At 49.1% G+C, this 71,185-nt stretch overlaps 3 protein-coding genes across 7 annotated transcripts; 2 read left to right on the forward strand and 1 right to left on the reverse strand.

Moving 5' to 3' along the window:
* Positions 1–11,573: 11,573 nt before the first annotated feature.
* On the forward strand, positions 11,574–13,806 carry fzd10 (frizzled class receptor 10). Its single transcript, XM_067231157.1, has one exon. The coding sequence runs from the start codon at positions 12,045–12,047 to the stop codon at positions 13,797–13,799; it is 1,755 nt and encodes a 584-aa protein (XP_067087258.1). The 5' UTR covers positions 11,574–12,044; the 3' UTR covers positions 13,800–13,806.
* A 19,668-nt stretch (positions 13,807–33,474) lies between these two features.
* On the forward strand, positions 33,475–40,295 carry piwil1 (piwi-like RNA-mediated gene silencing 1). 5 transcript variants are annotated; one of them, XM_067231114.1, is made up of 20 exons: positions 33,475–33,579; positions 33,661–33,742; positions 33,918–34,046; positions 34,191–34,405; positions 34,831–34,952; positions 35,295–35,375; positions 35,550–35,747; positions 36,177–36,285; positions 36,368–36,494; positions 36,688–36,805; positions 37,069–37,183; positions 37,388–37,575; positions 37,750–37,822; positions 38,008–38,208; positions 38,349–38,452; positions 38,696–38,766; positions 38,898–39,051; positions 39,194–39,319; positions 39,446–39,593; positions 39,978–40,295. In XM_067231114.1, exons 1-20 carry the CDS (start codon positions 33,475–33,477, stop codon positions 40,092–40,094), a joined length of 2,583 nt encoding a protein of 860 aa, XP_067087215.1. In that variant the 3' UTR covers positions 40,095–40,295. The 5 variants fall into 5 exon arrangements, with proteins under 5 accessions (XP_067087215.1, XP_067087214.1, XP_067087216.1 ...); XM_067231113.1 differs by having other exon boundaries at positions 33,475–33,576; positions 33,652–33,742; XM_067231115.1 differs by having other exon boundaries at positions 33,475–33,576.
* Positions 40,296–42,841: 2,546 nt separating this feature from the next.
* On the reverse strand, positions 42,842–69,534 carry rimbp2b (RIMS binding protein 2b). Its single transcript, XM_067231104.1, is given in 22 exon segments — positions 42,842–43,597; positions 46,076–46,210; positions 46,625–46,696; positions 47,787–47,890; positions 48,508–48,676; positions 48,901–49,088; positions 50,977–51,091; positions 55,288–55,443; positions 55,786–55,935; positions 56,113–56,407; positions 56,624–56,784; positions 57,140–57,291; positions 59,736–60,352; positions 60,434–60,632; positions 60,819–60,911; positions 60,914–60,927; positions 61,604–61,683; positions 63,044–63,192; positions 63,792–63,996; positions 66,283–66,333; positions 67,673–67,777; positions 69,436–69,534. Coding segments are annotated over 21 exon segments (3,402 nt in total). The 5' UTR covers positions 67,775–67,777; positions 69,436–69,534; the 3' UTR covers positions 42,842–43,402.
* Positions 69,535–71,185: the final 1,651 nt, after the last annotated feature.

Below are 71,185 nucleotides of genomic sequence, written 5' to 3' on the forward strand. Positions count from 1 at the left end.
ACAATGATGCCATGACGACAACAAACAGACAGCCCTCTAAAGAGTTTGATCTCAAGATCTACAGTGAAGACGACAAAGGCAATAATGTCTGTTTATACAAGAATATCCACATCTAATGAACAAACAAATGCTTTAAACAGGTGCGGGAGTACAGTCAAGAAAATACATGTTAAACTATAGTATCTTGAGTCAATACAGCAGCATGTATTTACCCAAGTCAAACATGAGCTGAACTGAGTTGGAGGTCATTAGCAGAGTTAAGGAGACACACTTCCTCCGGGTCTGATACAGTATCTTATGGACAGTCTCAGCAGCAGGCTGTTATCTTTCCGTGGACCTTTTAGTCCGCATCAAAATGACCTCACAAACAGAGAAGCACGCAATGCTTTTTTCGCGTAAGATTCCGAGTTTCACCCAAAATATATATGAAAGGGTAAACAAAAAGAGGCCTAAAATATCACAAACAAACCAAACTGCGCATGGAGAGCCTGGGCCTGCTAGCCACGTACCATGTCCTTCATGTGGATGGAGACGGGCCACAAACGAAGCATTGTTTCCTGTGAAATAAGACGTGGGCTTGGTAGAGCCATTGTTCCATTTCCATCTGTATGAGTGTCTTCTGTTGTGTGTTGGCACTGTCCCCAGCGCCGGACGGACTTCTGACAAACAGCATCTGCACCAGGGACACCACTTCCTCCCGAGGGAGGGGCGCAGGAACAAACCAAATATAATCCCTTCAAATAAACAGGATGGCATTAATTGTCTGCCCCATCAATTGAAGTATGTTCCTGAGATCTCTTTGAGAATTCAATAAATCATTTAAAAAGGCTTGACTCGGAGGGTGCCAGTAATGGGAAATGATGGCTCTGGAGTCGAACTAAAGTAACCCTTTTTAATCATCTTTACAGGACAACAAACCCCTCTTCATTGGCTGGGTGGCTAAAGGCAGGAGGAGACTATGAAAGAGGTAGGAGATGAGGCTATAGGAGTCAGGGATGAGAAAAAAAACAGACCTGCATTGTAACTGTACCAATCACACCCACAACTAACAAGTAACTGTAAGAGGCCACTAACCGTATAAAAGAGCCCGATGAACAAGCAACTTTGCGACAGGGTAAGCTTAGCTAGCTCGTGTCATGTCAACAACACCACTAGTAAACAAACACCATGCAAAGTGCTATGCTAACAACACCAGAAGATGTCCTTTGTTCCTTGTAGGTTAGGTCAGGTGGGGTGGGGTGGGGGGGCACTTCCTCCCCAGCGTTGGTGGGTCTGTCTGATTTGACACGGTCACTGTGACAGTTTAACTGCCGCTCCTCAGCAGATCACAGCAGCTGTAATGGCGGCATGAAAGCACCTCACCAAAAGGTGCTAATGGAAACGTCCCGAACCTAACAGAGACACATTCCTCTCTGTTACAAAAACTGACAGGGAGGGAGGAAGGAAGGGAGAGGTGAGAAGTGAGAGAGAAAGGGTGAGACGGTATGAAAAAGAGGCTGAAAACCGGGTGGGTCGGGAGGAAGAAGGTCGTGTGTGTGTGTGTGTGTGGGGGGGGGGGGGGGGGGGTGAAGCAGAGAGAGGGCGAGACGGGAAGGCCCCAGAGACCGAGCACAGGGTCAGGGTTGTGAAAACATGCCCTGTCCTTCCCAGCCAGGCCCGGAGGAGGATAGGGGACTATGGTGTCACTCACCACAGGAGAGACGCCAGCCAGGCTGTCGCGTGGCCGTGGAGACCAGCGCAGTGTTGTCTTTCACTCCTGTCGGCCTGTTTGAACTTCAGTGAGACGTCCGCTGCCACCTTGTTTAGACAGCTAACAGTCTGCTCCATCCACTCCTACATGGACCATCAGCACTCCTTGACACGCTGTTCAAAGGGGAAGACAGAAGTTGTGTTGTGCTCCTTTTGGTCTCTCTCAGGAGACTGAAAGCTAAGATTTAACTCAACATCTGTAGAGGTGAGATGAAACAGAATAATAATTGGATGCAATCATGCGAAACTCTGCAGCCCTTCTAGTCAGGTTCCATGCACACCTGAAGGCAATTGTAGTTTGGCGTCAACCCTTTTCAGAAAACTGTTTGCGTGGCTACAAGGAAACATGGGAAATATGTGAACATTTTGAACATTATTACAGTGGTATATAAAACGTGCAGTACCATGTACATTGATATGGCCTCAAAATGCCTTACCTACCTTCCTACACCATGAGGTGTTTCTAACATGTATTATTAGATCTTTAGTAGGTCATGTGAAAAAAGGAGTATGTTCAAAGCTCAGCCCTGCCTTTGGCTGTCAAGCTCAAACGATGCGTACTGTATGAATATCAACACAGACACAATACAATCTGTGAATGTTCACGACGCCTACTTTATTTAGCCTCAGTATGTGAATGGATATGAGAGGCAACACCCTTAAAATGACTCCAACAAAAGATGTTTGTATATGTGTGTGTGAGAGACATTGTGTGTGTGTGTGTGTGTGTGTGTGTGAGAGAGAGACAGTGTGTGTGTGTGTGTGTGTGTGTGTGAGAGAGAGAGAGAGAGAGGGAGAGAGACACAGAGAGAGAGAGAGAGAGAGAGAGAGAGAGAGAGAGAGAGACAGAGAGAGAGTGAGTGAGTGAGTGTGTGTGTGTGTGTTTGCACTCTATACCGCCATCATCTTACTTTTGTTGAAGAGGCAGAAGCATAAAGAAGAGTGGAGAAATGAACCAATAGAAAGAGAGGAGGAGAAATGAACCAATAGAAAGAGAGGAGTAAGTCTTGTGTCTTGCATTGTTTAATCAGAGGGAAAACACCCTTTTCCTCTAGATCCTAGATCCTCCAGAGATCAAATCCTGCATCCACACAACGCGGCATTTCCAACCGCTCTGGACAGGCCACAACACACTAGTGTATGTGGGGAGTCAGGTGGCTGAGCGGTGAGGGAATCGGGCTAGTAATCCGAAGGTTGCCAGTTCGATTCCCAGTCATGCCAACTGACGTTGTGTCCTTGGGCAAGGCACTTCACCCTACTTGCCTCGGGGGAATGTCCCTGCACTTACTGTAAGTCGCTCTGGATAAGAGCGTCTGCTAAATGACTAAATGTAAATGTAAATGTAGAAAGCTCTACTCTGCGGTAGCAATAATGAATTATACTTACCATCGCAGGTAAGTACTTCAAGGTTATAGCAGTCATCGAACAGCCTTTAAAAAGTTGAACATTTTGTCCAAATAATTGATTCATCCTTCAATGAATAATTGATTCATTTACTTCAGTAAACACCAACACTTCATTAAAGAATCACCAACAGTATTGACAAAGTATTTAGAGAGAGCAGCAAAACAAACATGTTGTTCACTCTGGCAAAGTGAGAAAACAAATTTGAAACCTGGGAATTTCTTTTCAATGACAGTTTCTAACAAACAGTTCTAACTGTGTTCATCCAGGTATCCTGTAACCAGAACTTTTGTGTGTAGACATCTTAGAGCTACGATGCTCCATATTTCTCAGGTGCCAGTACAGCCGCACACTTTTAGGAAATCATTGAAATCCCGTTGCGCCTTGAGGTGGTACTGTCGCAGGCTAATTCCCCCCACCCCCACCCCCCCCACCCCCACCCCCCCCACCCCCCACCCCCCCCCCCACCCCCCCACCCCCCCCTCCGAAATGGACCACAAGCTCTGTCATGCACAGAATCCTGTGTTCTGGGGAGGAGAATGACATGTTATTTAGGCCTGTTTTGATATCTGAGCCTGAGGAATGCCTGAAGATACAGAAATCCCTCTGTGTGAGGAGGAAGCTCAGTAGATGAGGTAAGATTGCTCACAGCTATGAAACAATATCTGAAACAGATTAAAAGGCATTTTCCTCAGCTTGATTCATGTTCCTTTCAGCTTGCCCAGGTGTTATATCTTACAAGAGAAAGGTGGAGAGGGCAAGATAGAAGAAAGAAGCGTGAGTGAGTGTGTGAGTGTGTGTGAGTGTGTGTGAGTGTGTGCCAGGGTTTTTTAGACATATACATGTAACATATACAACATTCTAAGTAAGGTCCTCCTCACAGCTCACACCAAAAGAGACAGCATATACAGGCAGTATTTACACAATACCGAAAGGAACTTTCCAGCAACAGCCAGACACCGTTGCAAACAAACAGCATGAGGTTGGGGAACCAGCGGCAGGAGGGAGGAGGTTTAGAAGGAGAGCAGTGTCTAACGACGTTCTGTTGATGCTGAGCACAGTACAGGAGTAGATTGTTCCAGCTTGTTCTCATACCTGTTCAGGTTTCACAGCGAGCCCCCCCCCCTCCTCCTCCTCCCCCCCCCCCCCCCCTCCTCCTCCTCCTCCTCCTCCCTCAACCCCCGAAGACTTCAAAAGCATCCCAGAATTCTTCACTCATCCCTTCACACCTTGAAGACAACCCGCCGTGTCTGCACAGCGCTAAATTACCCATAATTATCCAGGTTGAAGATCCACGTAACAAAGGCATTTTTATTTGGTGTTGTATGATGACTGTAACATTGGATTCAAGTTGAACTCTTTTTAATTAAATCTGTCATCTTTCTAAAATGAAGTTATCTGCTGCACAGCATTGAGAGGATTTCAGTGAAGCGTGTTCCTCTGTATTCTACTTAAGCACAGTTAAGCAGAAACGCTGCCAAAGAAAACGTCTGCAAAATGCGGACTTCAATGTCCTCGCAAATCTAAACAAACTTCAGTGAGACGGACTCCACATGTGGTTCCTTGAAGGAGAATGCCACGCCTTGGGTGAAAAGACAAAAGTAGAATATAGCTGCCAGCAGCAATGGCGGATACCTCCACAACATTGTGAACCATTTCAAAATTGATATGATACAGAGATGTATTTCAAACATGTGCACAAATTTCAAGGCAATGAGAGCAATGGCTGATTTTAAGGTATTTTTTGAAATTCTTCACAAATTGCCACTCACAAAAGCCATGCTGCAGACATTATGGGTTCTTGAGACTGTTCTGTTTCCCATGAGAAATAAGGCATGCATACCAACTTTCAGACATTTTGGCCTGATGGGGTCAAACACCATACTTTTTAAAGTGACAACTTTAAGGCGTGGTCTTTAGTTTCGTTGTGCCAAAGAAGTAGAAGAAATGGCCAAGCTGTGTTTGGTTGATGAAACTTTATAGTTCTGGAGAAGAAGACCTTCTGTTTCTGGACAAAATGTCAGCCTTCTGGACACTGGCCATTCATTTGATACTATATCTGGGGGTCGGCCTTGGCCTCATGTATCAATGTGCCAAATTCCACTCAAAGAATTATTGGGTGACATAGGTTACTACAAAAATAACAATAAGAACACCAACAAACACAACAGGCTTCTTCCTGACGGAGGAATTCTAAAAACAACTCGGTTGGCTCGACTGAACTTCCTGTCTTAACAAAATCACAATGAATCCGACCAACGATGCAAGACAGCCTTAACAGTTTGTAAAAGATCATAGTCACACTTTAATTGTTTACGTTTTGCTCAGCGTGTTGCAGTAAACAGAGAGAATTGACTTGCACCTACGCATCTGCCTGATTGAGACGTCCAAACTCGGGCCAAAGGAACCCTGACACCGACGGGGCAAGAGGGAGTACGAATCGAAATACTCTCAAAGGCGATCGCTCTCAGCTTGAAACCTGTTCAGGCCTCCTCCTCGTCATGGCTGTGTTTGTTGTCATCGATATTCATTTCCTCCCTCCCCTGCAGCCACGCAGAAGTCTCTCTCCGTCTCCACGGCGCCCAGCCCAGCCAGCACAGTCCCAGGGAGGGCAGCGAAGGGATGGAAATCAATAGAGAAAATATATCGCTGCAGGCTCACACATTTTTATCTGGCTTTGAACGAGTCAGCTTTAATTTTTGCTTTGATCTCAATTTGCTGCTTTGGGATGGCTTGGCTGTACAATGAAGCATGAGGAAGCCTGAACCAGGATTTTCCCCGTAAAAGACGCACTAAACCAGAGTCTGTCTCCTGCTTGTGGGAGTCAGTGTTCCATATTGGTGGAAAGAACAAAAAGGGACTCATCCACGAATCAAAAAAATGTTATTATCGAACCACAACAGGACTGGAGCGTATCAAAACACGCCAGACACACACAGCTCAGCGAAAGGCAGCAGATTATCAATCTTGCACATTCCTGTGATTCAGTTGGAGTCTATTGTAGGGCTTAGAGCCGATCCGACCAAATGTTAGACAATGTTAGCAGGGGCTTGAATAAAGAGATCCTCAGTGTTGCTGACAGAGAGGGCTCTATGCTGTGTTGGAAGTAACAGGTTGACATGAAGCACAGCTGGCCATGTTCTCACTGCCCTGCCAAGGCTCTCTGCTCAAGCCCTACACCCCCACCACCACCCGCCCTACACCCCCTCTCTCACACACACACACACACACACACACACCCACACACACACACACACACACACACACACACACACACCCACACCCACACCCACACACACACACACACACACACACCTCAAAGACCATTATAGGAGCAGAACCAATGGAGGAGGGATATTATGAAATCACCTAAGGGTCCAGTTAAAAAATGGCCGCCCTTTGCTCACCCCTTTCTGAATCTGTGTGTTCAGAGGAAGGGGGAGTTGTTTGGGAATTTGTTTCTCTTTCTGAGAGCAGAGACAAAAGGCTAGGATAAAGGTCCTGGCAGAGAAAAGACCAGCGCCTTTCTGGGGAGAAAGGGAAGGGTCTAATCTAATTTGGTTGGAGGATGTGTGTGTCTGTGTCTGTGTGTGTGTGTGTATTACACTGTGCTGTGCAGTGTAAGGGGACTGTGGGAATGGTGCAGGAGGGCTGTGGTGTTGAATGGAGCCCCAAGGGCCAGAAGCAGTGGGGAGTCTCCCCAGACACGCTGATTCCAGGCCGGCCACTCAAAGAGGGATTAGAACAGAGAAGGCCTTCCTGATTAGCAATTCACACTGAAGTTCCCCCACGAGGACTCTGGGTAATATTTCCATCAATTCTCTTCCAATGGGAGCATTATGTTGTTTACTCTCAGTTTGAGCGTTTTCCTTCTCACACCCACCCCCCCCCCCCCCCCTCCCACCCCTTCTCCCCACACGCAACCCAAACTGTAATGTCAGATATGGTCATGGTAACTTAGTTGAAAAGTGAATGAAGTCTCAAGTCAAATGTTCCCACTGGATCCAAAATGACTTCCCAAACAAAAATGTGTTTTGCAAGCGGTTGAGCGGAACTGTTTTGGTTTCGTCGCTTCGTCTTGAGCTGGTGGGAAGAGGATGCCTTCCCCCCCCCTCTCTCCCCGCCGTTAAACGACCACCACTTGAAAGGAAGAGTGATGTCAGAACAAACGACTAAACTAATATTGCCCTATCGTGGGAGCCCCAAAACCACATCGGATTTGATACTTAACAAATGTGATTCATTGTTGGGACAGTGTGTTTATTGCAGGGCCGTCACAGGGCGTATGAGAATTCCCGACTCGTGTGAACGAATCTTTCATCATCACACTGAATGCTAATCCACACAGTAAACATTGGCAGTGAGGTGGTAATAGCTTGTTGACTTCCTTTAATCAGCCTTCATGCTTAGTGGCTGGTGTCAGTGACTAGGCCTCGGCTGTAAGTAACTAAGAGCACAGTCATATTAGGCTGTTAAGACTCTAAAATGGCTTCTCATTTGACAGAGATGAAGACAACTTTCATAGACCCAGGGAAAGAAGAAGGGTTGGACAAATTATCCCTCATTAATTAGTTATGTTTTATTGAACCATTAAAACCATGTGTGCAAAGACTATGGGTGGCTTTGATGTTAGCAAGACTCTTAAATTATTAATTGCCAGATTCATATGCATTTCCTCAAAACGTCTGACCCTTCACTAAATCGGCGCTCTTATTAAAGCCCTAGCTTTTAATATTAGACAGGGAAATAAGTCAATGCTTTTGATGGATTTTTCTTGACGTTAACACGAGATCCTCAAATTGCACAGCTCATTCCGTCACCCTCAAAAAATATAATTTTGTCACAGTCCACACAGCATTTTAGTTGTCACATCTTCGAGAGTAATCTTTTATTAATTTATTTTTATCCCAAAGTTTTGGTCAATAACACTACTTAAATACTGCTGCAAAAAGAGTGGTTTCAATTAGAGGCATCCAAACCCCAAAGACAATGTTGAGAGCAAATAATGTTCAAAGTAATTATGTTATTCCCTCTTCCTTCATAAAATAGATGTAGAATGTATTATTAGGAGCTGGATAAACCAAAAAACCAAGCCTCACAACCACTGAATGGTTGTGATGAGAAGTGTGAAGAGGAGTCCTAGACAATACCCAGGGAATGTGGATAAATAGAGTCACCTCCAACAGAGAGTGTTGTTTCTGCGCATTGTGGCCCCTGAATGAGGAGAGGAGGCCCTTGGTTAAGAAGATTATAGCCGTACCCCACCCGTACGTTTAATCAACATGCCCTTTCAGCTCGGGTAACAATATGAAACATGTCTAAAACGCCCCCTTCACCTCACCCCCGTCTCTTCCTTGGCATACCTCACATGTTGTTACAGACCGGACTGCAACAAGAACCACACACATGAGGTCAGGGAGTGTGATTTATAGAGTTATGTTAAATAATGAAAGTAATCCCACAAAAACTATTAATTATATAAAAAATCAGAGGATGTTGTCCGTTTCAGAAGTATCATTCTGTCACGTGATGATAATCTCAGTTGAGACTTTTGAGACAAAAGCAACTTAAATTCCATCAGAAAATAGCTAATTTGATTTCTGTTCATTTAAACTTATCAAAATTCCCACAAGGACCCTAAGAGCTTTCTTTTTTCACCCTTGGTTTCTTTCATCCGTGGTTAAATATGTAAATAAAATGTCTAAAGTCATTCTTCAAAGGGGAACAAAAGAAAAAAGAGGGCTCAGGGAAAAGACAGCCATAAAATTCCTCCGATTCTCCATAACATTAGCCAGAGGGGGTCCTGCTTCTAGCCAGAGTCTAGCAGCAGGGGAGCCCGCGCCCTCCATAGAATCACAGATCTCAAATCCCACACACACAAAAAAATAAAATATCTTTTCAGCTCCAGCCATCAAAGGGGCCCCTTTTCACTTTATTAGTTACAGAATTATCTCACAGTTGCTGATTTCTCAGAGATGGAACTGCACTGCTTGCTTTATAGTGTTGTCCCGGTCGGAAAGATGAGATAAAGTTGATGTGTGTGTCTGCGCGTGTGTGCGCGTACAGTATCTGTGTGTGCGTCTGCATGCGTCTTTTTGAATGTGAGCACGCTATGAGAAGCAGGACGCGTGGGGGGGGGGGGGGGGGGGGTAGTAGGCAGGAAAAAACACATCTGAGAAACAGTAGTAGCGGCTAAGGCCACAGATGCTAAAGATTGAACGTCCACAATTCCTATTCTTTTCTTCTCCCTTTCAAAGAGATATAATCACGACCAGCGAAGCCATCACGGAAAAGAGAGAGAGGGAGAGAGCAGACAGGAGAGAGCAAGAACAAAGGTGAAGGATCACAACCAACCTGAAGACTGTGTACTCTTATTAGGCGACGTGACAATGGTATCTTGTCGGTGTGTCATGAAACAAGAGCGGTAGAGAATGAGGATGGATGTTTGCTTTAGAATGTGCCAGAAGGGGGTTTCTTGAACGCCGGGTGATCAGAAAGAGAAGCACGCACGACTCCCGCGGCCTGGGAACATAAACATATCAAATCATTTATGTCAACATTAAAACTGTCACCTTTTTCTACTACCAGCATCAGTTACAATTTAAGGATCCCTAAGAGGAAGGGAGACTGATCGGGCCTGTGAGCTGTTCTGTTTGCCAGAGCCATTGTGAGGGTAAAAACACATGAGGCATTAGAGTAGTAAGTGTCCCTCTCTACAGTAAAATCCCATTGAAAATGGTGTCTGGTAGACAGCTAGCTAACAGGTATGTGCTTGTAGATCGTAAAGGGGGGTGAGAGGGCATCGTGTTTATAATGAACGTATTCATATCCTGCATGTATTCATGTTCATGTTCATCCCGTTGAGCAGCGACAGCTGAAATGACACCAGAGAGATATGCAAGGCTAAACCATTTAGACACGCTGGTGCCATGTATCTCATCTGGCATGGGCACATTTCTTAAATACTTTTTAAAGCACTTTTTTTTTTTTTACTCTTGTAAAAGAAAATGTACTAAAAGCATCTCTGTTTACTTGTGATCCGGGCTTTTCAGTCGTTATGGAAACCGTAGCCAGTATAACTCTCACAGCAGCGGACGTTTACAAGGTAATGTGAGTTGGCCAGGGAGGATCTGGTGTCTCAGACACAGTGGAGGAACCACACCTCCCTGTCACATACAGTACTAGACTTGGCAGCAGCCACAGTCTTGATAGCTCATCTTTTGTCTCCACTCAGAGAGTGATCTGTAGTTAAAACAAAAGACAAAGTGAAGAAAAGAAAATATGAAGGTGGCGTGCCAAGATGGTATTTTATCTTATTTTTTTACGTCATCTTATTTTAATAAGATGAAATAAATTCAGTAATCCTCTGAATCATGGTCCTATTCTAATGTAAAAGTCATAAACTATTTACAATGACAATCAAGCTGTTATTGATGCTACATTGAAGATTGTTTGATGGCAAACAGTATATATACATATATATTTATAGTATCATGGTATCTGAGACTGTTAGGATTAGAGGGAAAATTCAAGCTTAATGGTGACTTAGTATCTAAAAATAAACAACTGAGTCACCAGCCTATCTGTTAAATATCATGTAGATTGTCTGGAGTACAGCACACTTATATAATATATTTACAGCTGTATCTATAATCTTCTGTTGCTCTAATGAGGAACATATTATATCCACCGGTAATTTAATTCAACAACTGCCATGTAAATACTGTTCTATGCACCAATTATTGTTCAAAATTGTGTAACTTCAATAGAGATTATAACTGACAAACCGCCCCTGTGGTAGCCTGCTTTTTTTCAGCGTGTTAACTCACTACACTTTACTACAGAAAAGGGGGCAAAGGGAATTTTGGAGAGAAAAACTCTGCTTACTCCCTTACCACAATGAACGAAGCGTGAAAATTGTCAGTTGTGGCAGAGAAAGGGACATATCTCGATTGGTGCGCCTCTGAATCCCTTTGGTTTTCTTTGGCAACGTTTGGTGCCTGTAAACCTGCGCTGGAACGAGTTACATGTTCTTACTTTTGGACAAAGTTTTGGTTTGGAAGCGAACAAATGACCAAAGGAACTATACTGTGATCACCCTCTTAAATGCAGTGATGGTTCGTCCACAGGCTGTTCCGCGCGATTTGAACATAATCACCGTGTCAGTTTCATCTTTCTTATGCAAAGTAGCTGTCTTTGAAGGCGGATCTTTTGGCAGGTTAGTCCAGGACGGTGGCGAGTACTAGCTCAGACGAGCACTGCTGCCACACCAACCAGTAGAATTGACTTTGTCTCCGGAGGGGAATTAGAAAACACATTTAACTGATGTGATCACGCACATCTAGATTTCCCCTTTTTTCGCTGTTTTTTTTTTACCATGCGCACAAACCCTTACGGACAGCAATTATTTGAGTTGGTAAATATTAAAGTTTTTGCCGAGTGGTTGATTTTGAGCTGCCGAACAGCAACGGGATATCTCGGTATATGTGGTTGTCTTTACGCGCATTGAAAGAAGTTGAATGTGATGATCGCAAGACTTTATAATTTACTTAAAGTAAAGGACGTATAATTAATCATCCACGGAACAACAGCCAGACGTGTCTCCTTTTTTGGATTATTCGGGAGAAAACTGAATATAATTTTCAAACCATGGACTTTGTGGTGAGCGCACATAACCTGGAACCATTACATTTTCGGAATACTTACTAAATGCCGGTCCTTTCACCAACTATTCTAAGGTTTCACCGTTCAACTTTTTTTTTGTCACATTCATGGACATAAACACAGCGTGTTACAGCATCTTAATTTGCCAGGGGAAACGCAATTTCTGCGTTGTCCTTTAAGGCGAGCATTTCCAACTGTTCTTTACCAGAGAGATTAAAGAACGGAGAATGAATTCCTCTGCCACGCGGAGCCTTATCTATCTGCTGCTCTGCCTTAGCAGCAGCTGCTCAGCCATTAGCTCCATCGACCCAGACCGGCCAGGAGAAGGGAGATGCCAACATATAGTCATCCCCTTGTGTAAAGACATTGGCTACAACATGACCAGGATGCCCAATCTAATGGGGCACGAGGACCAGAACGAGGCCGCCATAAAGTTGCACGAGTTCGCTCCGTTGATAGAGTTCGGATGTCACAGCCACCTGAAGTTCTTCCTGTGCTCGCTGTACGCTCCCATGTGCACGGAGCAGGTGTCCACCCCTATCCCGGCCTGCAGGGTGATGTGCGAGCAGGCCAGGCTCAAGTGTTCCCCCATCATGGAGCAGTTTAACTTCCACTGGCCCGAATCCCTCGACTGCTCCAGGCTACCCACCAAAAACGACCCCAACAACCTCTGCATGGAGGCCCCCAACAACGGCTCGGACGAGTCCCCGAGAGGGTCGCACACCCAGACCCCCGACTTCCGGCCCCAAAGGCCCCTTAGCGGCCAGGACCTCCACACGAAAGACAGCAGCAGCAAGGAAACATGCAGCAACCCCGGCAAGTTCCACTACGTCCAGAAGAGCGAGTCGTGCGCCCCCAAGTGTTACCCCAAAGTGGACGTGTACTGGAGCCAGGGAGACAAGCAGTTCTCCCTGGTCTGGATGGCCGTGTGGTCCATCCTCTGCTTCGTCTCCAGCTCCTTCACCGTGCTCACCTTCCTCATCGACCCCCAGCGCTTCAAATACCCCGAGCGCCCCATCATCTTCCTCTCCATGTCCTACTGCGTCTACTCGGTGGGCTACCTCATCCGCCTGTTCGTGGGGGCCGACAGCATCGCCTGCGACAGGGACAGCGGCGTCCAGTACATCATCCAGGAGGGCCTGGAGTCCACCGGGTGCACCATCGTCTTCCTCATCCTCTACTACTTCGGCATGGCCTCATCCATCTGGTGGGTGGTCCTCACCCTCACCTGGTTCCTGGCGGCCGGGAAGAAGTGGGGCCACGAGGCCATCGAGGCCAACAGCAGCTACTTCCACCTGGCGGCCTGGGCCATCCCGGCGGTGAAGACCATCATGATCCTGGTGATGAGGAAGGTGGCGGGGGACGAGCTGACGGGGGTGTGCTACGTGGGCAGCATGGACGTGAAGGCCCTGACGGGGTTCGTCCTCATCCCTCTCTCCTGCTACCTCGTGGCGGGCACCTCCTTCCTGCTGTCGGGCTTCGTGGCGCTCTTCCACATCCGCAAGATCATGAAGACGGAGGGCGAGAACACGGACAAGCTGGAGAAGCTGATGGTGCGCATCGGGGTGTTCTCCGTCCTGTACACCGTGCCCGCCACCTGCGTCATCGCCTGCTACTTCTACGAGCGCCTCAACATGGACTACTGGAAGGTCCTGGCTGGCGAGCAGAGGTGCGTGGACGGCGGCGGCAGCGGGCCCGAGTCGGAGGAGTGCGTCATGAAGGGCTCCATCCCGGCCGTGGAGATCTTCATGGTGAAGATCTTCATGCTGCTGGTGGTGGGCATCACCAGCGGCATGTGGATCTGGACCTCCAAGACGCTGCAGTCGTGGCAGAACGTGTTCAGCCGGAAGCTGAGGAAGAACACGCGGAGGAAGGCCGCCAGCGTGTTCGCTAGCAGCGGGCCGTACCTCAAGCCTCACCCGGCCCTCAAAGGACACAACAGCAAGTACGAGCCTACCAGGCCACCGCCCACGTGCGTGTGAAGCGTCTCTCTCGTGCGTGCGCCAAAACCCTTCTAAAAGCGCTTGTACCTAAAACCACAGACTTCAAACCCGAGAGAGAGAGAGAGAGAGAGAGAGAGAGAGACGACGTTGTTCGTAGTTTAATTTATGCAAACTTCGTTGAAGATTGTGCAATGTGACAAGTGTTATTTGTTCTTACCTTGGATCTCTCTCAAGCTACGAGGATGGCCTTTGTTTGGAAAAAACGACTACTCCCAGAGACATCCTGTTGCAGAACTTTAATAGAGAAAATAACTTTTTGTTTTCCAAGACTAAGAAAGTGGAATAAACCATTTGGATTGTGTCATTGGATTGCTTGAATAATGTGCAATAGATGTTTTTCTTTAGAGGCAAACGAAGACACTTGTACTGTAGCAACAGATTACAGACAATGAAAGGACTCCCGGGACAATGGGAGCGAGAGATGGAGGCCTAGAGTGTTGTGTGGCTTTTTTAATGGAAATCAAGGCGGTGTCATAGATGTTTGAACTGAAGTGAGAGAGCAGCTGTGGAGAGAGACTCAGGACCTTACGGACTGTCTATTGTGAAGCTAATTCATGCCATAAATAAATCAACAAGCACTAGACATCGCAAAAGTTATTTGTACAGGCGGTTGAGTTTTTTTTGTTTTTTGTATATATTTCTTAAATGTCATATTTTATAGAAAATTAATAAAACATTCTAGTTTTGTGGTGGAAACTGGAATTGTATATTACAGATGTGCGTGTTGTGTTTATTATGTGAATGAGTCACTAGCACATAGTAATATGGTTAAATCTGTGGCAAATTAAATGTGGGGGCTAACTATATTACATTGAATTGGCATGAGACTGTAAATAGGTAATCCACTGTAAATTGTGGAATTGAGTGCAGATTAATTCATAGAGCCCCAAAAAGTGTAGAAATTCATAGAGCTCTAGAAAGTGTAGAAAAAGTTAGTAATCTCAGACAGTCTTTCTAATCAGCGTATGTAAATGGCCCCACAACACTTGCCACACACAGGAAGTAGAACAATCTGTAAACTATTTCTTTGGAAAAGTAGAACATAATGGGGAGACCCAATTCTTTCTCAGCGGCCTTTTATTAGAGATGACTACAAAAGTTGGATGACATCAAAAAGATTATGAACAAAGTAGTTTTTTATAATTGTAGATTCAACCATTTTGTGAGTTCGAGTCTTTCATATTCGCTTTCTATTAAAACATATCAAATTCTCTATGTTCCATGTATAAACAACAAGGCGGAAGAAGATTTACGTTTGTTTTGGTTCTGGTTTAGACTTTTACAACTTATTTGTACATCAAATCATGTAATTTTTCATGTTGAACCTTTGATTTTAGTACCTTTTGTTCTCGTTCAGAGTGCTGAAGGTGCCACTAAGAGCCTGATGTTATCCACTCAGACATAGCCTCTCCAACAACTGAAGTTTACCTTCGATTTTCCTATAGAGACGATCCTTTAATCAGTCTGGTTCATACGTTTTTAACTCAACATTATGATAAGACTTACATTGTGATATTGCTTTTCATCAGTTTGATAGAGTTCGTTAGGGAGGGGGGGGGGGTTACGCAATCATCTTACAGCTATTCAAAACAGGATTAGACGGTTTGAATGTTTTTTGAGGGAAAGATGACTGCAAACAAAATGCACAATATCTGTCATCCGTCCCCTTGTCATGCACAGGACACACTGATATTTTTCAAGACACATCTGGCTTGGATTTCTGTCAGCTCTGTATTGACTGAGACAGTTTTCCATAGCTGCGTAAAGCTATCGACTCAAAGTAGTTAATCCGACAGTGTAGTGGATTGGGTGGGGTTAAGTGCTTCTGCACAGTAAACAATTTAAAGCACATCCCCTCAGGACTACGAGTCGAGTCTTGAGTGGGCTGGGCGGCCCTCTGGGTTTTACTCCCCAACTTAACTGTTCCAGTGTGGGAACAGAGTAGTAAATTAGCGTCCCTAAAGTTGTGCAGACTTGCAAACCCATTTCATGGCTTTCAGATATATTGAGTAAAGTGAGTAAAGTGAGTAAAGGCAACGGCAGCTGTTTTCCCAATGGGAAACGGGAGAGGCTGTGTCTTTGTCGTGTTAAGAGTTCGATGTTCCTAAATGTAAACACAGCTTTGGTGTTGGACAACTGCATACGGGAGATTTTTCTTTTCTTTTTTATTATCTGTCAGGGTTTTTGTACTTTAGGTTCTGAATGCTTCTCTAAGGTCTAATACTGTGGCAGGTCGAGTGTAAATATGCACTTGCCCTCAGGGCATTCGAGTTCCAGCATCAGCCTAACCTGTTTTAGAAGTGCAAAAGAACATGACTCACAGCTTCACTGTGGCTGAATCAAAGTCAAGCAGTGTCTATTGATACTCTGTGTTGCGAAGAAGAAAAAAAAAATAGGTGAGTGTTTTGGAGAGCTTCAACAGAGGCCACCTGGATAACAGCCCCCAAGGTGTCTGGGAAGGCTGTAAATATACATGACAGCTACCACCCCCCTCTGGGCCTTGCTTCTGCTAGCTGGCTTTCGCTCACTCTGTTCTTTTCAAAGGGAAATACTTGGTTGGTTAGCAAAGAGAAGAAAACTGTCAGCAAAAAATAAATAAATAAATCCCTGACTTAAAAAAAAAAAAGAGGGAAAAACATGATATGACTTTGTGTCTTGTTTCTGACCACTATTAGACTGCACATAACCCATGCAATGTTGTTTTCCCAAGCACATTATCTTGTTTTGGAGCTGCACCGAGTGAATCAGCCAAGGAGCTCATTAGCTCATGACTGTGTTTGTCACAGGCACTCTCATAGCCCAGTTGTTGTCCCTGGCCATGGGATGCTAGACAGCATGTTTTGTTTGCCCCAGTGGGGAACCTGGCAGCAGGCATGTGACTGTGTCTCAGGGTCTTCAGATCGCCGTATCTCAAAGCCCCACCACGGCCCCTCTCTGTAAGACCCCTCTCTCACCCCCCACCACCCCTCTCACCCCCACCACCCCCTCTCTCACCCCCCACCACCCCTCTCACCCACACCACCCCCTCTCTCACCCCCCACCACCCCTCTCACCCCCACCACCCCTCTCACCCCCACCACCCCCTCTCTCACCCCCCACCACCCCTCTCACCCACACCACCCCCTCTCTCACCCCCCACCACCCCTCTCACCCCCACCACCCCCTCTCTCACCCCCCACCACCCCTCTCACCCACACCACCCCCTCTCTCACCCCCCACCACCCCTCTCACCCACACCACCCCCTCTCTCACCCCCCACCACCCCTCTCACCCCCACCACCCCCTCTCTCACCCCCCACCACCCCTCTCACCCCCACCACCCCTCTCACCCCCACCACCCCCTCTTTCACCCCCCACCACCCCTCTCACCCCCACCACCCCCTCTTTCACCCCCACCACCCCCTCTCTCACCCCCCACCATTTATGGATTTATGGAAAAGACAGCTATGTAGAGGAAATGTAATGTGTTGACAAAAGAGAGCCTGTGATCAGTTGAGTTGAAAAAGCATGAAACCTTTGATACCAACTTGACTTAATTGAAAACGGCGTTTTTCCCCCCCACAAGTTAGGATTTTCAGATGTGGGAAGTGCTTTTACACTGTGTAATCGAGATGATGTGTCTTTGTGGGGCTGGATATTACCAACACACAGTTGATGTGACAGCTCGGCCCTGCTGCAAGCCTTGTACTCATGACTCATTCTAAAAGCCGAGCAGCATATTCACAGAGAAAGCAGCCCTAAAACATGATCACTGCAGTTGAGTCTGTAACTAGCACGTCAAAAGTCTATCCACGGTGACTAAACCCCCCATCCTTCTGCCTCATCTTCAACCGTAGCTTCGCCCCCTTTGTGTGCGAAGGTGTGGAGGAATCCTTTCTCTATACCTGCACTTTGGCTGCCGCTGTCGCAAGCAGTCATCAGGCACTCTCGACACAGTGACATAAATCAGGCTCGTCTGGCTGACTGGCGGCAGATATGACGTGTCTTTGATCAGGCGTTCTGGAGACGCCCCCCCCCCCCCCCCCCCCCCCCGTCCTCAGCTGGCCTGGCAGCACCTGTTTACTAGTTCAGGCCTGTCTGCTTGGAGTGAGGCACTCTGCTCCACTGTGTCTTAGACCCATTACCACACGCGCACACACAGACACGTCTGCATACACACACAAACACGTGCACACACAAAGGAATTTGGCTGTGGCTGGGGGGGGAGGTCTCCCGACATGTATGCTCCTGATGAAACAAGAGTAAAAGGCCTGTTGTATCCTTGTGGTGGACTTTGGCATCTCTCCCACTTATCAAACAACTGCCACCGACATAAATCATTTGCCACTTGGAGAACTAAGCTTTGTTTGTATTCAACAACATTTACTGTAAGGGATAAAAGGTGACAATAAATTGTCCCTGGCCTAAACTGATATATTAAATAATACATACTTCTAACACATAAGCTTTACACAAAGCAAACAGGAACATATCATGTAACTAAGTCACAATTTTACTCATGTCATTTAGAGCTCAAACTCCTGTATCAAACCAGGCCATTCTTACGTCATCGTGGAGTTTTTCTTCAAAGTCCTGCACACAAGTGGCCGACAGACAGACACACACACACACACACACACACACACTCTCCTGTTTACACTGCAGCTGTCACGGCCCTGGCAGTTTCCCTCCTCCTGCTACAGGTGAGAGTAATGACTTAAGAATCCGGTAACAACGAGAGCTGTCTAAGGTGTGACTAGGCAGGGACCTGTTTTCACATGCAGATGGGGTGCCCGGCTGATCAAACAGGTGTTGGATGACCACTTGCTCCCAGAGAAAGAGCAATATGTTCACAAGCTTGTTCAGCAGATGCCCCGGACAAGGCCGATGAGTGTTAACTCACACAGACTTGTGTCTAAAAGCCCCTGCAAACAAACAGCACACTCTAAGGAAGCACGGTGATACTACTCACATTCAGTGGTCCGGTTGGCTACTACTGTGCATACAATCACATCGGACAAGACATGAGAACTGCTGGGTTTAGCCTGTGTTCTCCTCCTGTCTGTCTGTGTGTCTATGTCTGTGTCTGTCTGTCGTTCTTCCTGCTCTGCTTCAATCCGTCTCTGTTTAGTTTGGAAGCTGTCTGTCTGTGTGTCTGTGTGTGTCTGTGTCTGTGTCTATGTCTGTCTGTGTCTGTGTCTGTGTCTGTCTGTCGTTCTTCCTGCTCTGCCTCAATCCGTCTCTGTTTAGTTTGGAAGCTGTCTGTCTGTGTGTCTGTGTCTGTGTCTGTCTGTGTCTGTCTGTCGTTCTTCCTGCTCTGCCTCAATCCGTCTCTGTTTAGTTTGGAAGCTTTCTGTCTGTCTGTCGTTCTTCCTGCTCTGCTTCAATCCGTCTCTGTTTTGTGTGGAAGCCGGTCAGCAAACGGGCAGAAAGCAAACAATAGCAAAGAAAGGAATTCCCTTTCTCTACATGTCTCTGCCCGTGGGGCCTACAGTGACTACAGTGTCTGCGACGCTGCCTGCGACGCTGCCTGCGACGCTGCCGCCTGCGACGACGCCGCCTGCGACGACGCCGCAGCCTGCGACAACGCCGCCTGCGACAACGCCGCCTGCGATGCTGCCGCCTGCGACGCCGCCTGCGACGCCGCTCTTTCCTCTGGGACATTCCCTGCCTACTTCGGTTCCCTCTCCCCATCATCGCAGGAGGGTTTAACCCACCATGTTGGTGTACCCCACCAACATGGCGGGAGCCATACAGATGCATCTCTCTTCCTAACGGAGGAGGAGTCCTTCTGCTGAGGAGGATCTCACCATGATCACAATGGCCGATGGATATTGTGCTGTCGAAAAATATGGGAGAGCTGAAAAATTAATAATCGTGGCACCCGGTTGGCTGAAAGCAGGCAGGATCGACAAAGGCCAGGGACGGGAGACTGGGGGTGTGGAGAGGGATGGGAATAGTCTGGTGTCAGCTAGAAGCAAGGTTTTCGCCATGGTGATTTAGCTGTGCCAGATTGCGACGCTCTAATCTGCCACCTTCCTAATCCTCACAGCACAGAGCTAGGATAATGCAGCCCATCAGAATTCCTGCACCCTGGAATCTTATTGTTGCACTTTAGAGAAGAGGGGCTGCCTGTGCGGGAACACATTCATGTGCATACAATATGCACGTGAGCATGTGTGTGACTGTGAGGCGTACATAGTTACAGATCAGGCTGCCATCTTTAGTGCATACAGGAATGGCCACTCCCTAATATGACACTCTTCATAATTACAAAACATGTATTTGTTTTGTACGGTGTTTGGGTCTGTGTGGGTATGTTTCTGTGTCTGTATGTGTGTGTTTGTCTGTATGTATGTATGTGTGTGTGTGTGTGTGTGTGGGGGTGTGTCTATGTGTGTGTCTATGTGTGTGTGTGTGTGTGGCTGGCACTTCTCTCAGAGCGTGTTGCCAAGCCAGTGACAGGATTGATGGTATGAGGTGCAGGATGGGGAGGGCAGGCACACCAAGGGGGCTGTCAGTATGTTTGTGCCTGGTTTGTGTTCCTGTGTATCCGTGTGTGTGTGTGTATCTCTGTCTGTGTACGTGTGTGTGTGTGTGTGTGTGAGAGAGAGCTAGAGAAAGAGAGAGAAACAGAGCGATAGAGGGAGAGACGGAGGGAGAGAGGGAGAGACGGAGGGAGAGAGGGAGAGACGGAGGGAGAGACGGAGGGAGAGAGGGAGAGACGGAGGGAGAGACGGAGAGACGGAGGGAGAGAGGGAGAGACGGAGGGAGAGAGGGAGAGACGGAGGGAGAGACGGAGGGAGAGAGGGAGAGACGGAGGGAGAGAGGGAGAGACGGAGGGAGAGACGGAGGGAGAGAGGGAGAGACGGAGGGAGAGAGGGAGAGACGGAGGGAGAGAGGGAGAGACGGAGGGAGAGAGGGAGAGACGGAGGGAGAGACGGAGGGAGAGACGGAGGGAGAGAGGGAGAGACGGAGGGAGAGAGGGAGAGACGGAGGGAGAGACGGAGGGAGAGAGGGAGAGACGGAGGGAGAGAGGGAGAGACGGAGGGAGAGACGGAGAGACAGAGGGAGAGACGGAGGGAGAGAGGGAGAGACGGAGGGAGAGAGGGAGAGACGGAGGGAGAGAGGGAGAGACGGAGGGAGAGAGGGAGAGACGGAGGGAGAGAGGGAGAGACGGAGGGAGAGAGGGAGAGACGGAGGGAGAGACGGAGGGAGAGAGGGAGAGACGGAGGGAGAGAGGGAGAGACGGAGGGAGAGAGGGAGAGACGGAGGGAGAGAGGGAGAGACGGAGGGAGAGAGGGAGAGACGGAGGGAGAGACGGAGGGAGAGAGGGAGAGACGGAGGGAGAGGGATGATGGCGGAGCTGGCATGGCTCATGAACGGCAAAGCCTGCGGTTCAAAGACGCTCTCAACCGAGTTAACAAAGACAGTCGGCAGAGAGGGGAAGCTTCACGAAGGAAACAACACAACCAACTGTCACACCAACTGTCACACAAACTTGGGGAAAACATCTCGGCCTTGCCAACAGGAAATATAAAGACACGGTACAAAACGACTGTATTCTAATCATTATCAGAGCAACACATTTAGAGCTTATCATAAGTTTAGTGTTGTAATCATCGAAACAACCCGAGACAGCTGGAATTGAAACTAGAGAGAATCTCACAATATGAAACACTGAAACCCTGTAAGCGAAATTCCTTATGTCTGGATGACTTCAATATGAAGTGTGTAATTTTTCCCAGAGAGTAAACCTATACTGTGATGTGTCACTTCTTGTTTTGACCCTACCAGGCCACCATATGTGCTTCTGTCCTCCTTGTTCATTTGAACTGGGGCCCTCAGATCCCGCACAGAGCCCCGGAGAGCCCTCTGTTCCTCCAAGACATCGAGTTAATATGAAGTGGCACGCACAACATGCAACGTGTGTTAGTGCTCTGCAGCACTAAACAATGTCCCGTTCAGCTCCAAAGTGAAAATTCAGAATGTGACAAGACTGGAAGTAATTTAAACCAGAAGAAGGGCGGGGGGGAATGGTAAATGGTCGTATTGTTTCGTTTTTGTCCTGTATCGGATACGGCACATGTGTTCCTTTGAGTAATCAAGCTACGGCTCAAGGAGGTATATACTTTCCTGGACAACGGCGGTGGCCAAGATCCCTGAGGCCTGATAATAGTAATGAAGCTGATGGCAGAACTGACTTATCTACACCGCGAGTGTGTGTGTGGAGGGAGGCGGGGGGTGTTGGGAGAGGGGGGGGGAGAGGGGGGTTGGGAGAGGGGGGGAGAGGGGGAGAGGGGGGTTGGGAGTGCAGTTCCCACTTATCTGGCCCGAGTGGAAAATCCAGGCCCACTTAAAATCTGTCTGGACGACAGCTGTCATAAGTGAGAAAGAGGGGCCCAGAGGAATGCCTGTTGACCCCTGCAGCCTCCGTCTGAGAGCTGAGCCCCACACAAGCACGCAGCCTCGACATCTCCGGCTCTGCGTCCGTGTGGACGCCGTCACAGCTGCTGCTGGGCGCTCGCGTCCCACGCCTCAACGTGTCTCTCTTCGGCGTCTGTAGAACCCTTCCCCAAAGTCCGGGTTCGATTTCATGGTGGTAACAGTCCATCGTAAAACACAGCTTTTCCATCGACACTCGTTTGGGTGCAGACAACACGATAAACCTTTAAGTACAGACTCACAAGACAAGATACAGCTTATGTCCTGGTCTTGACAGGCTATAGAGGAAAGGACTATATTAGACTACTAAATAAAACGCCTGGCACATGTGTCTCTAAAGACTGGGACAGGAGGGTCTGGAGACAGAGATGGATGTGCTCCCGTTAAGGACGGCTCTACCCCCGGAGGTGTGTCCGTGGGAGCTGAATGAGGTGAGTGGAAGAGCAGGTCAGAGGAGGTCAGTGGGAGCTGGGAGGGGCTCTCGTGAGGGCCGGACACCTTTGAGGACTTTCACAAGGGGCACTGAGTCAGTTCATTGATATTCAAGGATTTGACCCGGCCACAACAGGGATGTCACCGAGGTTACGAAAGCCTTGCCTCTCTGCATTGTCTGGGGCCAAGAAGGCAGGGGGTCTCCTACTCCCCTCCCCCACCCCCCTCCCACAGCCCGGCGTTGTCATGGCGAGCAAATCAAGTCGGCAGCACTTTGTCACACTCATATGGGCGCAGCCTCTCTTTCTTCCTCTCTTTCTTCATTTTCTTGGCCCCTGTCCCTGCTTCACCCACAGACTGTTCCAGAGGAACAGGATTCTGCTGAACGTCAGAGTGTGGTGAATCATGGTCAGCCCCATGTGCGTACAAAACACACACAGAAACACAAGCCCCTGAGATTGAGGATTCCCACATCCCAAAAGCAGCATGGGAATATGCTGTGAGTTATCGACTGGAGTCATCATATTTAGTAGGTTAGATAAGACAAACACGCTCAAGTTTTCAAGCAGGGGCGTGGCCACGTGGTGGCCAGGGGGGGCCACGGCCACCATAGGTCAGAGAATGGCCACCCTGCCAGCCCCCCCAACCTCAAGGCACAAAAAAAAAACTCCTGAACAGAAATGATATAAAGCTGAAATAAATGCATCAGTATTTTTTTTATCAAGTCGTCTTATATTGTCATTTGTGACTTACACTACAAGCCCCATATTCGCAACATGTTGGGCCACGCCCCCATCAACAGCGCAAGACACAAACCAACGTGCATTCTGACAGCGCTTCAACGGAGACTAGCAGCTAACCACTGGATACCTTTTTGAAAACTGCTGGGGTGGGGGGGGGGGGAGCGTCTCTCCTCAGGTGATGGGGCATGTCTGTGCCTCAGGTGATGGGGCATGTCTGTGCCTCAAGTGATGGGGCATGTCTGTGCCTCAGGTGATGGGGCATGTCTGTGCCTCACCCTCCCTGAACCTGGCCGAGCTGTGACGGGCCATGTAATTACACCCGTCAGACGTAAATCAGAAGGAGAGAGGCAGGGCCTCGGGGCCAGGGAGGCCCTGCCAGGACCCAGAAGCCACCTTCTGAGATCAACTGTTCCCTCCCACACACACACAAGCACACACACACACACACAAGCACACACACACACAAGCACATACTCAAAGTGCAAAGAACACACACTTTCCCTCCCTCCCCCACACACACAAACTCTCTCTCTCCATCCCTCCCCCACACACACAAACTCTCTCTCTTCATCCCTCCCCCACACACACAAACTCTCTCTCTCCATCCCTCCCTCACACACACAAACTCTCTCTCTCCATCCCTCCCCCACACACACAAACTCTCTCTCTCCATCCCTCCCTCACACACACATACTCTCTCTCTCTCCATCCCTCCCCCCCACACACAAACTCTCTCTCTCCATCCCTCCCCCACACACACAAACTCTCTCCATCCCTCCCTCACACACACAAACTCTCTCTCTCCATCCCTCCCTCCCTCACACACACACACACAAACTCTCTCTCTCCATCCCTCCCTCACACACACAAACTCTCTCTCTCCATCCCTCCCTCACACACACACACACACACAAACTCTCTCTCTCCATCCCTCCCTCACACACACACACACACACAAACTCTCTCTCTCCATCCCTCACACACACAAACTCTCTCTCTCCATCCCTCCCTCACACACACACACACACACACACAAACTCTCTCTCTCCATCCCTCCCCCACACACACAAACTCTCTCTCTCCATCCCTCCCTCACACACACAAACTCTCTCTCTCCATCCCTCCCTCACACACACACACAAACTCTCTCCATCCCTTCCTCACACACACAAACTCTCTCTCCATCCCTCCCTCGCCTGCTCCTACCGGTACTGCCCTGTGCCGGTCCAACGAGTTCCCTTCTGCCAGCGCATACCACATGTGTATCCTGCACTCCTGCATTCTGAGCACATTAAAGGAGCCAGCACCAGCCAACAGGAAACAACGGCCGAGACTGCTGATGTGAACCAACACCCTTCTCCCTCCTCCTGACCCCCCTCGCCTCCCACTCAGGGAAAAGAACATCAAAAAACCCTGGTATGTCCCGACCTGCAGCTTCCATCAAAGAGATTAGAAAAGTTAAGGTTAAGTGCGTTTATGTCATAGTTAAACTATTACTGTGTTAAGGATTATGTTACGGAACGCAACACATCAAACACCAGACTGGTTCACAGACAGGTTAGAGAACAGCCTTTCTTACATGTATAAATATAGTGGTGATATAATATGCATTAGAAAGCAATACCTTAAACGGGTGTTTTGTATTAGAGGTAGTAAATCCAATTACTTGGGATTGTTAGTTGTATTTGTGTCTGTCTGCCATGGTGACTTGTCATCTCTGTCTCTTTACAGGAAGAAACCCCAACATATCATAGATAGTCCGCACAACCAAATATCCAATCAACACCCGCAGCAAGTAACAGGATCTCATTTGTAACTGATTAGGCATTGAAAGGCCTGACATCGAGGAAGAAGACTGAAGAAGACAGAAATAACTAAACCTGGGCCTTTTATCCTCTGAGCCCATGCTTTCAAACACAACTAATGGAGTTCCTTCAGAACTGAACGGAAGCCAAGGAGCATGACTGCTGCAGTCGTCTGCACACACAGTGTTCGGCTCTCCCACTCCCATGGAGAGACCGTGGGCGCGTTTCTCAAGGTCAACGTCCCCCGCGTGAAGACGGTGAGACCGGGAAGACAACTTGCAGCACGCAGAGACGACGACCCACTGATCCATAAAATCATTCCAGAAGCAGCCGTGCAGCTTTTAACAGGTTCCAAGGACCTAGACTTACTGTTTAAATAAAACATAAACAAGAGAAAATATCAAACCCATTAATCTTTCATTAAGCTAGCCGGATAAAAAAGAATCGCTTAAAGTATCATTCGTTACCATCACCGAGGGTGAACCCCCCCCCCCCCAGCCAACATCAAAGGCTTCTCAAAGAAACGGAGAGGGAGAGAGAAACTCGGTTAAGAGAGTTTGGCAGAGAACCAGCTTGTGGATGGGTTTTAATTTCCTCTGACTCATAATGGCATCAAGGAGGAAGTGGGGACTGGAAACCCGTATGGGTTTAGAAGTGACACACAGTCAGCGTTTTATACAAAGGCTCCCGTAAACAATACACAGCTGGTTGCGAGAGTGCTTGGCTGGACGTGGACCTGGAGGGGCGGCTGAGGGCATAGACTCACGTGACCGTGACATCCGTAGTGTGGTTCAGGCTGTCCTTTACTCCAGGAGGGGCCTGCCACTGTCAGAGACAGGCTGGACCTCAGCTCTGATGTCCTCCTCTCTCACACGGTGGTTTGGAGGAGTATGGGAGGAGGTAGGGAGGAGGTAAGAGGGAGGGAGGGATGGAGGAAGGGAGGGAGGGGTCAGGATGTTTGTGAGGGCTCTGTAATGGCACCATTTAGGAACAGATGGATGTTGCCATACAAGGAAGGAGAGGACATCTTACTTGCTCTTAGCATTTTGTGTTGAGTGACCTAGCTTGAGTCCTAGCCATATCTGAACATTATGCACAAAATGCAGAAATGAGTACAGTGTAAAAGTATTAGTACAGTATATACTGTGAGTCAAGTAGGAAATTGAAAAAATTGGTCAATTTGTGGTGAATAAACTGTTTCTTTGTTTTGACCTGGATATGTATATAGATATTTGGGACATCACAACCTCTGTCTATAACCTCACTTTCCTATTTTCCCTCGGTCCTTTTTCAAAGTGTTAAAACAGCTTGGCAATGTCATGTAGTGTAATAGCATGCAATGGAATGATGTGTTCACTGTGAGTCCACACGGCTGAATTGGAGAGGAACTGATTCACGAGAGCGTACCATGTTGTAACATCTAACACCTGTCCTGACACAGGGTCTCTCTCAGACCACACTCGTTTTCTGTCAAGAATAAGACAGATCGCTTCCAATATATTCCTCAAGCCCAGCGTATTGCGTAAGTTAGTCATGCCTTACTGAATTAAACATGGCGAGATGATTTTCTTTTTATCTGCAGCCAATGTGCTAAATTTGACCACGGCTATTGATACTAGCCCGTCTCTAATTTCCTCTTTGATGCAGAGGCCTAAGAGCTTCAGATGTATCAGTTTGTCTACACTATGAGGGTTTGAATCCCAAACATCCACTCAACCCACATGTAATATGTAAGTGAAATCCTTTCTTAGACGTGCAGAGATGTTTTTTCTTTGTCGCTTTGGTCTCTGGGGTCGTAACATCCTGCAAATGAAATGACCGGAGCCAGCAACCACGTCTGGGAAGGTCAACTGCCACTTTTTTCGTCAGGGAAACGCAGAGCCCTTTGCCGCTCCAACGACACACAGTCTGAAAATAGCCTCGTCCACGACGCTAGTGTTGCTTTCTTAATCACAACAGATCTGTCCTCAACAGAACCATCCAGGGATATCTACTGACCTTCTCTTACTGTACGCTCCAGTTTAGACGTTACAAAACGATAATTGTGTTTTAATTAGCTCTGAGATGTTACAAATGCTTGTTTTGGTACTTTAGGACCCCCCTTTGTCAGCGTGGAGTTGTGATGTTTTGGGAACAAGCAGGGATGAAAGCCTAGGCTCCTGTGGCTAATGAGATACCGAGGCAGTGGGAATGATGGTTTTAATTACTGCCGAGGACTCATCTAAAGGAGGGATAGCTGAAGAGCATGCTGTGTGTCTTAGGTTGGGAGTTCAGGCCAGTGCCAGTCATGCTGTGCCTGCTCGCCTTTGATGCTCACTTCCCTCTGCTTGTCTTCCCCCCTCCTGCTTATTAGATTCCTGCCGCACAATGCTCCACTGCACCTTTGTTCAAGCCGATGCTTTGGACAAAAAGAAGCATAGCGACTAAAATCTCAACTTTAACCCCCCCCCCCCCCCCCCCCCGGCGGCCCTCCTCCTCTGCCCCCCTCCTCCTCTTTCAGGACAGTGCAAATAGCAACTTAATCTTTTTGTGGAAATGAAATCGCTGGTACTCCTAGTTGGGTGATGGCTTTTGGCTGAAACCCAAGGAAGGGAGTTTTGTGGTGGGGAGGAACTACTGGATCCTTCCTGCTCGGTGTGGAACAGGACAGATAGGCATCACAGCCCAGGTGTTCCAACGAGGAACTGTAAATCAACACAAAGCAGCTTCCGGTGGAAACAACCCCAAACTCCCTTCGACAACTGAACACGCCCGCTTTCTCTCGGTCTGTGAAGAAGGGGGCGGAGTGTGGGAGATACCTAGGTCCTCCCGTGTGATGCTGCCGACGCCGGGCAGCGTGTGTGAGTTCTCTCTCCGCCTGGGAGCAGCAGGAGGGTGTTGCTACGCGAACGCTCTCTGTTCCCCCGAAGCCCCAGCTGTGGCCCGGCCCTTTGTTGACTTTTCAAAGATCACATGGTCCCCCTCTCAGAGGCTCACTCTGAGGGGGCACCGCCTCTGTAGGATGCTGCTGTGGTCAGCAGGGGGCCCCCACCTCCTTCTCCTCCAGCACACCCCCCCCCCCCCCCCTGCCCTACACAAAAGACAACAGCCAAGCAGAATGTTTACACATGTGGAGACCATACAAAATAACACAAGATTCAGCTCGAGACGATTTCTATCCCTATGGAGTCCGCCAGGTGTTCCAGTGTTCCTCTCATCTCTGACCAGGAAGGCAGGCGCCATGACAACACAGTGAGAGAAGGACGTCTTCCTTCTTTGTGATCCAGATTCTTTAGCTGTTTTTTTCCTACTCCTCCCCGCTGTGTTTTTTCCATCTGTTGCTGTATCAACATACGAGCTGTGAAGGCCCGAGGTGTGTCAAGGTCCTTGGATGAGTGGGATCTTTGTTATCGAATGTAGAGGAAACTGCTTTTGCCAAATAGAAAAGAAATCGAACTTCAAGTTATCCTTGGCACTAATGTTTTGAGAGAGTGGAAGTTATTCCTGGACAATATTTCAGACTTTTTAGGAACCCACTGAACCTGCTACTGTGCTAATAAACAATCTTACACTTTTTCCTTCGAGGTTTTGTTTCAAACTAACTTTTGGCTTTTTGCTAACAAATCGACATGGCACCCAAAGAACGATCTGACAGCTGTATTCTGTCAAGTTTGTTTAATGTCAAAACAGTCAGTTCAAGCTCACATAACAGTCAAGGTGGTCACTACCAAACTTATGACCCATCTTTAAAAAAACATATCTTTCTTAAACCCCTTTAAAGATATGGTTTTAGGATGCTTGTCAAAACAAGTCTTTCTGTGAAAATAAATAACAAGGGTGTCATTGTCAACTCTCATCTCTGTTGTTGCCTTTCTTAGTTTGTTATCTATATTATTTGGATTTACCTAAATACATTTGCATCATTGTAAGGCATGGTGGGGTGTACTCACGAGAACTACTACAGAATTCGATGTGAATAGAAAATGTAGAAAATGAGGATCTTTCAGTGGCCATTTGTTTCCACTTACTGGACTTCAAAGACACTCCTACTACTTGGTCAGGACTGTATTTAATGGAGATAATAGCAAAATAGCACTGTTTATTAAAGATTAAAGGCAAGGAACCTTTTAAACTATCAGGGAGGGTACAAAGCTTTGTCGTGGGTTAACTCTTTTGGGGTAGAAACCCCCTTTCACAGTTTTGTGCTGGCTGACTCAGCTTGACGTTTAAAAGAGTTCTGTGATAAGCAGAAGATGTGAGTTTCAGACGTATATCAAAGCTTCCAGTAGAAATGTTCATGGGGATTTTTGTGCAAAGTTTTTTCCTATCTAGTGTGCAAGTGGCTGGTTTAAAACTATTAAACATGTGAGACATGAAGGTCCCTCTGTCTGTCTGTCTGTGTGTGTGTGTGTGTGCGTGTGTTTGTGTGTGTGTGTTTGTGTGTGTGTGTGTGTGTGTGTTTACATTTGCTTGGCTGTGGGTGTGTGTGCATGTGCGTGCAGAAGGTACTATTTTACAGAGGGATTGCGGTGATGCTGAGAAGATTAAGTTCCACAGCAGGCAATAGAGTAATCTAATTTTCCTAACCCGCTTACTGATATCATGCCATGGTACATCCTTATTATTCACAATCCACTCTTGTTCTACTTTTGCAATCAGGAGTGGGAGCTTATGGCACTATTGCTATTCCTTTGGAAGGCTTTGATCTTGCTTTGTTCTTCTGGTTTAGTCCAATCAGGTTGTGGAGGTTTAGGGGACACAGTGTTGACCAGCGTAAAGCACTACCATACACTAAAATGACGTTCTGAGAAGGAAATGTCTGTTTTAATGGCGACGATAATAATGAGTTTCATCCCCATTTCTAGTTTGGTTTGCAGTCCAAGGCTATAGAACAGGCTTCTGTCAAAGTACAGCGCCCACTCATTTCCACTGGGCCTAGATGTCTCGCAGTAGTTGATTAGAGTAAGTGTGGGATCCACACTGCTGGGGGGAGCCGGGCCAGCTTGAAGCCTGAAGCGTACTCATCAGCAGGGGTCACCTTTCTCAGCCCAGCACGACTCAGCTTGTTGCTCGCTCTGTGCCTCGCCTTTTCTTCTTTTCCTTTCATTTTCCCTCTCTTTTTTGGGGGAGCCACGGCCTTTGTTGTTTGATGTGGGGACGGGGTGGTGTTTGACTGAAACTTTTTTTCTTTCGCGCAAAGAAGGCCTTTATAGTACGTGTCCGATGCCTTATCGTTGAACTGAAAGGTGGTGTGATAGATAATGCTATTTTCAGGAAGGACACCACTGTTTTATCAGCTTGCTACCGTATCTCCTCCACGAAAGCACCATGATGGCTGGCCTTCACTTTTTCAAATGCGATGTAGGCCTTGGTTTCAACACTTACAATGACATGTCGCTTTTTTCTGTGCATTTCCAATAAGGCCACCCTACTGAGAGTTTTTAAACTTATGTTAACTGCAGTATAAGTAGGTAAAATACATGTTTGCATATCCCTGATTTTTTTTTATAGAATAAGAGTATTTATTCCACAATCTATTTGTAATGCTCTACAATGACAGAGCTGATTGAGTTTGATAGTTAAACTCATTGTCCAGGAGTTACAGTTGCAGCAAGCAACAACTAGATCAGTGATGTAGTCAAGGGTCTGCAAACATATAGGAACAAATCCACTTAAATTATGGATATGCAGCCCAGCTACTTCTCAGCCACCACTAACCAAAAATAAATGGAACCATTTCAGGTCCTTAGCTTTTAGAGTATACCCCTTTGTTCAGTTACTTACACCCCCTAGTCCAGTTTTCAGAAAGAATCTAATTTGGTGTTGCCTACAGGGAATTTTTCCTTTTCGCTTAGTTCAAAAGGAGGTTTGAGTCTGAGTGTTAAATGATCACATTATGGTCTATTTACTTCTATTTGCATTTAACTACCCGTCATAAACATTTACCGACCGTGTTTGGAATTCAACAGACAAACCTTGTTGTCTTTTCTCTTGTAACTTTCTCTTTGTGTTCAGTTTTGGAAAAACAAGAATATGTGACGCTCCCATTAAAGATGCTTACCAAAGCATTATTCAATTTTTAACATGGAACATTAATGTTTATGAAACATATTCCCCTATACCCAACCCCTCCCTCTTTCTCTTTCTCTCTCTCTCTCTCTCTCTCTCTCTCTCTCTCTCTCTCTCTCTCTCTCTCCTCCCCCTCTCTCTCTCTCGAGCAGGTAAACAGTGACTGGAGCAATTCCTCTCAGACTGGTCCCTCAGGTCTGAATCTCTAATCAGTCTTAGATCTCAGACATGAAAGACCTGCGTACGTCTTCTTCAAAATGCCCTCTAAAGGTGCCAACTTCTTTTTATAAAGGATGAAGGTTGAAGGGGGTCAGGGTTTGGGAGGAAGTGGACAGAGATAGAAATGGCAACTTGCTATCTGGCTCTCTTAACGCAGTATAGTAAGAGAAAAAGTGGACTTCAGAATCCCTAATCCTTAAACATCAGAATCTTTCATCGAAGTCAGGGGGTACAGTGACACATGAAAGTAAATGGCCCATTCCAGTCTTTTAGAAGACTTATGGTTATGCTTTAACGATAGAAGATGTGGTTTGGGTTCAGTCTTAGGCCTATATGTTTACCTTTATAGGAGCTAGAGACACAACAACATGCACCAGGACTCTCTGGGCTCCAGTGATGTTGGGGAAACAACCCCCCAAAAAATCGACATTGTGAATTTCGCGTTGCAAAAATACGATTGACGTTTAATGTGCAAAGGTTTGAAAATAGTATTTATATTTTTTTAAATACTGTAACTTTTAGTTTACTTTCCCCTTTTAACAACCAGAGTTGTCTTTGCTTAGATCTGTTTACAGGCATCCACCAAAACAGGCATTTCCCATTGATCTTTACCACGTCAAAACAAACGATAGTGATGAGACAGAACAAAGTGGCCCCATGGAGGGACTTCCGTAGTGTAATGAACACGAACACAAACCAACACTACACAGTAATTGTGTAGAATTCTGCCATCGAAAATAAGACCATTAGACTGTATGACACAGACAACATCAATTAAGAGACAAATATTATCAGGGTTACATGATATTATGAGATGATGGCTTTGATAATATGGCCTTGTCTTTTTTTTTATCCTTCTAGGCCCTTTTGGAGAGATACTCCGATTCTCGGTGTCACTGGTCTATTAGATTGGACACAGATTTGTCCTTTAACGCCACCTAGTGGATCTTTCCATAGATCGCATCAGAAAATGTCTAATCGCAGTCAATCCTCGCCTGGCCTGCAGCACGAGGCCACCTCGTGCAACATTAATGTCCTTGCGCATATCCAAAATAGTACCTTTATTCGCCGGGGATGATAACGTCTTGTATGTTTCTAACATGTAACAATTATTGTCTAAATGCTTTGGTATAATTTAAAAGATCACTAAAATAAACTACATAAAGGTGGTACAACTGTATTTAGATAACGGTTTGCGGAATGGTATATGGTTGTGACATGACCTATATGTACCTGAAGAAGTAACGCAATATTTCAGTACGCAGCTGCCTGTCAGTCGTAGATTAATTAATGAACTAACTAGAGAAAGTAAGTAATGAACGTTATATCTATGTTTTAGAGAATATACATTTAGAGATTTCTTACATATATTACATAGTCTTATAATACATAAGTATTCGAAATCGAAGAATTACAAAACTTTAAACCAGCTCACACCTACCAATTAGTTAGCTTATTAGCCATCCTAGCTACATTTTGTGGCTCGGTCGCTTGAGGCCGTAATACATTTTATTTCATGTTAAATGTATGCATACTAATGTTAAGTTTTGTATTTGTCACTAGAAATACACGAAGTCGACAAATCTCCCATATTCACGAATTACAAATTAGAACTAGCTTTATTAGGTACTGTATTTCAGGAGCCTTGCACGTGCTTGGTGAGTTTGATTTAATGCGGTCCACATTAGTGACGACTTGTTCCAATTCCAGTGAAAGTATATTTGTTAGAGGAATGTTACAAATGTTTGCCGATGTAAGACTTATTTAAAAGTAAGTAGATGGCTACCACATGTTCATGATGTCTTTCCAGTTTATTACCTTTCAGCGACCTAATTGTGATCTCTGATTTGGGTGCATTTGGTGCAGTATTTGGGTGCATATTAGTTACATGACTCAACATACTGCAGCAACACGTGGTAGCTAGCAAGCCATATAATCTCACAGCCTTCTACAGGTGAATCTGCAATTTACCAGAAACCGAAAATGACGGGTCGCGCACGAGCAAGATCTAGAGGCAGAGCACGCGGTCAAGAGACCGGGGCTCCCGGAGTGGTGAGTAAAATCTGCATGATGGAAGAGACGCCTGTCGTGTCGAATGCTAAAACCATTGTGTATCTAGCAATAATTATACTAAACACGACTATACTCACTTTCACAAAGACTTCCCAGGAACCAGCCCTCCCTCCGTCTGAGGGCGACCTCGTGGGCCGCGGAAGACAGAAAACGGCTCCGGGAGCAGCGGCCACTGAAGGTACAACTCAACCTGATCACCAGCCTCACCAAGTTCACATTTGTCATTGTCGTGATTATAAAGATGTGTTTACCTTGGTAATGGTGTGTGTCATTGCATAGTTTGTTTAAGATGTTAGAGGGGAAACTTGATACTGATCCATTTGTATTGGTTCTGCTCGTCGCCCGCCCCACAGCTGTCCTCCAGATATCTGCAGGCTTCCAGCAGGTGAAGATTGGAGAGCGAGGGGGACGTCGCAGGGATTTTCACGATGCAGGAATCTTCACCAGGCAGGCCATGGACCATGTCAAGGAATCCAAGACTGGTTTGTGTGCTTTTTCAGTCGTAACAAAGCGCCATTTAACATGTTTTCATTGCTGTTGTGTTTTGCATCAATTGAATAAAACCTCAAAATGAGAAACTCTTTATTCTTTACGTTAGTTTGTAACCAAAACAACTTTTTCCTCAGGTACTTCTGGCTCCCCCATCGAACTGAAGGCCAACTTCTTCCGCATCCTGTCCCGGCCTCAGTGGGTGCTGTACCAGTACCACGTTGACTTCAAGCCACCCATGGAGTCTCGCCGCCTGCGCTCGGCCCTCCTGTTCCAGCACTCCGAGACCCTGGGCATGGCTCGCACCTTCGACGGAGCCCTCCTCTTCCTGCCTCAGAGGCTGCCCAACCCGGTAGGAACCCTCCAGCTGGCACTGGCTGTGCTCAGCGCACACTACAGATCCATCAATTCACCGAACTGCTGTACAGGAGGAAACATTATGATTCCAGAAAAATAAAGCATGTATATTAAAGGTAAAAGTAGAGATATCAAAGATAAAGGATACAGTGCTTTTAAAATCCAAAGAGAATAAGTAAGTCTTCGGAGCAGGCTTGAAGGTTGAATAAAGGGTGTTATGATATTAATAATCAAGTATATAAGGGTATAAGGTTCTTGAGCTCAGTCATAAATGGTTATGTAGATATATAAATGTACATAATCTCCATAAATGGAATGGATTACCACCCAGGCTTAAATCCTGTAAAAGGATGAATAGATGTTAGTAGCGAGGCTGTAAATGAGCTGAGTAGCACAGACAGTGAACACTTTGTGCTGTAGGAGACAGTTCTGCACAGCGAGACCAGACACGGAGAGAAGGTCCAGATCACCGTCACCCTGACCAATGAGCTGCCCCCCACCTCCCCAGTGTGCCTGCAGTTTTACAACATCATCTTCAGACGGTCAGTCACACTTCCAGCCCACTGGGGTCGTAAAATAGCATACCTCCTCTCCTCCTCCCCGGTACGAGCTTCCACCGCCTTTTATCTCTGATGTGGTCTGTCTGATGTAGGGTTACATTTATATTTAGTCATTTAGCAGACGCTCTTATCCAGAGCGACTTACAGTAAGTACAGGGACATTCCCCCCCGAGGCAAGTAGGGTGAAGTGCCTTGCCCAAGGACACAACGTCAGTTTGCATGACCGGGAATCGAACTGGCAACCTTCGGATTACTAGCCCGACTCCCTCACCGCTCAGCCAGCTTCCACCGCCTGTTATCTCTGATGTGGTCTGTCTGATGTAGGGTTCTGAGGATGCTGAACATGCAGCAGATAGGCCGCCACTACTACAACCCTGACGACCCGCTCAACATCCCCCAGCACAGGTTGGTAACTCACCTGGACTCGTCTCTCACGGTCGGCTCAGAGGCTGAAAGTGCTGCTGGGAGTCGTAGTTTTCTCAGTCTTGTGCGTTTGTGTAGATACTAAGCAGTGTGTACAATGTGTGTGTGTACAATGTGTGTGTGTACAATGTGTGTGTGTGTGTGTGTGTGACACAGGCTGACCATCTGGCCTGGCTTCACCACCACCATCCTGCAGTACGAGTCGAGCATCATGCTGTGCACGGACGTGAGTCACAAGGTGCTGCGCAGTGAGACGGTGCTGTCCGTCATGGCCGGCCTGCGGCAGCAGTGTGGCGAGCAGCGCTTCCCTGAGGCCTGCACCAAGGAGCTGGTGGGCCTCATCGTCCTGACCAAGTAAACCCCCTCACACACCCCTGGACCCTCCTCACTGTTCTGGTCATCCTGACCATGCTGATGTGCACTCTGATCCAGGGCCGTAATCATAATATATATTGGGGGACACCCCCCCCCCCCCCCCCCCCCCCCCAATATTCAAATCATCCCCCCCCCCCCCCCCCCCCCCCATACATTGATTTAAAGACATAACTTTAATATAAATGTGCTACGCTACGACAGGCAACCACACACGCTGTCCAAAATTCATAATAAATGTAATCATATTCATAACTAAATGTATAAAGTTTTCAGGGGGGGACCCTTAGACTCCCCAGCAGATTTTGTCCCCCCCAATGTTGACTCCATGGCTACGGCCTTGCTCTGATCCAATCACCATGATGCTCTGATCCAATCACCATGATGCTCTGATCCAATCTTCATCTCCAGGTACAACAACAAGACCTACCGGATCGATGACATCGCCTGGGACCACACGCCCAACAACACCTTTAAGAGAGGAGACGCGGACATCTCCTTTAAGAACTACTACAAGACCGTAGGTCCTCCTCCGGAGACGAGGGGACGGGGATGGTCCCCGGGTCTGCTGTTCTGAGACCACCTGATCCTTGTTTCCGCAGCAATACGGTCTGGACATCGTGGACAGCAACCAGGTGCTTCTGATCAGCCACGTGAAGAAGCTGGGGCCGGCTGGAGCTCCGCCCCCTGGGCCGGCCTTGCTGGTGCCTGAGCTCTGCTACCTAACAGGTACCTCCACACCTCACCACACCTGTATGGACAGTGAAGCAGTTATTACGAGTCAGTGCTCATGATGTCATAGCCACATCCGCTTCTTCCCCAGTTAGACGGTGTCCAATCAGAGCCCACCACAGCTGGTGCTGCGGTGTGTATTTATGTATTTCATTATTCTTTTGCCTCTATTTCCTCAACTCCCCAACAGGCCTGACTGACAGGATGCGCAGCGACTTCAACATCATGAAGGACCTATCCTCCCACACCAGACTGACCCCAGAGCAGAGGGAGAGCCGGCTCACCCGCTTTGTCAACAACATCCACAAGTAGGACGTCCATGGCTGGACCTGTAGATTTACTGTTAAGTCCTAAAGCCAGATGACTGGTGCGCCCCGGGGGGCCATCAGGTAGAGCGTGTACCGCTCCGGGTTCGATTCCACCCTGGGCCGTTTCTGAGTGTATTCCCCCCTCTCTCTCTCTCCCACACATTTCCTGTTCATCTCTGTTGAATAAAGCCATAAAAAGCCCCAAAAGAGAAATGCATTGTGGTCAACGGGGTCACACAGTGACCACTTCCTCGTTTGTCCAGGAACACAGAAGCAGCGAAGGAGATGAGTACATGGGGGCTGAACTTTGACAACAAGCTGCTGAACCTCACCGGCAGAGTCCTCCCAGCGGAGAGGATCATCCAGGGCTCCAGATCGGTGAGTCATCATGACTGAAGAATATTAACACTATCACACACAAGGGCGCTTTTGTGTTGTCTAAACTATTTGTACCCCAGCTCTCACAATGCCAAACAAACCTGTCTTCATAACTCCTTTTTCAAGCCTCCTATCATAAATATGACACTTAAGTTAGCAGCCTCGTAAAACACAGGCTTTAACAGATTGTGGTTCCTCTCCCAGTTTGATTATAACCCCTGGGCGGCCGACTGGACCAAGGAGATGAGGGGGCTGCCCCTGATCAGCTCCCGGCCCCTGGACAAATGGTGCATCTTCTACACCCGCCGCAACTCTGGCGAGGCCCAGGCTCTCCTGCAGACGCTCATCAAGGTGTCCCAGCCTCTGGGCATCCGCATGCAGAGGCCTGAGATGTGAGTAGACCTACGATCACCGCAGCGCCATCTAGTGGAGTGGGGGTGTTGTTGCAAGTGCAGCACTTGTGATGTGGATTTCACTGTGACATGTTGACACGCTCCTGTTAGAACAGGAGGGTCAGGTGGGGGGGTTTTGACGTGTTACTGATGCGCTGTGTGTCGTGTGGCCAGGGTGGAGTATGAGGACCGCCAGGAGTCTCTCCTCAGAGCTCTGCAGCATCAGGTCCACCCAGACACCCAGATGGTCAGTCTGCATGGCACGCTTCCATCCATTCTTTTTTATTTTGAACTTCTTTAAACAGGAAGTTCCAAGATGATGCATTTTATGCGTGCTCTCCATTCAAAACATACATGTACGCGTACAGACGTAACGCAGAACACTTCACAGCCCTCTACAGCCAGACCTCCTCCCCCCCCCCCCTCCTCCAGGCGGTGGTGGTGTTGCCCAGCAACAGGAAGGACAAGTACGACAGTGTGAAGAAGTACCTGTGTGTGGACTGCCCCACGCCCAGCCAGTGTGTGGTGTCCCGCACCCTCAGCAAGCCCCAGGCTCTCATGACGGTGGCCACCAAGATCGCCATGCAGATGAACTGCAAGATGGGAGGAGAGCTGTGGAGCGTGGAGATCCCAGTGAGTGTGGCGCGCAACCAGGCGACTCCCGACCAATCGTATCTCGAGGCTGAGAATGCATTGTGGGTTATGACCCACATGGGTCCGTGGTAAAGCATGGTTGTAGTGTTGGGGTTTACATCACCTCTCGTGCCCCACAGCTGAAGCAGTTGATGATTGTGGGGATCGACTGCTACCACGACACGTCGGCAGGGAAGAGGTCCATCGGCGCTCTGGTGGCCAGTCTGAACCAGGGCATGTCCAGGTACGACGCATCCTTCATCCTCGGCTCCTCAGGGCAGTAACGTCAGCGGTGCCCACCCGCCCTCCTCCTTAGACACCAGGTCCTGGGGTGGTTTAGCTGAGGGGAGCCGTGTTGGAAAGGGTGGTCAGGTGTTCACATCTGAAGAGAGAACTTCAGAGATGTGAGGCAGCTAGACTGACGATCAGTGCAATGACGACTCCGACAGTACGAGCGGCCATTTTGAACGGCAACCTGTTTTCCCAGGTGGTTCTCCAAGTGTGTGCTGCAGAACCGGGGCCAGGAGATCATGGATGGGCTGAAGGTGGCCCTGCAAGGCAAGTCCAGTCGATGGAAAAGCCTAACACATGAGCTACAATGTGGGATAACTCCTACCTTGTGAAAGTGTTGCAATGTTGTTCTTAGTTTCAGCCTCTGAATAGGAAGGTCGCCATGCGTGTTGTTGCAGGTGCTCTGAAAGCTTGGCTGAAGTACAATAATTGCCTGCCGTCCCGCATCATCGTGTACCGAGACGGCGTGGGGGACGGCATGCTGCAGAGCGTGGTTAACTATGAGGTGCCCCAGATCATGGAATCCATCAAGACCATGGGCCAAGACTACGCGTAAGACCGGCTCACCGACCGGCTCACCGACCGGCTCACCGACCGGCTCACCCAGACCTTCCCTCGTGTCTGTCCTCCCTGCACACCACCTAAGGTAACATGAACAGATTGTGGTTGGTCTCATGCCCCTCCCTCTCTCCAGCCCCAAGCTGACCGTGGTGGTGGTGAAGAAGCGCATCAGCTCCAGGTTCTTCGCCCGCATCGACGGCAAGCTGGCCAACCCTCCCCCTGGAACCGTCATCGACACAGAGGTCACCCGTCCCGAATGGTACGCCCACACGTCAGGAAACAGCCCTCCGGCATTACTAATGTAATACACAATAAACAGTCTGACGGATGTAAATGCTCCTGTTTGAGGTGTTGGCATGCGTGTGCTGTGATTGGTCCATTCCAGGTATGACTTCTTCATCGTGAGCCAGGCCGTGCGTATGGGCAGCGTGTCTCCCACCCACTACAATGTGGTGTACGACAGCAGCGGCCTCAAGCCTGATCACATGCAGAGGCTCACCTACAAGCTCTGCCACATGTACTACAACTGGCAGGTAGGACCGCTGAGCTGGATGGGGCTCTACAGCAGTGGTTCTCCACCCTGGTCCTCAGGTACCCCCTCCCTGTCCTGCATAGATGTCCCTGCTCCAACACACCTGGTTCTAATGAAGGGTCGTTATCTAGTTATGGAGAAGTCTGTTAACGACCCTTCATTAGAATCAGGTGTGTTGGAGCAGGGACACATCTATGCAGGACAGGGAGGGGGTACCTGAGGACCAGGGTGGAGAACCACTGCTCTATACCAGCCTCTCTCAGCCCTGTGTGGATGTACTACACTTACTGTTTGATAGCCCTTATGTGGTCCTGCATTGCTTGGTTGTGACTGGTAAGCCTTATTGGAGTATTGTGTGTGTGTGTGTGTGTGTGTGTTCTTCCAGGGCATCATTCGTGTCCCTGCCCCTTGCCAGTATGCCCACAAGCTGGCCTTCCTGGTGGGGCAGAGCATCCACAGACAGCCTGACCAGAACCTGGATGACTTCCTCTACTACCTGTGAGACGAGCCCAGCTATCCTGCTGGGAGGCTAGATCACTTCTGTTTTTGAGAGAACATTTAGTTTCCACAAAAGTGTTGTTTTAATATTGCTTGTTTACATTTCAGCCATTTTGAATGGCTACTTGATTGTTTCATTTTTATAATTTAACGTTCTAGTCATTACGTCTAAAATTCAGTTGTTTTAGTAATCAAAGAAAAAATGTGCATCAAATTCCATTTAAATGTTTGTTTAATAATAAATAATTTTAGATTATAGTTCTAACTGTTCTAGCATTCTGAAAGACCTCAGTATCCTAGTAGCTGAATTGGCACCTTTGTTTCCCTACAAAATAAAGCATTCTGGCCAGAGTTTAGAGAGGTGTGTGCGTGCTGGGTCATGGATGGATGCTTACAGGAACTGGCAGTGTGGTTACAGTAGAGCGGGGATATTCCAGTTGGCATGGGGAGGATGATTAGCTGCATGTCTCACTCATCTTGATACCCATGTAACTTCATCTGTAAACTTGTATACAGCGACCCTGGTCCTTAGAGCCCACTGTCCTGCATGTTTAACATGTTTCCCTCCTCCAGCACACCTGATACTAAATGGGTCTTATCAAGCTCTAACGACCCATTTAGTATCAGGTGTGCTGGAGCAGGGAAACATGTTAAACATGCAGGACAGTGGGCTCTAAGGACCAGGGTCGAAGGCTGCTGTATGTCACAGGTGAGGCATGGAAACTGAAAGCAATATGACAGCAGGGCAACACAACTGTACAAAATATCAAATTTATTTTCATAAAAAAATTGCACATGCACACCCATACAATATTTTGTAACCACCAATATAGGCTGTCATCTCTTCATAAAGCTAGCACACAATTGCAGATTTTTAAAACATTATGGTTTAGAAGACACCATGGGGAAAGCTTGCACTGTTTGATTATAAAGTTTTAATGTACAAAAAAGGCAGTCTGAAAATCAAGTATAAACATTTAAAAACAATTTACAAATGGACAAAGTACAAAAAGAGCAACAGTCGCTCAAACAATATGTATAGAAGCAATGACAACTCATCATGGTTTATGAAATGTACATATATTAATCGTAGTTTAAACGCCTGTTTGGCTGAGAAATGTACAGAACATTATACAGAATGCTTTTCATACATTCTTTTTTGGCAGTCTCAGTTCAAATCTCATGTCAGTTAACAAGTTAATCAGATTTTTGAGGTGGATTCAAGGATGGAATGGTTAACGGAAAATTGTGAGATAACAGGAAGAAAAGGTTTGATTTCACAAGTCTGGACCAGAGGTACAGTAGTTAGCACAACCCTTAGGAATAGTATTGATACATTGGCTTTCAATTCATCATACATTCACTACTATGCTAGTTGGGTAAGGATATAAAGACAGTACTCTTGCCCAGTACCACAAGCACAGGGCATAGGATAATCACATGGTTTTCTATTGGAAGTATGACAGATGCCAGCCTTTCTGTATTCTATTTGACTTTAGGGGGTCACCAATGGAGGTAGGCTTGTGTTTTGTTGATAGGACACTTCTATAAAGTCATTTATAGAGCTAATTGACTAGAGGGTCACTCAATCAAATCTGACGGCATGTTCAGGGTACAGCAAGCCACAAAGTAACTTCCCCAATGCTCTCAAGTCTTAAAACTCAACAGGAACACGTGTACACGACGAAACAGATGAATAGTAAATGCATATTGTGACTCACTCGTCTTGCGGTTATACGTGAACGTTGATCTCATGTAAGCTCTCCCTGGAAGGCCGTGTTGATTGGGTGATGCCCTTCTGTTGTCACTTCCTCTGGTGCACCACTGCACACGAGGGACTGGAAATGCCGTTAACGTTCGAGTACAGAGTATAACACAAAATATATACTTGTAAAGTGCCTTAACGTCTTTGTCATGAGTTATTTGTGCGAAATGAAGAACGTATGCAGGGATTAAATTAGATTTTCGAAGACCAAATGTCTTCCAACTATGGCAATTAAAAAGCAATCGTCTTTTTTTTTTCATTTTTTTTTTCACTTAGTCTAAGGGAACGGACCATCAGTGGTTTGAATTTCCGTGAGAAAACTTCCTCTGAAAACCCTCTCCCCACTCCTAATTCCACCTCGTGTCTGAAGTTTCAAACAAGCTGTGAAAGTTCAGGCCCCCCAGAAAACACGACACTCATACAAGCAACAAGCTGCACGTCACTAGTCTGGATTTGCAAATACATTTCATTTTCTGAAATAATGCAACAACATGAATGCATATAGGACATATAAACTCTCCAGTTGACAAGATACAAACCATTGTGCATTTATAAGGCAGATACATGTACGGCTTTTCATGTCCGTTCAACTATTTCAAAAGAAATAACATAATGCTGTTGTTTAGAAACCCTATCCCATCTATTAATGTGCTTGTCCATAGGGAGTCTGAAAAATAGTCCCATAGCTAACTCATAGATCTGGTCTCACCACAGCTTCTGTCTAGAGCGATGTGATCTCTCATCTGCACCGATCCTGCCATTAATAAGTTAACAAGACTTTGTGTACCTGGGCAGTATGTTCTGTTAAATCAATCTCAGTATTTCACGTGTTCTTCGTAACAAAGATCCATGGTTCTACTGCATACTCATCTGAAACCAGTCAAACCGTGAATCTTAACAGAACTCCACGGTTCTTGCAGGAAGGTCTGAACAGACAAGCTCGTCCCATTAGCGTGTGCTTTCATAGGGTTAATGAGGGAACGACCGCTCTGAATGTGCTTAAGATACGACATGCAAAACTTGCTCCCAGACTCAGTAACCTCGGCTTTCAACCAGCCCCAGGCCTGCTTGGTCTTGTTCCCTTCCCTGTCTGCTGCTCCCATGTTGGGGCGAGCCTGTGGCCTCGCGGCCCTTACCTCTGACACACCCAGCGGCTCAGTGTTCCACTGGAGCGGCTTCACACACAGGCCTACAGAACATGGAGGACATCCCAGCTTGCATCCTGTCTGTCCTGGTGCTGCCGTGAGGTTTATAGCAGCTTGAAAACGCAAACAGCCAGAGAGGTCGACACACCGTCAACCTGTGAGATCATATTCAAAATATGTACTGTACTTAAATAAGAAAATACGGATTCTGACTAATATACAACAGATGTATAAGAATACAGTGGTTTGCCAAGCTGGCAACATGCCATTCAAATCCATGTTAAGACCGCTATGTTCAATATTTTTTCTTGACTGAATTGAAATGACAGCAAATGGAAGAGAGAGAGAGGGGGGTGTTAATATAATTATATATTCTTATCACGTAGGGTATATGTCGAGAGACTATTTTACAGCGCCAAGTCTTTTCAACAGTTTCTTCCCTTTGGAGATCAGTCCCTTTTTCTTTTTGGAGGACAAGTCGTGGGGGCTCCTCGTGGGACTGCCGGGCCCCACGATGGCAGGGCCGGAGCCAGGGAGGTGAGGGTGCACAGTGGGTGAGGCGGCTCTTCTGGGCGGACACGATTTTTCCGTCGGAACCTAATGGGAGACCCGTAAGGGACAGTTCAGGGGGTTAAACAGCCAGCTCTCTCTCGCACCCCAGCCACTACTCCCCTTCTCTCAGTCCTTTCTGTCTCATCGGGGCCACCATAGCTCTGGATCCCCCAGTCTATCTCCCTCACGTGTCAGAACAACTTGGGTGTTGTCTTATTAGCGTGAAGTCAGACGAGTCTATGTGAGTATTCTTTAGGTCCTCTCTCTCTTTCTCTCTCTCCTCTCTCTTCCCAAGTAGTTAACGTGTTCTGCTGATGCTGCACAAATCTCTCCAACAAACATGACTATCAATGGAAAAGGAAATGCCTTTCACAGAAAATGAGATACACCATAGTACTGTGTTACATTATGGGACAAAATGACAGCAAAGGTTTGTTTAAATATATAGTCTTACTTACATACTGTATACTGTACAACTGGGTTACAGAGAAACATTGAATATCTAAATATTCCTTGTAATCATGAGCTAAAAGGCTTCCTTTAAATTGCACTTAGGAGAAATGTGTTGACAAGATCCCATTAACATGAGACGGAAGTCTCATAGCTACATATAACAGGTATTTCCAAATGGTACGTATCTGCACATTGAATGTTCGTAGTTTATGGCATGTAAAGAGGAGATAAGTTATCAATTTACCAGTTTTGGAGCATTTTATCACTTTTCATCAAGGTAACTTCAAGGTTGTTGGAACCAATTCAACCTGCTTTAAAAAAGTTTCATTTACAAATCTGGTCGCAAGCACGAAATTATTTATGCAAACTTAACCAAAAAAATAATTATGAGATTCTCAGTTTCTCATGTTAATCAAAATGAGGTTTGAAAATCGAAACTAGATGCCAGCTCTATGAGGATAAAAAATGTTAATGGCTTGTTTTACCATTTTGCGTCATTCGTTAAGTGAAAGAGAAAAAGTGCACCCCACAAACACCTTCATCGTGTCAGATGCTTGAGCAGACCACAGCTTTGTGCCCAACAGGAAAAAAAAATACAAATATCTCCAGGAAATCCATGAGCCTGTGTGACATGTTGTCATTGGTTGGCCTCCGCCGCGAAACAGGGTTGGGTGTGTTTGGTGGGGTGCACTACTTCAGGGAGAGGGGAGGTGCTAGGGGGTCAGTGTTAGGGGCCCGTCTCAGTCTAGCGCTACTTCTACAGGGGAGGGGAAGCATCTGGATCGTGCAACAATTAGCCTTTTAGCTTTTCATGAGTTACAGCAGGAGACTAAGAGTGGGAGACGGACAGTCGTACAACACTCAGAGAAACAACCGAAGACACCATGCTTCTCGTCTAATGCACTGACTAGGGCGGTTGTTCTTCAGTGAGAGAACACACGCCTCTCTCCGAACGCCCTCTGTCCGTCGTTAGGTAAGAGCCAAATGTGGTATGCGTTGTTGTGTGTTTCCGAGGCGACAAAGAAAGATGTTGACGAAAGGTGTTATGAAAAAGTGTGTGTGTACCATAACTTGGTGGTACCCATGTCACCTGCATTAGACGAGAGGAACGTAACCTTGGTGTCCTCAGTTGCCCACTTACGTGACGGAAACAGAGCCTTTAAGATGTGAAATGAACACTCTTCTTCTGGTTTGCCAAGCGGTGAGAAAAAAAAGAAATAAATAAAATAAAATGCAGTGATGGCATTTCAATAATCTGCACTGTGAGAATGGCAAAACTATAAACCAAGGAAATCTCTGATGAAAACCTGTTGGTATTCAAACATCAATTGCAGTTATTTGTTAACACCATTTTTTGACACATTATATTTACAACTAGTTATAGAATGTTTTCTTTTTGTTGAAATTATACTCTGATAGGAACATAAATTAGTTGACGTCTCGCGTGCTATTTTACAGTTATGCAATATACAAAAACAAGGCGTTCAGGAAGCAAATACAAAAATGAGAGTACTTGACTTGTTTTTCTTATAAAACTGTTCAAGGAGAATCCATGCATCTTAAAGATTGAACATGCGGCACTACACTCTACATATTTCATCCTCCGATACATCAAAACTACTCCCTCTATCGTCAGTTATTTTAGATCAAACACAGATTATATTCATAAAGCATTACTACAATGCTAAATATGCATGTGCAAAAAACGTTTGTGGACGTCCCCAAGATATTACGCAACCTTTTTAAGTCAGCGTCTTGCTGCTCCTGCCCCTTCGCTAGGGAGAATGCTTTATGAATACGGTATGTCCAGATATTTTACGTACAGTGCATAAGTTTCCCCCTTTTCACAGCAGTCAACATTGAAAAACAAAAACCCCCCTCAGTGTGGTATCTAAAAGGTAGCTCTGGGTGGTCGTTTCTGTCTACAGCGACAAAGCGTCCCCCATCGTAACCTCGACAACGAAACACAGACAAGCACGGACGGAGAAACTAAAGGAAGGAGGAGAGAGAGAGGGACCTGAAAGGAGCAGATGGATGACAAGAGGGCTAGTACTGCGTAAGAGCGTGTACCCTTTTGGTCTTGATCCGCGCCGGAGCGTCCTGTGGGTACCGAGATGGAGTGTCCGTGAGAAAAACCTCCACGTCGTCAGGCACTTCTTCTAGAAAGTTGGAGGGGACAAGGCCCTTGTGTCCATTGAGTTCACCCTGGGGGATGGGAGCAGGAAGAGGCCGTCGGTAAAGTGCACTGTTTCGACAGCACCATTGGGCTGCGCTTCAATACCGCCATCTCGTGGTTTGATGGCAGCATTACAAGTGCAGTTCTCACAGTAAACCACCAGATGGCGATGGTAAAGCGCAGCCCTATGGAAGTTTTTTTTTTAAAGGGCACTGTTTTGACAGCGCCATTGGACTGCGCTTCAATACCGCCATCTCGTGGTTTAATGGGAGCATTACAAGTGCAGTTCTCACAGTAAACCACCAGATGGCGATGGTAAAGCGCAGCCCTGTGGAAGGGGTTTTTAAGAGGCGCAAAACACAGATCAAGACTCTTCGTTCGGTTTCTACTGGACGCTTTAAGAGTAAAGGAACAAATGTGACTTCGTTCTACTGAACGCTTACGTAGTAAAATCCATCTTCGTCGATTTCGCCAAAGACGTTGACGACGTCTCCGGCACAGAAGGTCAATTCAGCCTGTCGACCAAGACAGAGAGAATTACAGGACATCGATCTTCCCTTGCACGCCTCACACAGCCCCATGCAAGCTAAACACAGTTAAATAAGACCTCTGAAGAACCAGGGGATTCCATTAGGGTCGGAACAGCGTGAGATTCTGTCCTTCCTCTTCCAATCAGTGGGATGCACGTGGGCATGTCAAGACAATCCGGCCACCAAACAACAAACAAATGTATCAACTGTTGAATGACTGAAGGACAGGATTGCATCACAATCCAGTAGGACTCCTTAGGGGGTCTCCAACCAAACGCACACCAACCAAACACACAGGTGAAGAATACTACAGAACACACAGACCAAACCAAGGCAGGATGCTAGGCCCAGCAAGGCATTGAGGGGGATTAGTGACGACGAAAGAGGGTGTGTGTGTGTTAGGGGGGTGTTTCGGGGGGTGGTGTGGGGGCGGGTCCTCATCTGAACCCCACCTCATCTACACACTCTACAGGGTGGGGGACACACAGAGCACACAGGCTGCTCTCACTCACCTCGTCCATCAGCCTGTCTCTCCCATACTGTGGCTGGGGCCCAATAGAAAGGAGAGGGGGTGAAACCAAGGGGAGGGGGGCAGCGAGGGACAGGTGAGCAGTTCATGATTCACAGGGAGCGTGTGTGTGTATGAGTGTGTGTGTGTGTGTGTATGAGTGTGTGTGTGTGTGTGTGTGTATGAATGTGTGTGTGTGTGTGCGTGTGTGTATGACTGTGTGTGTGTGTGTATGAGTGTGTGTGTGTGTGTGCGTGCGTATGAGTGTGTGTGTGTGTGTGTGTGTGCGTGTGTGTATGAGTGTGTGTGTGTGTGTGGGGGGGGGGGGGAGTGGTTAGGGGGGGTTGTTGATCGTTGAGCCTATTTAGGTGATTCAGTCTGGATCGTTGCCGTGAGACACATCTGATATACGATCAATGTTACCGTAGCAACAGGACCCACTGTGCACTCTGAGAAAGACCACACTGTCCCCTTTCCCTGTCGGTGGCGATAGCATGTAACGTTAGCATGTGTGTGTGAATGTACAGTGCGTGGTGGGACTGTGGGGAGGTAGGGGAGAGCAGTTACCTCCACATCCACGTTAGGGGAGCTCTCCCTGGGGTCGTAGTCATACAGGGCCACCATCCTGCGAGTGGAGGCCGGGTGCTGACGCCCGCTACGCCGGTTCCTCTCTGGACAGGCAGAGGGAGGAAGGGAGGGGGAGAGAAGGGGGGGGGGGGGGAGAGATGGGTGGTTGATTGGAGGGATGAAAGGCGATATACTTGAAATAATCGTCTTCTGAAGATGCATGTGATGGTTGATGACCTTGTTGAGCAGTTGCTTAATCAGGGATTGATTAGTATTACTGTGAGTCATACATTCATCTATATCCTTCTCAGTCATCTTGACATTTGTATGATTTATGGATTAGAATGAATGAATCCCGAGAGGGTAGCATGGTTAAGAGGAGCTGGGGGGGGGGGGGGGGGGAGGTGAGGGATGGATATGGGAGCAGGGGGTCAAAGGGCACCTGAGAAGAACACACCTCTCTTGGATTTTCGGGACCTGCGGTTTATTGAGCGGCCATCTTTGAAGCGGTTGCAGTTCACTTATCAGGAGGGAAAGAGAGAAGAAGAGAGGACAGGAAGACAGGAAGTGGAGAAGAAGAAATAAGAGCACCATCCGCAAAACACACCAGTGTAGAGAGTCGGGGGGGGGGGGGGAGAGGAGGAGGAGGAGAGCGGGGTGGAAACACAGCGGCAGACGGAGGAGAGGGAGGGAGAGAGAGGGCACAGGAGAGGGGGCCTACCTAGCTTCTCCACCGGGGTGTTGAGGGGCAGGAAGCCCTGTTTGAGCAGCTGCTCCATCATGTCGTCATCCTCGGTCTGGATCTCAGATACCATGTTACAGGGAATGAGCCCCACCCGCTCTCTGACCTCCGCCCTGTAGAACCCATCTGTGTCCTTGTTCCCAAACACCTGACACACACACACACACACACACAGAAGCATGGTGTCAGAGTACCGGTCAGGGAACATAACCCAACAACACCCCACCTCTGTTACGAAAGGTAGCACGTGCATCCCTGTGTGTGTCTGTACAGTACGCTCACACAGCGAAGAGACTTCTCATAACTGTGTCATTTCCTGTGTTTTGCCCCCACCCCTCTAGCAGCACGCCCGTGAGCTCGCACGCCCCCCACCTTGATGATCTGCCCCTCCTTGAAGGGCAGCTCCTCGTCGGCCGCGTCCGGGTTCGGTGACATGGACAGCGGGTCGTAGTCGAACAGCGCCACGAACACGCGGGCCGGCTCCTCGCCCTCCGACTCCTCGTAGTACTCCGGGCTGCGCCGTGCTCGCCCCGGCACGTGGCCACGCCCGCCGTACCCGTCTGAAACACAGGAGAGGAGGGTGGTGCTACTGCCAGGCCAGCACAGGTGGTACCACGTCACTCCCGGCTGACAGGGGGGTGAGGCGTGTGTGTGTGTAGAAGAAGAGCCAAGTGTTTCAAAAGTACGATTTGTTGTGTAGTTTCAACTCCAAACATAGTAATTTTTTTTGCATTACATTTCTGGGCTATCTGATTGACAGGTCTTTTTACACACAAGTCCTATTGCTGGAGCAACAGACAGCGAACACAGAGAGTCACTGACAGCCACACACACACAGACACAGGACAGAGACAGTCAGGGGAGGACATACAAGCCAAGCTGTGGGATGCAGGGGTAATCACATGACCATGCGCAAACTATCAGAAGGGGGGGGGGGGGGGGGGGTAACAAACGTTGCTGTTTTACTTTGCTTCAGGTCATACAGGAAGCGACAAACTCCCAGTTCTTTAGGGTTAGGGGTCGGAGAACAAAGAAGTCAACAGACCAAACGCCAAAGCAGCTTCCTGGTTCCATAACGGGACAGTGAGGGGAAAGGAATGAACCTGATGGCCCTAAACCATGCAACTCATGGATCCCCCATGTCCAATCAAATGCTTCGATTGCGATAGTTTGGGAGACAGTCTGGTTCAAGGCCCTGGGAATCCCATCGATTTATTTTGTGCAACCAGAACCACAAAGATGTACTGGACACAATGAATACGTAGTATAAAACATTTTGGGAAATTATTTGTCATCAAAATGTCTAATTGAGATGACATCATATGGAGTGATACCAACAAGACAAGAGTGCAAGTTCTCCATCCAACATTTCTTCTTATCACTGTTCTGCAAACAACCACTCATGCAAAATCAACATACCAACAACCTGGGGGAGGGCGGGAGGAGGGGGGGAGGTTGAGGGTGGATTAAGGAGAGGAGGCGGGAGGGTTTGAAGGGAGATTTAGGATCTGAGGTGGTAAAGGAATGTACAGGGAGGGGACAGTCATTCTCCATTGACAGAAACAGTGGCCATCTTGTCTAGAGTCAAGCTGGGAGCAGAAAGACCCTCCACCTCTAAACACCCTGCAGATGAACACAAGGCTCTCTTGTTTTTTTTCCGTCACGGTCAACAGTAACAGTCTGCTTGAGAGAAGCTGCTCCACATACCATAGTGATGCCACTTCCTGCGCCGAGCTACACTGCCATAGTAACCATCCTCCTTGCCAGGTGAGAGGTTCCCCTCACTCCCCTCACTGTTACTCTCCATGGTGATCTCTACAGGAGACACCAACCACAGGGTTACAGTCAGGGAATCCCCCCGCACACACACACACACACCTGCATACACACACACACACACAGACGCAAACATAGACGAAAGCCAACACACACACAGACATGATCACACACACACACGATCACATGCACACCACTTTAGCCCACTGCAGCAGGGCTGGGGGGGCTGGGAGGGCAGGGGGGGCTGGGGGGACTGGGAGTGCTGGGGGGACTGGGAGTGCTGGGGGGACTGGGAGTGCTGGGAGTGCTGGGGGGGCAGGGGGGACTGGGAGTGCTGGGGGGGCAGGGGGGGCTGGGAGGGCTGGGGGGGTTGAGGACATCCGTCAGTGTAAAACAGCAAAGCTTGCGCCGAACTGACACGAGAAGAGGTCAGAATAGAGTTGGCCCTGTGTATAGATACACCTACACATTTCGTGGGGGCCACTAGTTCGTTATCGCCCGCCCCCCCCCCCCCCGCCCATACGAGTCACCTGGGGGCGTGAGGAGCGGCGAGAACGTACAGGTGTGCCCTGTGTTGGGCTCTGCCAGAGAAACACAGGGGATGTTTAGGCAACACCAGGGGCCCTGCGGTGGGGGTGGGGTGGGGGTGGAAGGGGAGGTGGCCTCACTAACCAATGGAAGGAACCGTGATTGGGCGTCGCTGTGGGGGAGGGGCTCCGCGGACAGGCCTCCGTCCTGAGTGGTCCATCCGCTCGGAGCGCCCGTGAGAGGGGGAGTTCCCTATGATCTTCGGAGGGAGAGAGAGAACACACGCCAGGTTAAATACACCCTGCCTGGTCCTAGCCAGAGATGAGTGAGAGACAGAGGGAGACAGAGAGACAAATCACCCATTTAAAACAAACGCAAAACCATAAGAGCAAATGATGTCACTTCCATTTGTCCTTAGGGAGGCAAAGTAAAAGTAATCAACGCATAAAACAAGGAGAACGACAAACCAATAAACCATCCACACAACCAAATCAAACGCACCCTAACACAACAACATGGACCGCGGGGGTGGGGGTGGGGGGGGCTGAGCAGGGTCGGGTGTTTAGCTAAAGACCATTGTTTTGTTTTGTTTTGTGCATGTCGACTCCCTGACGGCACTCGCTGGTGCGGGAGGTGTGAGCGTGCGTGGAGGAGAGGGAGATGGCGGAAGGCGTGGGTGCGGGAGGTGTGAGCGTGCGTGGAGGAGAGGGAGATGGCGGAAGGCGTGGGTGCGGGAGGTGTGAGCGTGCGTGGAGGAGAGGGAGATGGCGGAAGGCGTGGGTGCGGGAGCTGAGCACAGCTCTACCGGCCTCCACCCTGGGCCTGCTCTCTGTCAGCAGAGACCAAGGACCGACGATTTTCCATGACGAGGGAAGCAGGGGGTGGTGGAAGAAGGGGGGGCGGGAGACTATTCAGCACAAGAGGGAGAGAGAGTAGAGAGAGAGAGGAAAGAAACACGCCATGAGGGAGAGAGAGTAGAGAGAGAGAGGAAAGAAACACGCCATGAGGGAGAGAGAGTAGAGAGAGAGAGGAAAGAAACACGCCATGAGGGAGAGAGAGTAGAGAGAGAGGGGAAAGAAACACACTATGAGGGAGAGAGAGTAGAGAGAGAGAGGAAAGAAACACGCCATGAGGGAGAGAGAGTAGAGAGAGAGAGGAAAGAAACACGCCATGAGGGAGAGAGAGTAGAGAGAGAGGGGAAAGAAACACACTATGAGGGAGAGAGAGTAGAGAGAGAGAGGAAAGAAACACGCCATGAGGGAGAGAGAGTAGAGAGAGAGAGGAAAGAAACACGCCATGAGGGAGAGAGAGTAAAGAGAGAGGGGAAAGAAACACACTATGAGGGAGAGAGAGTAGAGAGAGAGGGGAAAGAAACACGCCATGAGGGAGAGAGAGTAGAGAGAGAGAGGAAAGAAACACTATGAGGGAGAGAGAGTAGAGAGAGAGGGGAAAGAAACACACTATGAGGGAGAGAGAGTAGAGAGAGAGAGGAAAGAAACACGCCATGAGGGAGAGAGAGTAGAGAGAGAGAGGAAAGAAACACACTATGAGGGAGAGAGAGTAGAGAGAGAGAGGAAAGAAGACTAGGGTTAGGAGGTGAGAGCCAGGTGAGAGGCTAGGAGGGGTGATGTCAGTCAGAGCAGTCACACGGACGCCTCATTGGTTGGTTGGGGAGAAGGGGGAGGGCAGAGGAGGAGAGGGAGACCACATATCTCCATGTAGAGACACGGAGAGACACCCAGCTCTCTCGGAGATGAGACCTTCTCCTCAGAGACATGAGAAACAAAAACGTCCTGAAATGGCCTTTAGGTAACCAAAAAAGCTTCACTTAAAAACTCACTGGACGTTCTAGGAACGAGCAAACCAATACACATGAAAAACTACAAATAGGAGCCACCATGAACATGTAGTAACTTGCCGGTATATTGCACAAAAACGATAAGAAATCAATGTAAAAACGTGGGGACACCCATAGAGAAAACTAACGGAAAAAAACACCCAGGAATAAAGAATGGTTTTACTGCTTGCTGATGGAATGCACAGCAGAACAGTCTGAGTCACACACACCAGCGGCTGGTCGCTGCCCCTGACGAGCCTGGCCCTACTGTCCCTGTGAGTGAGATAGGCCCTGTCCAGCTGGCTGAACCTGCCCTGGCTCAGGGCTGCCTCCCTGGGGTCCAATCTGGGCCCGGCCTCCCGGCCCGGTCCGTAGCGGACCTCCCTGCTCCTCAGGTCCCCCACGTGGCCCGTCTTGGGGGCGGAGCCGGGCCCGTCGCAGAAGTCCTCTTCCACGCTGCACTGGCGCGTAAGGGTTCTCTTGCGGCCCATGGCCAGGGCCCGCCGCTCCACCGGGCCCTCGCAGTGGATGACCCGCACGGGGGCCCGCGTGGGGCCGTAACCGTGGTAGCCGCGGTAACCCAGGGAGCCCTCCTCCTCGCTGCCGCAGTCCAGGCCGCTGTCGGGGCTCTTGGTGGCCTGGCGGCCCGGCCGGCCCGGGAAGCGGTCGTCCAGGGAGTAACCGTAGCGTCCGTCGCAGTAGCGGGGTGAGGAGCGCTGGCGCTGCAGGCGGCGGGAGTTCTTGTTGGGGGAGAGGTGGTTGTGGAGGGGGGGGTCGGGCTGGTACATGCGGTTCCTGCGCTGCATGCGGGGGGTACCGGGCCGCCCCCCGCCGTCCTCGAAGCGGAGCCGTTGGCCCAGGCCGTCCACGCCGTCCGGCTCCTCCTCCGACACCTCTGGGATGCTGTGGAGCCGCTTGCTGCGGAGAGACTTCTGCCTCACCACCTCCCTCTGCAGGTCCCACGAGTCCCTCTCCTCCCCCAGGTCCTGCCGCCGGTAGTACGCCTGCGGCCGGGGAGCGCATCGACACACAGCACCATCCGGGTTTCACAGTTCAGTTAAGGAGGTTTACGTTTGGGAGGATTGTATTGTTTTTTGTTTGTTTTTGAAGGTGTTAGAACAGGCAGGAAACAACACAGTGTGTGAATAGAAAATAAATTGGGGAGGGGGAAGACAAAATAAAGACAGAATTAGTTATTTGAGGCAATGGCCTGAGGTAAGGCATGCAGTGTCATTCTGAGCAGGGAGAGATGACTCATGCTCTGAACGGGAATCTGTGGAGGGAAACAGAGGAGGGAAAATAAAAGAACTGGATGTTCCTCTGAGCAGAGGTCAGAGTTCAAAGGTCAGAGGGTTTCTTGACCTTAACCAATCTACCGGATGACCAGTCCACACAGAAAAATGCAAAGGTGTACGAGGAAGCTGAACAGAAATGTGTGGAAACAAAATGATCAAAGAAAGGAAAAGATAAACATGAAGTATATATATATATATATAATAAAAACACAGATTTCATTAAAGGTTAGTTTTTACCTTAATACTGAATTATCAATTGATTTTCATCTCGTCTTGAATATGTGTTTTCTATGTGGCTCTCTATCTTACTGATGATAACAGCATGTGATTATTTAATTCCTGCTGTTAAAATAAAACATTTATATTTTATCCAGAACATGATCAAAAAAGAACATAAAAAAAGAAAAGAAAAAAAAAGTACATTCACAACAGGCAGTGTTACACAAACAGTTAAACAGACAGACTTTGTGAACTGATGAATTTGGAAACATTGGGCGGATGCAGCAATAGTAGGTTCTATGCTGATCAACACACCAATGAACTTCCAGCTCACATGGTACTGTACACTTCTAACATCACTGTGTCTTAAACTAAAGTCTACAGTTTGACATGCCTCCTCACAAGACTCAAGCATGACAGATAAACATACTGTACAGACAGAGGATATCATGGACATCAAGAAACACATTCAAAATCAATTCCATGAGACAAGACTCAAACAAAAGTGAATAATTCCATTTAAGCCAACTCACTTAAATGAGATTCCCATATGCACTTGCTATGCCATGGCCTTTCTAGCTGATGGTACAGTACATTTCGAAAGATAATAAAAACGTTCTCCAAAGAAAATCTTAAAATCTTGTTTTTAGTTTTTTTTTACAAACAACACACATTCTATTCCATTTCCAACTTTACATTACACAGATAATTCAAACTCGGAAAACAACGACAGTTACAATTTCAAATAGGAACACGCTGAATCTCGATATAAGACATCGCAGTCGGGTGGCCTGGCGTCATTCATGCTGGGTGAGCGGAGACACACCCCTGCGCTAGCTAAGCCTGATGAAGCGAGGTGCGCAGGGGTCAGAGGTCACAGGGGTCAGAGGTCAGGCTGGAGAGCTCAGCCAGGCAAGGCCACAGCGAGCCTGCATGTGGAGCGTGTGGAAAAGGGGCCGCAGCAGATGACATGTCCCCCCCCCTCCCCTCACGACCCCCTCACCCACGACCCCCTCCCCCCCCACGACCCCCCTCCTTCCACCCAAGACCCCCCCCCCCCCCCGGGCGCCTCCAGGGGGCGTCTCCAGGGGGTGTGTGCTGTACCTTGAGAGTGTTGTGAGAGTTGATGCTCCGCCGGCGGCCTTCCTCCAGCTGCATCTCAGAGTAGAGCTCCTCCTCGTCCTCCTCCATGATGTCAGACAGGTCGGAGCCACGGCTGCTCTCTGTCTGGTACTCCTCACTGTGACTGTAGTGGTGGTGCTGGAGGGGAGGGAGAGAGGGAGAGAGAGAGGGAGAGAGAGGGGGGAGGGAGAGAGAGAGAGAGAGAGAGAGAGGGGGGGAGGGAGAGAGAGAGAGAGAGGGGGGGGGGAGGGAGAGAGAGAGAGGGAGAGAGAGGGGGGGAGGGAGAGAGAGAGGGGAGAGGGAGAGAGAGGGGAGAGAAGAGACAAAGGTATAGAGAGAAAGAGAGAGAGAGAAAGAGGGAGAGAGAGGGAGGGAGAGATGTATTTCTCTGTCATTAAACGTGAGACTTCCACATGTGTCCTCTGTGTAGCTGTGATTGTGCTAAGGACACCCAGGCGTGTAGTAGAGTACAGCACACACATGTCTGCCCAGCTCGGAGCCCCGGAGGAACTCGTCCACAGATGCGCCTCTCCGGCGGGCGTGCGGCGAGTCGTAGCCATCCTCCTCCTCGTCGGAGTTGAGAGGGTGCAGGGCGTCGCCCCGGTCGCTGAAGATGTTCCTCTTCTCAACCTGGAGCACACGACACAAACATCACACACCCACGCAGGGAGCCGCCACGGAGGGAGCAGATACTGGGACAGGAAGCCTGGCTCACTCAGGAGTCCTGCCTCATGTATGAGCAGGAAGTCGCCGAATTGAAATCGTACATTTCATCCGTGCTGTGTATTCTATCTTCCGTGCGCTCACCCGGTTTCCCTCGGCGAACACCCGCTGGGCAGCCTCCCTGGCCATGGCCTTGGCGATGGTGTTGGGGATGGGGACCCCCTGAGGCTGGGGTAGGATCCTCTGGGGCGAGGGCGACCGCCGCGGCTGGTAGTGGGGCGGCTCCAGGGTGTGTCCGCGCGTGGGGGGGTGGGGCGAGGGCGTGCGGGCGTGCTCCCAGGGCTGTCCAGGCCGCAGGCCCCCGCCCTCCTGATCTTTGGTTTCGGGCTCTCGAGCACTTCCCAGGGGCTTGGCCTTGGGGGGCATGGGGTGGGGCTGCAGGTGTGGCTGGGGGTGGGGGGGAGGGTGGCGCAGGGGCTGGGAGTGCGGCTGGCCGTGGGGCAGCGTGTGGGGCTGGGTCCGGGGCAGGACGTGGGGCTGGGGGTGCGATGGCGGGTAGGTCTGCGGGTAAGGTGGGTAGGTTTGCGTGTGTGCCGGAGGGGGCTGGAGGTGAGGCATGGGAGGGGGATGTGCAAGCTGCCTGTGGGAGAGGCGAGGGGAGCCCAGGAGGGTGTGTGGGATGGTGGCTACGGGGGAGTCCTGGGACTCCCCTTGTGCTGACAACGTCCTGACTATCACCTCCCGGGCCTCCAGGCCCTGGATCTGGTTCAGCTCTATCGTCACGTAGTCGGCCGTGGGGTACAGGACCTCCGCTATCTGGGGACACCAGGACAACACACAGCTCCTCAGTGACAGTACTGTGCATTCACATTGTACTGTGCCATTCACATTGTACCGTGCATTCACCCACATGCAAGGGAGAGCTAGGGGAACAGATAACATACTGTCTTTGCACACATACACATATCATACACATGCCATAGTCAAAATGGAGCCTGGTAAAACCGCTTTAAAACCATGTTACATAATCCAGGCCAATTGGATGGAATTCCGTTGCTATACCGCCTCCCTCCAGCGGATGGCGGTAGAGTGCTACAGACCGAATACACGCTCCTACCCTCACAGAACTAAACATGACTAAACTGTGGGACGGCAGATCGCTCCTATGCACCTTCTGTCCCTTGGTGCACACGGCGTAGCCAATCACGTTGGCTCCGTTGGAGGTCCCGGCGGGGGTGAGGGGCGGGGGCTTCCAGCGCACCTGCAGGATGCCGGGGTTCTGGCCGCAGTGAACCTGCACCTCCTGGGGGGGGAAGGGGGGTCCTGGGGGGCGGAGAGGAAATCAAAATCAGACAAAATGTTAGCTTGGTAATAAACAGCTTGACCAGATTTCATAGTGCTATACAATGCTTGACACGGGTACTTTTCATTTGGCCGGTGTATAATGTCAGGTGACGGAGTCAGGTGGCTGAGCGGTGAGGGAATCGGGCTAGTAATCCGAAGGTTGCCAGTTCGATTCCCTGTCATGCCAACTGACGTTGTGTCCTTGGGCAAGGCACTTCACCCTACTTGCCTCGGGGGAATGTCCCTGTACTTACTGTAAGTCGCTCTGGATAAGAGCGTCTGCTAAATGACTAAATGTAAAAAATGTAAATAATGTGAATATTGAGGATGCAATATAACGTGCCACTGTAGTGTATCATTGTACAGGTGCATGCATCACGTGCATGTGTTTGACTTTTACTGGACACATTTGCAATGCGGTTTAGACGCAACCCGAAGCTAATGCATCTAATGATACCAGTGTGTGAACGAGTGAAGGTACATCAACGTGGAAACATCCTCAACTCATCCTCATCTTCTGACCCTCCCCCCCCCCCCCCCTCCCCCCCCCCCACACACACCCCATCACACACACCCCCGCCCCAGAGATAAGTTCCACAGTGTACCCCCTCACGGCTGCGTGCTAACCAACAGGCCCCATCTGGGCTGATGCGCCTGTGCCCTGCAGTTCCATGCTCCCACAGAGCCGGCGCATGCAGCCAGCTGCCCATTCAGCACTCAGCGGCGGACAGCTCCCAGCCTCGTCTTGCTACCCACGTCAATACGTCTTAATCGCTTTTTCTACACCATGACTGTCAGCAGAGATGTAGCACTTTCACAAGAGGAGAGGAGGACTCGAAAGTCAGCAGACATTCTGGGCATTCAGCCGTTTTCTGTTTTTCTTTTTTTTATATTTTTTTCCGTTAAACCACGACCGCCGGAGATCCGGGTTGCTGTGAGGGTTCAAACCCCGGCGGGGGTTTAAATGAAAGTGTGAAAGTAACAGGTCCCATAAATCCTACTGTAGCTCGCAACCTTCAGATTGATCTGAGGAAGATCAGAGGGTATCCGAGAGCGCGGGCGCCCGGATGGCCGCCTCTGATTAAGCATGGCGTCCCATCAGAGGAAGAGCGAGTCGCTCTTCCCGTGCGTTCGTCTATAATGAAAGGTCTCCAGGCCTCCGACAGGGACGCACTTCAGTACAGCGGGTTCAGTCCTAAGCAGGGGGTTTAAGCACGTCCAAGTGCCCTTAATGAGCATGCTCAGCACCAGGTCATTTGATGAGCTCACACTGTGCCGGCCGGTTGACAACAGACGCGTACACATCACTCAGCCGAACGCGCTCCAAGTCTTTAAATCCGGCCGACAACTCCGCACAAAGAGAGAGGGAGGAAGAGAGGGAGGGATGGATGGAGGGGCAGCATCAAAGGCATTCATTGAGCGAGGACTGAAATAGCTTGTGACAAGGCTGAGGGCACCGAGTGGATCATGTAATTGGTGACTTTATCCACAGGAACAAGATCAATTCCCAGTAATTGAAAGGCTCACAAATGCTGTCTTTATCTTATCACGAGCCCACCATCACATTGTGAGGTTAGGGCCCAGTGTGTTCCCAGTAATGAGCCCACACCCCAGACACACTGCTACTGTCGACGCACAGATGCAGCTGCCCACCCCGCTTGGTGCTTCTCCACCTGCTCCTCCTCCCCAACCTCCTCCTCCTCCCCAACCTCCTCCACCTCTTCCTCTCCCTCCTCCCCTCTCACCTCCTCCTCTCTCAGGGTCTCAGGAAGTAGCAGCCCCAGAGAGACACACACACACACGCTACTTCACACACTGAGCCTCCAGAGGTTGTCTCCTTCACAGGTTCTGTTCAAGTGCTTCTCTTCCTGAGGAGGCCGCAGCCTTGTGGAGCCGGCGCTACTACAGATACTCTTCATCCTGCTTTTCTCTTCGACGCTTCCAATGCGCCTCAACATCTTTAATCAAAGCCACAAAGGCACAATTCCTCGAGGGCAACCAAGGGAGGGACGGGCTGAAAAAACAAAAACAACCACCTAGGCTTGGATGTTTGACAGGCACAGAGCTGTAAAAATAATTAGCTCAAAGCTTGCAGCTTGTCAAAGCGTTAAGTAAATTGAAGGCTGCTCTCACAGAACAGTTGACTTCAGATTGCCGGATGCCTCTCCACCAGACAGGGAGAGAGAGGGTGGATGGGGTGAGGGAAAGTTTGACAGCCAGCAGGAACTGGAGGGCCCAACCACTCTACAGAGCTCTGCTTCACCACACACACACGCACGCACACGCACACTAGACCAGTTCTCTAGATCGTAGGATGAACAAAATCATAAAATCTACAAATGTAATTTTATGAAACGCAAAAACATGCGTGTGACAAACAGAAATCTGGTTGAGAGGCAGAAGGAGAGAGGAGGCAGGCTGACCTGCAGGCTGCGTACAGAACTCCACAGATATCTCCCTCTTGTCCCTCTGGTCCAGGGGAAGCTGCCAAGGCACCTGGTGGGACCTTGCCACAGCCTTCACCTTGTAAACGGTCATGGGCTTCAGGTTGAAGAACTGGTACTTGTACCCCCCGGCCTTGACCATGTCGTACTCCGCGCCGTTGAGGAAGATGGTGTGGCTGTAGTTGCTGTTGCTGGGCATCCAGGAGAGCTCGGCCGACACCTGCGTGATGTTGTCCACCCGCAGGTAGTACGGCGCCACCACCACGTCCTTCCCCACCAGCAGGGTGCAGCGGAGCTCGTCCGAGGGCCCGCGCTCCGTCACGCTCTGCACGGAGATGCGGTAGGTGCGGCTGGCCAGGTTCAGCTTCTCGATCAGGGACTTGGTCCTGCCGCCGAAGGGGACGCTCATGCGCACCTCCTGGTCCACCAGGACGTTGTAGCCGCTGATGGAGCCCCAGCCCGGCGGCACCACGGGCGGGTCCCAGCTCACGATCACGCTCTTGGCCAGCTGCTTGATCAGGCTGATGCGGCGGGGGTAAGGCACGACGTCCTCGCCGACCTCGTCGACGCTCACGTCCAGGGTTCCCGTCCCGTTGCTGCAGGTGCCCAGGAGGTCCATGCCCAGGCCGGCGCTGCTGGTGGAGGTGGTGCCGAGACAGTCCAGCTTGCTGTCCGACAGGAGGTCGCCCAGGCTGGTGAGGGTCCCCAGGTCCATGCTCACGCCCAGGCCCAGCCCCTGAGAGCCCAGGCTACTCTGGTTGAGGTAGCCCGTCTCCTTGGTCCTCTCCCTGGAGTGGACGGAGGACGTCTCCTCGTCCTGAACCAAGTCCACAAAGTTGGAGGGGACGAGGCCTTGCTGTCCGTCCAGCAGCTCCCCTGCAGACGCACACACCCACAGACCTCTGGTTATGTACACTCATGACAAACAGATTTGGATTATGCGCTTTTCCACGTAAATGATTGAAATAATTGCAACCGAAACCAAATCTTTCACATGTTCAAAATACTATATTTATCAATTTTGAAATTATACATAGTATATATATATATCATATATCAGACCATCGTAGAAGCCATCATCGTCCATGGTTCCGTACACGTACAGGTACTTCCCTGCCACCAGAGGGAGCTCTGCCTCAGGATGCTCATTCGGCCATCGTAAGGGTTATAGCTAGAGGAAGAGAACACACTCCATCTCAGCAGAGCTCGACCTCCTGGGGAATCCCACATCACAGGGAAATGGGAAATCCAAACATTTGGCCCCCGAGAATCCAATTCTGTTCACACAAATCTGGGGTCTTTTATATCCTGACTACAAACACTGCAGCACTCTTATGTAACTCCATGCAACTGCTGAGTAATATGCTATAACCCTAATCTGAAGTATAAAGTTTCTCCTGGGAAGAGAGAGAGAGAGAGAGAGAGAGAGAGAGAGAGAGAGAGAGAGAGAGAGAGAGAGAGAGAGAGAGAGAGAGAGAGAGAGAGAGAGAGAGAGAGAGAGAGAGAGAGAGAGAGAGAGAGAGAGAGAGAGAGAGAGAGAGAGAGAGAGAGAGAGAAGAGAGAGAGAGAGAGAGAGAGAGAGAGAGAGAGAGAGAGAGAGAGAGAGAGAGAGAGAGAGAGAGAGAGAGAGGAGAGAGAGAGAGACACACACACACAACACAGGTGCACAGCATGGGGATTCAGTCGTATCAGGGAAACCCAATTATTTATTGCTGACAGGCCATTTTCTTTGGAAGGAAAATAGCACTGCATCACAATTTAAAGGCCGGCCTAGAACCTTTCTCTGTGACAAACTGTATGGTGCAGCAGTGCCGTTTCAGAAGTGGTTGTTAAGGCTTGTTACTCACCTGTACCGGGCTATGCACAGACGGACCTTCCCTGTGAATCTGGGCCTGGACCTAGTAGTCGAGCTCACTTGTTTTTCCATCTTAAAAATAAAAAAAAAAGAGAAAAGGAACAGTGAGGATTGGTTGCGTTCTGGGTTGCGCCAGACTAATCAGAAACCCTGCGTGAGGTCTGGGTTAGCAGGCACGAGGGGAGGGTTTCTGAAGAGCTCCGCCCCCTCCCACAGACTCGCCATCCTCCTCGGCAGCCGAGTGTAAAAGGGAACAGATTGGGGCCTTTCGCACGCCCGTCCTCAGTCCCCCTCACTGGCAGAATGATGGCTTCTCGCTGCGCTCGCCCTCGGCTCTGCCTCTCCATCACGCAGCCTTCAGCGCTGACTGGCACAACAGGTAGAGCTCTATTTGCAATCATAAAAAATATGTGGGCTTTTTTTTCTTCTTCCATGTGCACAGCAGTGACCTTGTGGGAATAAAGCGCTGGTACAATGCTTCCTTATCGCGGAAGCTCGAATCCATCTCTGTTTTAAAATCAGGGTCACTTGTTCTACGGCGTCTTGAGATACTTTCACAGACAGCTTCGCCGGCTCATGTAGAACTGGCGAAGCTTGAAGGAGTGTTTTGCTGACAAGACGGATCGAATAATGGACGGATGGAGCGCCATGAGGAGAGTCTTAGGGATGGTTGGACGGAGGATTGGACATGCAGACAGACAGAAAGGAAGGGACCAGGGTCAGACAGACAAGGAAGGGACCAGGGTCAGACAGACAGACAAGGAAGGGACCAGGGTCAGACAGACAGACAAGGAAGGGACCAGGGTCAGACAGACAAGGAAGAGACCAGGGTCAGACAGACAAGGAAGGGACCAGGGTCAGACAGACAGACAAGGAAGGGACCAGGGTCAGACAGACAAGGAAGAGACCAGGGTCAGACAGACAGACAAGGAAGGGACCAGGGTCAGACAGACAGACAAGGAAGGGACCAGGGTCAGACAGACAGACAAGGAAGGGACCAGGGTCAGACAGACAAGGAAGGGACCAGGGTCAGACAGACAGACAAGGAAGGGACCAGGGTCAGACAGACAGACAAGGAAGGGACCAGGGTCAGACAGACAAGGAAGGGACCAGGGTCAGACAGACAGACAAGGAAGGGACCAGGGTCAGACAGACAAGGAAGGGACCAGGGTCAGACAGACAAGGAAGGGACCAGGGTCAGACAGACAAGGAAGGGACCAGGGTCAGACAGACAAGGAAGGGACCAGGGTCAGACAGACAAGGAAGGGACCAGGGTCAGACAGACAGACAGACAAGGAAGAGACCAGGGTCAGACAGACAAGGAAGAGACCAGGGTCAGACAGACAGACAGACAAGGAAGAGACCAGGGTCAGACAGACAGACAGACAGACAGACAGACAAGGAAGGGACCAGGGTCGGGGGGGGGACTCACTTCGGAGAGCACGGCCCGCCCAGTGCTGCTGGCCTGGCTGCGGGTGAGGAAGGTTGGCTTCACCGACAGCAGCTCAGGCTTGTCCCCGCTGATCTGGAGCGGGCGGATGAACTCGGATATCAACGATCTGCTCAGAGAACTGTCATTGCCTTGAGGGGGGGGGGGGGAACAAACAAACAAAAGAAGCACTGAGACCTGGAATGCGCTAATAATATACCTGTATGACTCACACATCCACATGCTGTGTACGAATCTCCATTCTACAGCATATCGTTTGGTATGTGGGTTGTAAGTAATCCAAAGTTAACCCGGCACACAGCCAGTCTAGAGTTCTACATTTCTAAGATGCAGGTTCCGTGCAGTATCTGGTTGTTACAGACAACAACAAGCTGGTGGCATGCTGTTGAGGATAAAGAACATGCTCCATGATTGATTATTTCATTAGTAGCGCAGCGTTTGCCCCTGTGCGCGTCACAAGCTTTCCACATATCCAATTTCAAGCGCAGCTGCACGTGGCTCCCACCTCATCCACTAAAGAGATTGTTTATACAAAAACATCTCCCGCATCACTGCAATAGGCTTCACTAAATCTTTGGAGTGTCACACATACACACACACACACAACGTCTCCGATGTCTATAACCACGTTTAAACAGTGACGTCAGGCCTTTTTCCCAAAGGGCAATGCTCTGTGACGCGCTAACGCGGCCAGTTATGACACACCCGGGGTGGAAGGGACGCCACCCACCTTTCCCGATGGGGGCAGCCAGTCCGTTGAGGAGCTGGGAGAGGGTCTTGTTGGGGGAACCAGGGGATTCAGATACAGTTAAGGGGTCGGTGCCCAGGATATCAAACTTCCCTGCCTGCAGCCGGAACTTCTCCAGCTCTTTGGACAGGAGGTTGAACTGCTCACTCTGCGTCCGACATTTCTCCTCCAGCTCTCGCACTTTGGCCTGATGACAGAGAGAGAGAGACACAGACAGAGAGAGAGGGAGGAAAAAAGGAAGGAAGGGAGGTAGGAAGGGAGGAAGGATCCAGACAAAAAAAGTAGAAAGTGATAAGAGGAAAGGAAGTGGAAAAGTGTTAAAACCAGTTAGGATGTCAAAATCTAGAAACAGTTAAAGTGAAGAATGTGATATTGGGCTTTTAAAATGTGGGCTAATCCATTACTGAGACAGAAGGGGTGTTGAAGGGTTCCTATCAAGACCATTCCTACACACCTAGTCTAGTCACAGTATGCAAATATCACATGCACGGCTACAGTAAATGCACATGATTCTAAAAGAGCAGCCTCTTGCTCAGAGGAAGTATGCATACCAAAAACTGCACTGTGTTCAAAGTGCGGGACACGCTCCTCAACTTCATTGCATAGAGATAGTAGAATAGAGGCAAGAGTCATCGTGAGTCACATGGGCTGACAAGAGGGGCGACAGCAGTTGACAACACCACAGAACCCATGCAGGGAAACCCCTCAGGCTTGTGAAACACTGTCCCCCTGTACAGGTTAGAGACAATACAGGGGCAGTACATCCAAGGACTACCTCTGAATAAAACAACATTCATGAGTCGGACTACCCAGGATTTTATGAGGGCAGCCGACCAATGGGTATCAATGGGATTTTAACCCCCCCCCCCCCCCCCCTACATCTCACCACCTCAGTAGGAGACCATGGAGCTGGCAGGGCTGCCCAGAAGCCCAGCGCCGCTGCCTTGCTGCAACGTCTTTGGAGTTGTGTTAAGCACCGTGGGTGACTTTCATGCAGGCAAGTTATTGTTCGGCAGGGCATGAACATGCTGTTATAGGAAGAGGGGTGACCTTTCCAGTGCGCTCCCCGCGTGTGATTCGATGGCTGGGTGCATTAGCACACAGAGTGCGGTTAGTCTATTAGCATCACGTAGCTCGCTCCGGAGCCCTTGGCAGCCCTATGGAACACATGCTGCAGTGCATGCCACGCCAAACACGATGAACTTGAAGTATAACATGAGAATTAGCATCAAATGCATCTCTTTTTCTCACCCGCTACGCCCTCCTACAGCCACCCCACTCTCTCTCTCCTTCTACCTCCCCTCTCTCTTCCTCCAACCCCTCCCTCCCTTTCGTTCTCTCCCCCCTCCTCTCTCATGTTCTCATATCTCACGCCATTAGGACCACGCTATTAGGATTTTAGCGTGTTTTCAGTGTGGGTTCTTAGGTCTGATGGATCTCCAGCACATGCTGATGAAAAGCTGAATGGAAAAAGGCGAGAGACTGCCGTCCCTGTGCGTGCAGACTCAGAGAGGCGCGCAGCGCTCAATGTTGGAAAGTCTGCCACAGCAGAGAGAGAGAGAGCCAGATCATGCCATGGTCGTGTTGCTCAGCTCATGGTTCCAAAACATAACAAATACAAAAAGAACTCTCACACGAAATTCCATCTTTGTGTGATATATGCATAAGGGTACAACCGATCCATTCTGAAATCATAATTTCTGATACAAAACGTTTTTTCTTTTTTTTAAATGTCATCAATTACCTCAAAGGCCAGAAAGCTACAGTAGAGGGATATATCCAATGTACTGTACAAGTAGAGATGAAAAATATTAAGTAAATAAAAACAATTCTGAAATACCTGCATGCTGTCCAAGTGGTTCTGTATATGCATTAAACACACACCAGTAACACAGTGAAAAGAGATGTAGGGAAGAAATTAAGCACAATTACACATGTGAACACTCACATACCTTGAAACCAAAACATATTTAAAATATAAAAATAAGGTCTTCAGCAGCATCCATGCAAAACCTATTCATTACAGTATTCTAAATAATATATAAGGAAAGTATCTATGGATAATATGAAATAATGATTGGTAATGGTTGGTATGGTTATAGAGAATAATACTTTTTTATATATTTACAAAACACTGTTAGATTCACACTTTGTACTGTCAGTTTACATAGGCCGATATTGTGGATAAGAATTTATTCATACTTGACTTCCCAGGTGAAATAAAATAGTATATACACATTAGCGATGCTTAAAATGTTCTTAAAAATGTCAAATATTACTTCAACGGGTGTTTAGACAGATCCCATCAAGTCACATGGGTCTCTGCCAAGGGTCTCAGAGAGACAGAGTAGTTCCAGGCTTCTGTCAAGTCCCACTGGCTGTCTGACCCACTCAGTCCACCTCCAGCCAGCCAGCCCGCCCCCCACACCCCCAGCCAAGTCTCCCTCCGCCCCCTTGGGGAACTGACACTCACCTCTAACTGATGGACCGCGCCCTCATGCTCCTTCTTAGCCTCAACCTGAGCCTGGAACAGAGAGAGACTAAGGTCAGTACAAACACAGCACCTCACATACTGGCATTAGCATCCACTACCAAACACAGCACCTCACATACTGGCATTAGCATCCACTACCAAACACAGCACCTCACATACTAGCATTAGCATCCACTACCAAACACAGCACCTCACACACTTGCATTACCATCCACTACCAAACACAGCACCTCACACACTAGCATTAGCATCCACTACCAAACACAGCACCTCACACACTAGCATTAGCATCCACTACCAAACACAGAACCTCACACCCTGTCATTAGCATGCACTACCAAACACAGCGCCTCACACAATGGCATTAGCATCCACTACCAAACACAGCCCCCCACACACTGGAATTAGCATGCTAACTTCTGGAAACAGGGCAATGGTTAACTTGTCAGTGTGATTTGGGTTGAGCTGTTACCAGGGCCATCTGTGAGCCCAATGTTGTGTGTAATAGGTTTACAAACACAACAAAAAAATGATCCTGATTGACGCTGAATAAATCTGACCAGGTGTTATAAGCATAAAATAGATATCTTCAAACTAGGTGAAGGGCCTTCAAGAGGATTCATCTATGTGTACTTTCATCTCACTGTACCGCATACAAAGCAGAAAATAATTCATGCTAGTTTACTTATTGTGACTGAGAACATCTGTTGAGAAACTGCACGTTCCACATGAATGAGGCAACATCTGCAGACCTTCCAATTTTATGAATCCACTTCGCGAGCAATTAATTGAAGAGAGAACGCAAAAAAAAAAGCAGCCAATGTCTCTGAAGGAAGATAACAGTCTAACGAGCATCTCCGGCTAACGAGCAGAAACGGAACCTGTCTGTTCATGGCCGGCTCTAAAATTAGCATTACAACAGGAACACTGACACAAGAGGCAGGGGCTGGTGCCAGACATCACGCTCACACAGACGCCTCGTGTCGGGACGTCATCCACCTCTCCCCTTAGAGGAGCCAGACGAAACACCGAACCGCTCAGCCCAGCCACGTTCAGCTTCCACAACCGTCACGTAAAAACATCTGGCGTCCAGGGGGCTTATCTGCTCGACGTGGAGGGCGGCTGTTGCTGCGTGTCCTTCCCCTCCCAGCCTGGAGGGGGCGATGCAGGAGCCGGAGAGAGACGATTCCAAGAAAAAGGGAGCCTACTCTGTAGTAGATGAGGCCGCATCATCATGCGTTCGACCTCTGACCTCTGACAAGGAACAAGGCTGGGCTAACGAGAGGTCATCCCCTCCTGGGCATTTGGCGAGCTGCGTAACCTCCCCCCCCCCCCCCCGCGCCCCTGCCCCCCGGGGGGCGCACCTTACCTTCTGCAGAAGGTCAATCTCCTGCTGCTTTGCATTGAGGACAGCCAAGGCTTGCTCATGCTCCAACTCTAGCTGCTGCCGCCTCTCTGCAGCCTCGCGCATATGCTGTCCACAGGGGGCCGGAGGCCGGGGGGAGACAGGGGGGAGGGAGGGGGAGGATAGAGTGGGCTGCTGTTAGTCGAGTGAAAAACCCAGGGCTCGTCAGGCTAGAATGCATCTCCAGTCCTCTGTACCAACTCTGGCATCACCACGACGACTGATGAGCGTGAGGCCTAACTACACCCCAGGGTGACCCCCCCCCCCTCCTCTCTCTGGAGGTCAGCTGTCTAGTGCCGCGGAATGTCACGGCCCTGGACGCTCGCGGTAGACGATTTGTGCGGAATGTTCTGATACAGTACAGATAAAGCAGTCTCGAGTCAGATCGTACGCTCCTGATCTGTGGGTTAGATCGGAGCAGGTGGGAGAGGAGAGAAGATGCTTAGCTGTGCATGAAAACAAATCATCAATGCACTGGTTTTAGGTTTGCTGCCCTCTTCAGGTAACATTCCCTGTCAGGCGTATCTTTAACGAAAAGCCTCCGAAAGAAATGCTGCATTTGCGCGATCAACATACCGTAGGGTTTTCAGTTACTCGGAAAGGGTGAGCAAACTCCAATCTGTGCTTACATGTCTGTGGTCATCCATAACAACATAAAAAAAAGCCATACAAAACAAAAGCCTGAAGGCAATCACATTGTGTCATCGGACAGCTCTCAAACCATGTGAATAATCAGAAAACAAACATACCAACATTGTTGTTAGGGGGGGGGAATACAGCAAAAAACATTTCCATGCCAATATTAAACTCGTTCTGTAGGTTAGTTGACGTCGTCAAGCATGTGCGTGAAACTCAAGATGACAATAAACAGTGATCGTCACCCGGCCCTTAACCCCACTGCCCCTCTACCGGTCCCTGTGCCCAGACCCCTACAGCCAAACACAGGTCTGCCTCGTCATGCATCACCGGCACATTCCAGAATGCGCTGCCCTCGAAGCCGGCTGCCCGGTCATGAGCTAGGTAAGCAGGCCTGAGAGACAGCGGAGAGAGACAGCAAAGCCACTACATAGTAGGGGAGCATTCACATGGGTAGAGGTGGGGTGCGGGCTCTACAGTGGGCTGCTCTCTAATGGACATGTGGCATAGCAGTGATACCTTATCAATCTAGCAGGGGGAGGAAAGTGGTGGGGGAGGGAAGGAGGGGCGGAGGGAGGGGGAAAGGGGGAGGGAGGGGGCAGACTGGTCCGAGCTTCTAGTCTTTTCACAGCTCCTGGTCAGACCTCCCACCTCGGCTCTAGAAAGCAACAGACAGGTCAGCGACATTAGACAGTCAGAGAGACAGAGAGACAGAGAGACAGAGAGAGAGAGAGAGAGAGAGAGAGAGAGAGAGAGAGAGAGAGAGAGAGAGAGAGAGAGAGAGAGAGAGAGACAGACAGAGAGAGAGAGACAGAGACAGAGAGAGACAGACAGAGACAGAGAGAGAGACAGAGAGAGAAAAAGAGAGAGAAAGAAAGAGAGCAGAAAGGAGGACTATCGTGGAAGATAACCACGGAGCGGGGCAGAGGGAACACAGGGGCAGGAGTCAGGGAGTTGAGACTAAGAGTCGGGGGGTTGGGGTCCTACAAGAAGACCTGAGCTACGACAGGGAACACAAGCCTGCGGAACATACACAGGAAGGTTCTCCCAAGTGGGGTCCCGGCCGTGGCGAGGCAACCCTGGGTTCTCACCTTGAGCACCTGCTCTAGGTTCTCCAGTTTGCCTTGGAGCTGGGTCTTCTCCCGCAGGGCTGAATCTCTCTCCCGAGTCACAGCACCAAGCGTGTCTCTGAGCAGGTCATACTCGGACTTTACCTGCACACACACACACAGTAAGGAGACAAGGTGAGACACACTGGGCCTGGATGTGCTGACATGAGAACCTGGCTGGTGGAACATTGTGGAATAAAAGCTGTGATATTGTGGACAGCAGAGGTCGCCTCCCACCGGTCTCACCATCACAGGCAGACGGCCTCACTGAGCCTGCGGTTTGGTTTGGTACTTGGGCGTCCTAGCGGTGTTTGCTACTTGTGTACTAGGAGGGTGGTGAGGGGGAGAAGAGGGCTACTTGGTTGTCTGACGTGCGTTGAGGTGAACGGAGAGCTCCACTGTTATCTCGTGCTCTCCTGACACATGAGTGTTTTCGATGACAGACCACTTGTCCTGGGCCTCTGACAGCAGACAGCGTTTCAAGAGACTCCTCTGATGCTAATTGAGGTGTGCCGGCCCCCCGCGATACGACCACGCTAGCCGGCCCCTACAATACGGCCACGCTAGCCTGCCCCCACCGCTAACGGTGATCTCACGCTGCGGCCATAAATGACTAATGAGACAGGAAGGAGGCTGTTACCGTGACGACAACAGATGTATCTGCACACTGGGGTGGAGGGGGGTGGGGGGGCGGGTTAGTGGTGGTCTGAGAAAGACACCACAGTGGGGTTAAAGTGTCCAGATGGAGCCAGTGATAGAGCTAACGCAGCCAGCTCAGACAGGGTACATGGGTACAGGAAGGCTGGGACATGGCCAGACTCAGGGACGTGATAGGGATCAGAGAGGGGGGCGAGGCAGGGGGGCTCGGGTGTGTTGCAGCGCAAGGAGAGGGCTGACATCCGCACTGCCGTCAGAGTGCTCCTCTCATATCCGCCTCCAGCGATAACACTGAGCGATGGTTGCCGGGAGACACGCCCCCCGGCTCCCGATAAGACATCAATAACCAGCATCCCCGCGGCAACATCCCGCCCCTCTCCCTCCACCCGGCAACAGCAACCCGCCAATCAACTACTCCTCTCCAGGAAATTGCCTTTTTTTTCCCCCGGTCTAAAGAAAGCGTTCTGTGTTATCAGCCCAGGTCGACCCAGGAGGTCTGGGGTCTAAGAGGAGGCTGATGGGGCTCTAATGGAAGTGAAGGCTCAAGGCTGGTGGTGACAGAGAAGAGGCAGGGGAAGAGACACAACTCAACATGCTACACTGGAGGAAGGTAAACATTCATCTATGCAGCTGTAGCTTAGAGAGGAGGAGGGCGGGAGCTCAGGAAACACAATACCCCCGTCTGATTGGACAGGAGGAGTAAAGACAACAGGAATCTTATGGCCATTGGCTCATCAGAAAAAAAACTAAAGATTCAGATGACAGACAAATGATTCAGTAGAGGGGGGAGAATCTGTCCCGAGGGGTGCGTGTGCGGACAAGCTGAATGTTTCACCGAGCAGCAGTCCTATACCAGCGTGTAACGGTCTCTAAACTTACCTTCTCATATTCGGACGCCTTGTGGCTGTTGTTGAACAACTGGAGATTCAGGTGCTTCTCCTGGAGAACATCTTGGAGCTCATTCTCCTGAGGAGAGGAGGAGAGACAGAGAGAGGTGGTGTTCAGACCCCGGCTGAGGAGAGGAGGAGAGACAGAGAGAGGTGGTGTTCAGACCCCGCCTGGACTGCATGATTGG

The sequence above is a fragment of the Osmerus mordax genome, chromosome 28 (genome assembly GCF_038355195.1).
Source record: "Osmerus mordax isolate fOsmMor3 chromosome 28, fOsmMor3.pri, whole genome shotgun sequence".
Lineage (NCBI taxonomy): Eukaryota > Metazoa > Chordata > Actinopteri > Osmeriformes > Osmeridae > Osmerus > Osmerus mordax.

Excerpts from the sequence above, each read along its gene's own strand:
- fzd10 (XM_067231157.1), top strand. The coding sequence starts at position 12,045 with ATGAATTCCTCTGCCACGCGGAGCCTTATCTATCTGCTGCTCTGCCTT.
- piwil1 (XM_067231113.1), top strand. The coding sequence starts at position 33,475 with ATGACGGGTCGCGCACGAGCAAGATCTAGAGGCAGAGCACGCGGTCAA. Across the intron at positions 34,953-35,294 it reads TACAACATCATCTTCAGACG|GGTTCTGAGGATGCTGAACA; the intron begins GTCAGTCACACT and ends TGTCTGATGTAG. Across the intron at positions 39,594-39,977 it reads ACATGTACTACAACTGGCAG|GGCATCATTCGTGTCCCTGC; the intron begins GTAGGACCGCTG and ends GTGTTCTTCCAG.